The sequence below is a fragment of the Pelodiscus sinensis genome, chromosome 30 (genome assembly GCF_049634645.1).
Source record: "Pelodiscus sinensis isolate JC-2024 chromosome 30, ASM4963464v1, whole genome shotgun sequence".
Lineage (NCBI taxonomy): Eukaryota > Metazoa > Chordata > Testudines > Trionychidae > Pelodiscus > Pelodiscus sinensis.
Window position 1 is genome coordinate 8,834,628 of NC_134740.1, and position 67,289 is coordinate 8,901,916.

General features: G+C 48.7%; 6 protein-coding genes across 6 annotated transcripts; all 6 read left to right on the forward strand.

The window, feature by feature from the left end:
• The first annotated feature begins 8,011 nt into the window (after window positions 1-8,011).
• Window positions 8,012-8,974, forward strand: LOC142821272 (olfactory receptor 6N1-like). The gene has a single exon (XM_075912114.1). The coding sequence runs from the start codon at window positions 8,012-8,014 to the stop codon at window positions 8,972-8,974; it is 963 nt and encodes a 320-aa protein (XP_075768229.1).
• A 7,628-nt stretch (window positions 8,975-16,602) lies between these two features.
• LOC142821273 (olfactory receptor 11G2-like) lies at window positions 16,603-17,535 on the forward strand. Its single transcript, XM_075912116.1, has one exon. It carries the CDS (start codon window positions 16,603-16,605, stop codon window positions 17,533-17,535), a length of 933 nt encoding a protein of 310 aa, XP_075768231.1.
• Window positions 17,536-26,508: 8,973 nt separating this feature from the next.
• Window positions 26,509-27,441, forward strand: LOC142821274 (olfactory receptor 11G2-like). The gene has a single exon (XM_075912117.1). It carries the CDS (start codon window positions 26,509-26,511, stop codon window positions 27,439-27,441), a length of 933 nt encoding a protein of 310 aa, XP_075768232.1.
• Window positions 27,442-37,379: 9,938 nt separating this feature from the next.
• LOC102461825 (olfactory receptor 11G2-like) lies at window positions 37,380-38,312 on the forward strand. The gene has a single exon (XM_006110223.2). It carries the CDS (start codon window positions 37,380-37,382, stop codon window positions 38,310-38,312), a length of 933 nt encoding a protein of 310 aa, XP_006110285.2.
• A 9,390-nt stretch (window positions 38,313-47,702) lies between these two features.
• On the forward strand, window positions 47,703-48,635 carry LOC142821275 (olfactory receptor 11G2-like). The gene has a single exon (XM_075912118.1). It carries the CDS (start codon window positions 47,703-47,705, stop codon window positions 48,633-48,635), a length of 933 nt encoding a protein of 310 aa, XP_075768233.1.
• A 9,933-nt stretch (window positions 48,636-58,568) lies between these two features.
• LOC142821276 (olfactory receptor 11G2-like) lies at window positions 58,569-59,501 on the forward strand. The gene has a single exon (XM_075912119.1). It carries the CDS (start codon window positions 58,569-58,571, stop codon window positions 59,499-59,501), a length of 933 nt encoding a protein of 310 aa, XP_075768234.1.
• Window positions 59,502-67,289: the final 7,788 nt, after the last annotated feature.

The following is a 67,289-nucleotide window of genomic DNA, read 5'->3' on the forward strand; positions in this document are numbered from 1 at the left end:
CTGGGTTGTTCTTGTTTCCCTTTTTGTAGATGGGCCCTGGATTTGCCCTTTTCCAGTCTTCTGGAATCTCTCCTGACTTGCATGATTTTTCAAAGATGATAGCTAAAGTCTCAGATACCTCCCCTATCAGCTCTTTGAGTATTCTAGGATGCATTTCATCAGGCCCTGGTGACTTGCAGACATCTACATTTTCTAAATGATTTTTAACTTGTTCTTTTTTTATTTTGTCTTCTCAACCTACCCTCTTCCCACTACTATGCACTATGTTAGGAATTCTTCCAACAGACTTCTCAGTGAAGACCGAAACAAAGAAGTTACTAAGCATCTCTGCCATTTCCAAGTGTCCTGTTACTGTTTTTCCCTCCTCACTGAGCAGTGGGCCTACCCTGTCCTTGGTCTTCCTCTCGCTTCTAACATACTGTCTTGCTTCCCTTTTTTGGGTACGTCTAGACTACAAGTCTCTTTCAACAGAGGCTTTTTCGAAAGATACTTTCAAAAAAGCCTCTTTCTAAAGAGAGGATCTAGACTTCAGCGAGTAGTCTGAATGCTCTCTTTCGAAAAAGCACAGTTTGAATTACATACCACCTTTTTTTGAAAGGGCACTTTTGAAAAAAGGTATTATTCCTTGTAAAATGAGTTTTTCCACGGTCGAAAGAACTGTTGCGTTCTTTTGATTTACTTTCGCTAGAACGTGGCAGCAGTCTAGATGCAGAGGAGTTTTTTGGGAAAAAACCCTGTAGTCTAGACACAAAATGTCTTCAGCTAGTTTGAGCTCATGTTGTGCCTTTGCCTTTCTAATCATGCCTCTGCATACCTGGATTGTTTGCCTATATTCATCCTTTGTAATTTGACCTAGTTTCCACTTTTTATACGACTCCTTTTTATTTTTAGATTATACAGAATCTCCTGCTTAAGCCAAGGTGGTCTTTTGCCAGACTTTCTATCTTTCCTCTGTAGTGAAATAGTTTCCTTTTGGGCCCCTAATAATGCCTCTTTGGAAAACTGCCAACTCTCTTCAGTTGTTTTTCCCCTTAGTCTTGCTTCCCATGGGACCTTACCTACCAGCTTTCTGAGCTTATCGAAATCTGCCTTCCTGAAATCCATTGTCTCTGTTTTGCTATTCTCCCTTCTACCATTCCTTAGAAACATGAACTCTATTATTCCATGATCACTTTCACTCAAGCTGCCTTCCACTTCCAAATTCTCAACCAGCTCTTCCCTATTTGTTAAAATCTAATCTAGAACAGCTTCCCCCCAGTAGCTTTTTCAACCTTCTGAAATAAAGAATTATCTCCAATGCAGTCCAAGAACTTATTGGATGGTCTGTGCCCCACTGTGTTAGCTTCCCAACAATGTCTGGATAGTTGAAGTCCCCCCATCACCACCAAATTCTGCACTTTGGATGATTTTGTTAGTTGTTTAAAAAAAGCCTCATCCACCTAGTCACACTTAGGAGTGGCCTTTGCAGACAGTGGCTTGCCCCGAGGTGATGGGCTAGACTGGGGCTGCAGTTGGCCATGGCAACAGGTGAGGTGAAGGGCTGCTGACACCCTAGAAGGGGAGATGAGATCAGGGTAGTGGGCACTGCTGGGGGAAGTGTCCTGAAGAGGACGCCGTGGTCCTGGGAGCAATGCGGGTCCAGAGCTGGAATGTGGGGACAGAACAAAGCGATGATGGATTAGGCACTGGCCCTCAGAGGAGCCCTGTTGGAGACTGAGCTAATTCAGGGAAAAATTAACAGGCAATCACTTGAGTTCCACATACACTCTAATTTGGGAATTGAAGGGTTTAAGAGTTTTTAGGGTTGCAAAGTCCCTGTTCCAGGGGCAGCAGAGCATTTCTCTCTTGTCTCTTTAGATTGTTAATGTTACCTCAGTCTCCTTTGGGAATCCCAGTCACAGACGACTAAATCTTTGGTGCCTCGGGGCGTTTCTCACTATTTGCTCTTTTCTGAAACCTACCACTATAGACCCCTCTGTCATGATGATGAGGGTTAGCCAGCAGCCTGGGGATTAAGGGGTTAACTACACCTAGCCAGGTGGAGTGACCAGTAGGAATGTAGGTGGGACTTTCAAACTGGGACAAAGGAATTGGGTATGGGATCTGATGTCTGGCACCACTTAAAAGATGTTTTGGCTTTTCTTTGTAACTAAGTTCTAGGCCCATGGAGTTTCTCCATGAGTATATTTTGTTACCTTCCCATCTAGTCATTATACTTGCAACAGGAATATTGTTGTAATAATAAAGTTTTCTCTTTTCTTTTTATTAACCTGGCAGTGGTTACTTGTGTGTCCTGATTTTTATAATAGGGGTGAGATTTCCCAAATGATCTTTCCCCTGATTTCTTTATCAACATTTGGGTAGTGGCAGCGGAAGTTTTATTCCCAAGATCTAGGTTTTTAAGATTTTGGGGGAAGTTTTATACCAAAACCTGGTAGATAAGGCTTTGGGGTACACTTGCTGGCCCCTACTTCTGCATTTATCATGCCAGAGTGGGGAAGGAGCCATGACACCCTCATTCCAGCTGGACCTTCTAGGCATGAAAATAGTCACTAGACTGATGGAAACTCTGGAATCTGGGATACTGAAATGGAGGTGTGGTCCTTTGTTCATTTTTTTTAATTGTATCCTTTGGTATATATGGTTGTGACTACTTTCTTCCACTATTTGATCTGAGGAAGTGGGTCTGGCCCACGAAAGCTCATCATCTAATAAACCATCTTGTTAGTCTTTAAAGTGCTACATTGTCCTGCATTTTGGTCCTCAGTTAGTGTTGCTCTCCAGATTTCTTGTATAGCAAAAGTAAACGAAACCCAGCCCATTTTCTTTGCCTCTCCCTAACAGAAATGCTGATGAAGACTGTGTCTAAATCACATGAAGCTTAGGGAAGCTTTACCAATCCAAACCCTCACTGGTTATTTGTACTGTTTCTCAACTAGCAAATAGTGTGACAAGACACTTGGGAAAACCTCAAGAATATATTGCATGAATATTTTGTCCCTCGTTCTCAACCAAATTGGTGGGAATTGCATATACATTTCAGCTAGGAAGCTCTTTTATTCCTGATTGACATCAAGAAGGAGTGTATGAAGAGTTGAAGCAAGAGACCTTCTCATCTAACCCATCAGAAGAACAGGGACTTCCACTGAAATCGGCATTTCTTCCTGCATTCATTTCCTTTCAACGAGATATTTCCTTTCCTTTTTACTTTGCCAATTGGGTCAAAAGTTCTCCGGCCTGCATTATTTCCCTTTGGAATCCGTTATTTTCCCTGACTTCCCCTTTGGAATTGGTAACAAGTCAGTCCTCGTACCATTGTTTTTTGTTTATAAAAATAAGTATGAACTTTCCACCCAGCAACCGTTTCAAATTCCCACCAGAGGAAATGTGAAGGGTGATTACATCATCTCATATGAAGGAGGAATTACCAACCTGGGGAGAGACTGATTTCTGTAGAAGGGGTCAACAGCAACATTCACTGAGAAGAGCTGTGGAACCAAATCTCAGTTTCCAGAGATAATTGAAGTCTAGCAATAGCAGTAGGGACTGTCTTTGAACCACATTTTCTAGTCTTATCTCATAAAATCTGAAGGAAGGGATGGGGTCAGAGTGCAGTTGTTAAAATAGAATTTGCGACTTTAGAGAGGAAACATGCTGATGATGTTATAACATTGTGACATTATGATGTGCTGAATATGATTAGCCTATGTGTATTCATGCATTACTTTTGTATCTGAAATTATGCAAAGGGACTAAGTATCCTTATTTTCAGTATTCTTACACCTGGGTACCTCGCACTTGGGAAAGTTCTGGACAGTCCATTGGGAAGGGTCTTTTCAGGGTAATGAGCCATTAGCCAAAACAATAGACTTCAGGAGAAGCTTAACTCCCGCCTGGTGAGCCTTCCTCAGAATGCTCCAGAGAGTGGACTCTACAGGGGCCAGTCTGTGTTTTTCCAAAGCCTAGTCTAGGAAACAAATTTCAGACAAAGGATTCCCACCCTTCTCTACAGCTACATAAGGCAGAGGGTGAAACCAGCAGTTCTCCACTCGCCGCAAAAGCGGACTCCTGGAAAGATCTGAAGAGCAAGGACGGACCTTGGGAAAGTGCTGGACCCAGGCTAAAGGCATCTTACCCAGTGTACGCAAGTCTGAAAAACCCAAGTGACAAAGCAAAGGCAACTTGTGTCTTGAGAATCTGCCAGACGCTGGTATCATCAGGCAGGGTGAGAATCTGCTCTCTCCTACGGACTCAGAGCAGCCCGTTATGCTGAGTCTGTGAGGTTTTTTGTTTATTTTCTGGTAATCTGCTCAGATCCTTTGCTGTTAACAGACTTGTCTGTAGTTTTACCTAAACCAGTGTGTCTTTCAACAAAGTGTGTGGGAAAAAATCCAGCTTGGTTAGCAGTAGTGGGCATTGACAGAGAGGCAGATGGGATAACAATTTCCTACCGATTGGTGGTTTCATCTGAGTAGGGTGGTGCTGCTCTGGGGTCACAGGCTGATGGTTATAGCTTCCCTATAGTTGTTTCATCAGGTGGCTCTTCATAGAGACTGTGTATGACTATAGCTGGGTGTATCCAAACCCGTGTGGATGCTGGAGAAACTGTAGGCCCAGGAGTAAGCCTGCAGCTTGCCAGAGTGATCCCAGACTGGTGGGTGGGAGGGCTCAGTGAAACCCCAGCTCCAGGTAGCAATGCGGAGGAACCGATCACAAATGGTTTACAGGAAAACATGCCCAAGAAAGTGCAGTGAATGACTCTCAGTGTTAGAATACTCTGGGCCAGTCTGAAAGTTCATCTACCCCAATGTCCTGTCCTCCCACCGCAGCAAACGCCACTTCCCAGAGCCGTAGCATCATAGACGCTTAGGGATAGAAGAGATGGTAGAAGGTTCTAGTCCTACTCCCTGCTCAGTGCAGGACCTACTGCAGCAGCACTAAGTGCTTTAGAGGTTACGAGAGGAGCAGATAATTGTCAAGTGACCCTTCCCGTGTCGTCCGTCCCTTCATCCACGTACCATGTTATCCTGGTTTACAGCCACAAATGTGACTGAGGCTGGTTATTACAATTCTTGACTGTGTTTTACAATGAATGCAAGGGGGGGTGCGATTTGCTGTACAATTCACCATCCATGTAACCCTGCGAGGGGTCTGCTGGCAGCCCAATACACTGTTAGATTCTCACACACTGTGGGTATGTCTAGACTACAGGGTTTTGTCGACAGATGTTTTGTAGACAGATACTGTCGACAAAGCTTCTGTCGACAAAGAGCGTCTAGACTACATTCAGTTCTGTTGACGAAGCAAGCTGCTTTGTCGACAAAACCCTGTAGTCTAGACACAACCCTACATGCAATAACACCTTCTGTCAACAGAACTCTGTCGACAGAAGGCGTTATGCCTCGTAAAATGAGGTTTACCAGCGTCGACAAAACTGCTGAGTTCTGTCGACGTTATGTTGACAGAACTCAGTGGTAGTGTAGACGCAGGTATAGTTTTGTCAACAAAAGTCCACTTTTGTCGACAAAACTCTGTAGTCTAGACACACCCTGTGTCCCCACGTCCTTTTCTGCTGCTTGGCCAGTCGGTCCCCAGCCAGTAACAGCGCTTGGGATTGTTTCCTTCCTAGTGCAGGACTCTGCTCTTGTCCCTGGTGAACCTCTTCAGGTTTCTTTTAGCCCAATCCTCTCGTTTGCCTGGGATACTCTGAGCTCTGCCCCTCCCCTTATCTTAGCGTCATCTGCAAACTTGTTCAGCGTGGAAACCAGCCCCTCTTCCATGTCATTAAGGAAGAGACTGAACAAAACTAGCCCCAGGACAAACCCTTGGGATACTCCACTTCAAGGCACCTGCCAAGTGGAATCGACTCTCAATCTGGAAATTTGTCCGGTATAAAATTATTATGAGGAAGTCAGTGGATGTGACATGCTTTGACACTATAGGATTCTAGGCCTGGCAGAGACCTCAGGAGGAAATCGAGTCCATCCCCCTGCAAAAAGCAGGACCAATCCCAACTCAATCATCCCAGCCAGGGCTTTGTCAAGTTGATCTTAAAATATATGTTGTCAATTGAATATGTAATGAAAATGAAATTTAGACATTTATATACATATTATCTTAATGTTATAGCCAAGTCTAGAAAATATTGTATCAGTATAAAAGTCTCAGCAGGGTAGCTGTGATAGTTTATAACTTTAAATACCAAATTTACTCCTGTGGCACTTTAGAGACAAATATCGATCTGTAATATCATGGGATCTCATGGGCAAAAGCCACAGGACTAGTCATTGTTTTTAAAATATATCAATTTAAGTTAGAATATTAATCTAATACAGAAAATAGTGCAAAATGAATTTATGAATTACATATTTTAAATATGGAGAGAACTAATATTGAATTCCCAATTTACTGTGTTAAAGAAAAGAGGAATATATCATTAATTATTGTCAGCATACTAGGAATTCATAGGCTATGTCATTATAATTATAACACCATAATATGCCTCTTTGGTCTTTTTGTTCTTGTCCCATGAAGCATATCTGTGCTCAGCATCAAAAGTGTAATTCCCTGCTCCCCTAGAGCTACACACACAACCTTTGATTGAATTCTTCTGCTAACAGTAGCAGTGTACAGCACAAACTAGCTACCTCAACCATCCGAGATCCAAGGTACGTAAACAGTAAGGCTGTTAAATTATGTTTAATCAACTAGTCGATAGGCACTTCCACATTCTTCCTTTGAAATGTACAAGAGCCCCCACTGGAGCAGGAATTCTGGCTGACTCTGGGCTGCATGTGGGTGCCTGCTTTGAAATGTACAAGAGTCCCCAGCTTGTCCGAGGTTCTGCTGAAATGCCTGATTCTGGGGAAATGCCTCTCGGAACCAGAGGTTAGCTGAGGAGTCCCGGGCTCCGTAGCACTTTGACAATGTAAAGAGGCAGTGCCCCACAGCTGAGCCGCAGTGGCTGCCCCTTTGAAATGCTGCCTTGGAAGTATCCTTTCCCTCCCCCTTTGCTGCCACTATCTGACAGAGGCAGCAAGGGAGGGAAAATAGCCTAGTGGACTAGTCGACTGAATATCCGATAACCACTGCTTCTGCTGCCCTGTTCTCTTTGCTAATTTTATCTTGCTAGCTTGATCAAAGCTAAAGCATGTTACTCCAGCTGGGAATGACACCTCCCAGCTGCATGAGAGATGGACCCATGTTTGAACTTTAAAAATCCTTCCTTTCCAATCTATTGCCTTTTGTTATGTCCTCTAGATTGGCTGAAATGACACTAACAGGAAGATATTTCAAAATCCCAGGCTCAATGTATTTATTTAAAGATCAAGGGTATGTCTACACTACCCCGCTAGTTCGAACTAGCGGGGTAATGTATGCATACCGCACTTGCTAATGAAGCCCGGGATTTGAATTTCCCGGGCTTCATTAGCATAAGCGGGGAGCCGCCATTTTTAAATCCCCGCTGCTTCGAACCCCGTGCAGCGTGGCTACACGGGGCTCGAACTAGGTAGTTCGGACTAGGTGCCTATTCCGAACTACCGTTACTCCTCATGAAACAGAAAAGCACCCTAGTTCGAGCCCCGTGTAGCCGCGCTGCACGGGGTTCGAAGCAGCGGGGATTTAAAAATGGCGGCTCCCCGCTTATGCTAATGAAGCCCGGGAAATTCAAATCCCGGGCTTCATTAGCAAGTGCGGTATGCATACATTACCCTCCTAGTTCGAACTAGGAGGGTAGTGTAGACATACCCCAAGAGAGTTCAAGGCAGTCTGGGGGAACATTTCTGTAACTCATTAAGATCCATTGCTCTTGGTTCCCCTATATGGGAAGCTGGACATCTTAATGGAATGAGGGTTTTTTTTCTGCTTATCGACAACTTCATTTTTCAGGTGGTGAGATGCAGAGGTGTAAAACAACTGTCCTCTGGTTGTCAGGAATGCAGCCAAGAACACAACCTGCATGCACGTGCTCCATGAATGTCTGATGCTTTTCTGTTTCTAGATACGAATTATGGACAAAGCAGAAGGAAAAAATCAAACACCCATCATGGAACTGATGCTCTTAGGGTTTGGAAACGGCCCTGAACTGCAGCCCCTCCTCTTCCTACTGTTTCTAGTGATCTACCTTGCGGCTGTGACTGAGAACCTCCTCATCATTGTGCTGGTGATGGCTTATCAGCACCTTCACACCCCCATGTACTACTTTGTGGCCAACTTGTCCTCTGTGGAGCTCTGCTACGTCTCTACCACCCTGCCCAGGCTGATTGGCAGTCTTCTAACCGGGGACAGAACCATTTCGCTTCAGAACTGTATTGTGCAATTCGATTTCTATGGAATCCTCTCCACTATAGAATGTCTGCTGCTCACGGCCATGTGTTATGATCGGTACCTAGCGATCTGCCACCCCCTCCGTTACCCTGCTCTAATGAACGGCAGAGTGTGTGGCCACATGGTGGCAGGGTGCTGGATATTCACTATTTCCTACGCCATCATGGTACATATTTTCATTTTGCAATTAACTTACTGTGGCCCCAAAGAAATTGACCATTTCTTTTGTGATTTTGCACCAGTTAAAGATCCGTTCTGTGGCGAGACACAAACTCTGCAATGGCTGACATTTTTTTTTGCTGTAATATTCACTATTGGGATCTTTCTGTTTACCCTGGCAACCTACATTTGTATCGTCGCCAACATCCTGAGAATCCCTTCCAGCACAGGGAAGAAAAAGGCCTTTTCCACCTGCTCCTCCCACCTCATTGTGGTGATGGTTTACTATGTGAGCATAATGACAGTCTATGTGGTTCCACTGCTCAACCCTCCCGCAATCTTCCCGAAGATAATGTCTGTCTGGTTTGCAGTCCTGATCCCCTTGCTCAACCCTCTTATCTACTTCTTGAGAAACAAGGAGGTCCATCAGTCCCTGAGAAAAGCAATGTGGAAATTGGTGGCTTACAGATACAGGCATGGAGTGTGAAATGGAACAGTTTAGGATATAGTAAAATGCAGATGAACTGATGTATTTCCTTAAACATGGCCCATTTGACTCCTTGAGAATGAAGTTATCCTTTCTTTCTTTCTTTCTTTCTTTCTTTCTTTCTTTCTTTCTTTCTTTCTTTCTTTCTTTCTTTCTTTCTTTCTTTCTTTCTTTCTTTCTTTCTAATAAAATGTTGTGGAGGGTTCGTAGTCTAAATGTCCTTCCAAGTGAATTTTCTGACTCTGCATACCCTTTGGAGATGCAAGGCAATGCTGAAATATTAAATCATTATTGATTCTGAGATCAATATAGATATTGCCACCGTTTTTTACATGCAAAAAGAAGACATATGTCCCCATGCAGTTCCAGTGCTCAACCCTCCTGCAATCCTGCACAAAATAGTGTATGTATTGTACACGTTCCTGATGGCCTTGTTCACCCCTGCCCTATACTGCTGAGAAACAAGGAGGTCCATCAGTCCCTGAGAAAAGCTATTCTGAAATTGGTTGCTTTCAGACACAGGCATGGAGTGTGAAAGGTCACAGTTTAGCAGATAGTTAAATACAGGTGAACTGATATTTTTACACATGGCCCATTTGACTCATTGAATACACATGCCCTATTTGACCTTACTTCATCTTTCTTGAGTAGGCCCCCAGAGCAGGTCCCAGTCCCAGCTCCCCCCCACCACGTGGCCATCAGGCCCCCACCAACACAGAGCCACGGCAGTCCCCCACCCCCTGCCACATGGTAGGTCCTAGCCTCCCCACCACATGGTCATGGCAGGCCCTGGTCCCGGCTGCCAGAGCAGGCCTCGGCTGCCCCCCACCGGTGCTTTCCACGTGGCCCTGCCAGCCAGGCAGCATAGCGGCTGCTGGAGCTGAAACCAGGGCCACGGTGAGGTTGCCCCAGTGACCTCAGCCCCAGCCATAGCACACCCAACTGCCCACTGCCCCACTCGCCCTCCTACTGCATGGTGAAGTGGGTGGAAAGGAATTCCGATATGGGGAACGCCAGTGGGAAGGGCTAATCAAAAGCGGGTGGGTGGCCAGGCAGTGTGTCTCAGCCCAGCAGGCAGGGGTCTGTGGCCCACCACCTCTCCGTGGACCAGTGGTAGAAAACTGCTGCCCTAAATTTGGGCAGCCAAAATGATGAGGGGGCTGGAGCATATAACCTACAAGGAGAGGCTGAGGGATTCCGGCTTATTTAGTCTGGGTTTTGAGAGCAGCCTGCAACTCCCTGAAGGGAGGTTCCAAAGAGGCTGGAGAGAGGCTGTTCTCAGTGGTGGCGGGTGGCAGAACAAGGAGCAATGGGCTCAAGTTGCAGTGGGGAAGGTCTAGGTGGGATATTAGGAAAAACTATTTCACTAGGAGGGTGGGGAAGCCCTGGGATGGGTTCCCTAGGGAGGGGGTGGAATCTCCATCCCTAGAGGTATTTAGGTCCCTGCTTGACAAAGCCCTGGCTGGGATGATTGAGTTGGGGCTGGTCCTGCTTTGGGCAGGGGGCTGGACTCGATGACTCCTGAGGTCTCTGCCTGCCCTGGGGTTCTAGAATTCTATGATAAATAAATGACAAAGACTTTGGGTAAATTTCACCGGGACAGCTAGGAGTATTTCTATCCCAATGGTCAGCATGGTCAACCTGAATTACCTTGGATGTGAGTTATAAGCAGGCTGGGCACATGACCGCAGTGATGGGCAACCTCGGCTAGTGAGTGGGCCACCTTGGTGGACCTACGTCCTCTAGTGAGGCTGCAAGGTTGTCATGACCAAGATGGGCTATGGGGATAGGGTATTTTTCCAGTTGCTTGCGTACCTAGGGTCTGAGGCTGTGCTGATTGAACCGTAGCAGTGCTTGGATTGGATGCAGAGGGAGCTGAGGTTGTGGCCAATCGACACACGTCTCCCTTCACATGGCCTGGTTTTACATGTGTGTCACTTGAGCAATACAGACAGGAAAAACATGCACATGAAAACCAAGCTCATCAGGCAAACCTGTAGCTGGACAAAGGTAAAGAAAATGTCTCTCAGGCCATGCATAGGAGCCCAGTGGGCCACAGGGTGCCCCCAATGATTTGGAACAACTGCAGTTTAGAGCTCTGTGGGTCCCAGTTTCAGGCACCAGTGTATTGGCTAGGACGGGGGCCATTTCAAGTGCATCATTTGAGTCCCACGTAACTGGAAAGGTCAGGAGAAGAGAGAAGAGAAAGCTTAAATCGGGCAAGCGGACTAATGGAATTAGGTGTCCAAATCCCCTAAGCATCTTTCTGCATTGTAACCTGTAGTGGGGAAGCTGCCCCCTCTGGCCAGAAGGGTCAGTGCAGGCTGGAGGAAGCCTGCACAGAGCCCTGGTCTATCAAAGAGACACTTGTAACGAGCAAAGCAGCAAAGCAGAGGCAGTTGGGTCCTGCCCAGCGAGGGTGCAGAACTGGCTCCCAGCAGAGGAGAAGCACCTGGGCTGAGCAACACTGGGTGGGAGAGCTGAAGAGGGGGGCTCTGGGCTGGTACCTCTCAGGTAAATAAGGGCCTGGAAGGTGCAAGGGGCCACAGGGAAGGGGCCCATGGAAAAGAGGGGAGAGAAGGAGGCAGGACAAGGCTGCCACTCAAGGGTCCCTGGGTCCTGACATAGATCAGTGGGTGGCCTTGGGTCCCCCTTTCCCTAGCACTGAACCTAGCCCACTGAGGCGTGGCCTTTGCAGACTGTGGCTTCCCCTGAGGGGACGGCTCAACGGGGCTGCAGTTGGCCTTGGCGGCAGCTGAGGCGAAGGGCTGCTGACACCCCGAAGGGGAGACGAGATTGGAGCAGTGGGCGCTGCTGGGGGGGGGGGGGGGGAGTGTCCTGAAGAGGACGCCGTGATCCTGGGAGTGACACAGGTTCAAAGCGTGGGGAGAGAGCAGAGCGACAACGGCTGAGACACCGGCCACTAAGGGAGCCCACTGGGACTGAGCTAACAGAAAATCAGTTGAGTTCCACCTAAACTCTAATGTGAGAATTTAAGAGGGGGGTGGTTGGGGTTGGGTTTGGAAAGGCCTTGTGCTGCTCCAGGCCCACAGAGCCTCTCTCTTGTCTATTTAGTCTGCATTTTTAATGTTGCCTCCGTCTCCTTTGGGAATCCCAGCCATGGGCAGCAATGCCTGTGCAGTGGAGGGATGTTTCTCACTGTTTGCTCTTTTCCAAAACCCAGCACAACAGGCCCTTCATTCCAGCTGGACCTTCTAGACCCTAAAACTGTCATTGGCCTCTGTCCTAGGCCAGACTGCTGGGAACTCTGGAATCTGGGGCACTGAAACGGATGTATGGTCCTTAGTCAGTGTTGCTCTCCAGACTTTTTGCCTAACCACAGCAAGAGAAAACCATGTTCTTTGCTTCTCCCTAACGGAAATGGTGATGAAGGCTGAATCTACATTGGTGTTTCTTAAACTTTTTAAGACTGAGGATCACCAAACAATATTTTTTTTCAATGAGGAACATCAAGGATTTTTTTGTTGAGAAAAAAAAAAGGTCGGGGGGGGGGGAGGAGGAAAGGATTGGAGGGGGAAGTTATTGAGGTAAAATAGGGTCGGGGAAAGTTATTGAGGGGGAGGGGCAAAAAGGTTGCCTGCCTGTTTCAGAGCAGCCATTTTTAATTCTGTTTTTCTCCTCAACACACCTCTGACTGCCTCATGGCATACTGGTGTGCCGCGGAACACAGTTTAAGAAACATTGGTCCACGTCATGTGAGGTCAAGGGATGATTTACAGATCCAGACCCTCACTGGTTAATTCGTATGGTTTCTCAGCTAACAAATAGTGTGAAAATTCACCTTCAGACACTTGGGAGAACCTCTAGAATATATTGCATGAGCATTTTAACACCATTTTTTCAATGAAATTGGTGGGTATTGCATATTCATGTCAGTTAGGAAGCTCTTTTATGCCTGATTGACATCTATACGGAGTATATGGAGAATTGAAGCAAGAGACCTTCTCATCTAACCCATCAGAAGAATAGGGACTTCCACTGAAATCAGAAGTTCTCCCTGCACTAATTTCCTTTGAACGAGACATTCCCTTTCCTTTTTGTTTTATCTTTTGGGTCAACAGTTCTCTGGTCTCCATTATTTCCCTTTGGAATCTATTATTTTCCAGGACTTCCCATTTGGGATTGGTAACAATTCATTACCAATGATGGTTACAAGTGGTACCACTGTTTTTTGTTTCTATAAAAATAAATATTCACTTTCCTCTCTGCAATCATTTCAAATTCCCACCAGTAGAAATAAGAAGGGTGATTACATTATTTCATAGGAAGGAGGATTTACCAGCCAGGGAAGAGAGTGATATTTTTTGAAGGGATTAACAACAACATTTGCAAGTTCTGTGGCATCCGGACATGAACCGAATCTCAGTTTCCAGAGATAATTGAAGTCTGCCAATAGCAGTAGGGACTGTCTTTGAACTACATTTTCCAATCTTATCCATGAGATCTGAAGGAAGGGATGAGGTTAGAGTGCCACTGGTAATATAAAATACATGAATTTAGAAAGGAAACATGCCTATTCAGGCATCATGTCAGAAAGAATGGGATTCTTGATCGATCCAGAAGGAACATGGAAGAAAGTAGAATCTGTGACACTAAACCCCAATATTGAATATTTTACTGTGGTAGGACTAAAGCATGGATAATTTTGCAAGACAGGTCATTCAAGGTGTCACTGGAAAAGGTATGATGTGCTAAATATGATTAGCCTCTTTGTATTCGTGCATTATTTTTTATCTGAATTTATGCATATGGACTAAGTGTCTTTATTTCCAATGTCCTTACACCTGGGTACCTCCCACTTGGGAAGGTGCTAGACAGTCCATTGGGAAGGGTCTTTTAATGGTAATGAGTTGTTAGGCAAAAAGATGAACTCCCACTTAGTAAGCCTTCGTCAGAATGCTCCAAGGAGCCTGTAATTAACGGGTGGTTCTACAGGGGCCTGTTTGTGTTTTTCCAAAGCCTAGTCTTGGGAACAGACTTTGAAACAAAGGATTCCCACCCTTTTCTGAAGCTATAGAAGGCAGGAAGTGAAACCAGCAGTTCTTCACTCCCTGCACAAGAGGACTCCTGGAAAGATCTGAAGAGCAAGGACGGACCTGGGGAAAGTGCTGGCCCCAGGTGAAAGGTACCCAGGGTACGGAAGCCTGAAAAACCCAAGTGACAAAGCAAATGCAACTTGTGCCTTGAGAATCTGCCAGATGCCTCGTATCACTGGGCATGGTGAGAATCTGCTCATTTCTATGGACTCAGAGCAGCCCGTTATGCTGAGTTTGTGAGGATTTTTGTTTGCTTTCTGGTAATCTGCTCAGATTCTTTATCGTTAACAGACTTGTCTGTATCAGAGGGGTAGCCGTGTTAGTCTGAATCTGCAAGAGCGGCGAGGAGTCCTGTGGCACCTAATAGACTAACTGAAGTGTTGGAGCCTAATCTTTCGTGGGCAAAGACCCACTTCGTCAGATGCACATCAGACTTGTCTGTAGTTTTACCTAAACCAGTGTGGCTTTCTACAAAGTATGTGTTCCTCTACACATTGAGGGAGAGGTAAACGGGATAACAAATTCCTACTGATCGGTGGTTTGACCTCACTAGGGTTCTACAGCTCTGGTGTCATAGGCTGGTAGTTATCATTATAGTAGCTTCCCTATCGTTGTTTCATCCAGAGGCTCATCATAGAGCATGCTTGTAACAACTGCGTGTATCCAAACCTGTGTGGAAGCGTAGGAGCAGGAGTGAGCCTGCAGCTTGCCAGAGGTGCCTGATGTGCAAATGATCCCAGGCTGGTGGGTGGGAGGGCTCAGTGAAACCCCAGTTCCAGGTAGCAAAGAGGAGAAACCGATCAGAAATGGGTTACAGGAAAACATGCCCAAGAAAGTGCAACATATCGCTCTCAGTGTTAGAACTCACTGGGCCAGTCTGAAAGTCCATCTACCCCAATTTGTGGTGAAATAGTTTGCTTTTGGGCCCTTACTAATGCCTCATGAAAAACTGCCAACTCTCTTCAGTTGTTTTCCCCCTTAGTTCTGCTTTCCATGAGACCTTGCTAATCAGCTCTCTGAGTTTACGAAAATTGCCTCCTGAAATCCATTGTCTCTGTTTTTCTGTTCTCTCTTCTACCATTCCTTAGAGTCATGAACTCTATGAATTCATGACCACTTTCACCCAAGCTGCCTTCCACTTTCAAATTCTCAACCAGCTCCACCCCATTCGTTAAAATTAAATCTAGAACAGCTTCTCCCCCACTAGCTTTTTCAACCTTCTGAAATAAAGAATTGTCTCCAATACAGTCCAAGAACTTATTGGATGGTCTGTGCCCCACTGTGTTAGCTTCCCAACAATGTCTGGATAGTTGAAATCCCCCATCACCACCAAATCCTGCACTTTGGATGATTTTGTTAGTTGTTTAAAAATAGCCTCATGCGCCTCTTCTACCTGGGTAGGTGGCCTGTAATAGACCCCTAGCATGACATCACCCTTATTTTTACCTAACCCAGAGACTTTCAACACATCTGCTCCCCACATCCATCTCCACCTCAGTCCAAGTGTGTACATTTTGAATGTATAAGGCACCACCTCCTCGCTTTTGGCCCCACCTATCCTTCCTGAACAAGCTGCACCCTTCTATGCCAATATTCCAAATGCGTGTATTATCCCACCAAGCCTCTGTGATACCAACAATGTCGTCGTTGTGTTTATTTATTAGCATTTCTAGTTCTTGCTGCTTATTACATAGGCTTCTTGCATTTGTACATAGGCATCTAAGCTACGTCTTTGTCCTTGCTTCTGCCTTGTCCCTCCTTTTTCTCCACTCTTATAGCCCATGACCCCTCCCATTCCCAACTCATCTCCCAGGCCTCCGTGTTCTTCACTTACCTGTGAGCTTTGGTCACCTGCACCTTAGTAACTAAATATTTTCATTAGTGGTAGCAAAGAATAAAATATCTAAATCTTAACTTACTATTTTGTGTACAATTGGTAATAAATATAATGTATTTTTTGCATTATGTGTGTGTGTGAATTTAAGGGAGGAATAGATGCCATAGGAAATTAATTTATTTTTTTGTATTAAATCTTGATTGTCCTTCTGAGGGGACCTTAGGGATAATCACTATCTATCGAACTGTAGAATGTCTTCTTGAGCCCAGTAGAGCGATGGGGGGAAGGGTTAGGAGCCTAATCCCATTTGCAAAAGGGTAGTCAGTGGTTTGGGAGCCTAATCCCACTCGCAATACAAATTTAATATCAGACCGTCAAATGGATTTAGGTGCCTAAATGTGCTGCTCAACCTAGGCCATTTAATTTCAGCCTTGATGTCCAGGGAGGGACTGTGATGCAGTTTCTCTGAGAACCCCCCGTGATGCTGAGTGGCTCCGATGGGGTTTGGGATCCTGGCCGGGCCCAGAGAAGCTGACCCCACCATGGAAGGAGGAGTAAGTGAGCATTGCCCAGGAAGAGCAGCTGGTCGAATAGCCTAAACGTTTCCTAAAGGGAAAGAAACCCAGCGTGAGTGTGAGATGTGAGACGGGGCGGTGGGGGTGGGGGTCGGTCAGAGATTTTTTGACGTCCGATGTCTGTCTCTTTCTCATTTCTATCACCTCCAGGGTCCTTTGATGCATCCGGCCAACAGCACCGCCACAGTGACCCAGTTCCTGCTGCTGGGTTTCCCCTCCCTGGGCCGGCAGAGCCGGGAGCTCCTCTTTGCTCTGCTCTCCTTGGCGTACGCTGCCACAATGGTAGGGAACTTCTGCATCGTGTGGGCCGTGCTGCGGGACCCCCGCCTCCAGCGTCTGCCCATGTACATCCTGCTGGGGAACTTCTCCTGGCTGGAGATCTGCTACGTCACATCCACTGCACCACAAATGCTCTGCAACCTGCTGTCCCCTGGTCTCCCCATCTCCTTCCATGCCTGCTTCCTGCAGTTCTACTTCTTCTTCTCCCTGGGAGCCACCGAGTGTTTCTTACTCGCAGCCATGGCTCTGGACCGGTACCTGGCCATCTGCCAGCCTCTGCGCTACCCCGTCCTCATGTCCCCCCAGCTCTGCTGGACCTTGGTCGCCTCCTGCTGGTTCTTTGGCTTCATGTGGTTCATAGCGCCCATCAGCCTCATGTCCCGGCTCTCCTTCTGCAGCCCCTACACCCTGGACCATTTTGTCTGTGACCCGGCCCCATTGCTGGCTGCCTCCTGCTCCCCAGCTCACTGGGCTGGTCAGATCTGCTCCACTGCAAGCTCCCTTATGATCTTCAGCACTGTCTCTTTCATCCTGGCCTCCTACGGGCTCATCATCACAGCAGTACTAAGGCTGCCTGCAGGGGCTGGGCGGCACAAGGCCTTTTCCACCTGCACCTCCCACCTGGCCATCGTGAGCCTGTTCTTTGGCTCCGTCATGGTCAATTACTCCATCCCGACAGCCTCTGGGACCAGCGGGAAGGTGGTGACGCTGTTCTATGCAGTGGGGACCCCGCTGCTCAACCCGCTGATCTACAGCCTGAGGAACAAAGAGATGAAAGGGGCTCTGAGGAGGACCCTGCTGGGGGGGCCATAGTAGGCTCTGCAGGGACCCCCATAGGTTGGGACTGATGGGGAAGAAGGGGCCATGGGTTTGGGCCCTACTGCTCCAGGTGGTTCTGGCTGCAGGGGGAGCACACACGGCATTTTGCGTGATCTGTGATATGATTATTTACTGATGCTTCGGCCACGGTGGAGTTGAGGGGCCAAAGTTGCATGGGCTCATGAGCCCCTGCTGGAGGCCATGAGCACTGCTCCATGTCCGTGTTTGCAGAGGATAGGATAATAAAACCCAATGTGTGCACACAAAGGCTGAGTCCGATCTCCACCCGTATTGTGCAGCTGAGTTTCATTATTGTTCCCTAGAGATCTGATCCAGGGGGCAACTTCCCATTCTCCTTTTCTCTGTCGTCAATTAGGAGCAACCTAACGATGTCTTGGGAGTGAGAGCTGGGACCCAAATCGCGGCAATATCATGTTTGTATGGAATGGGCCACACTCTTCTCCTACAGCCTGAATAGAACCAATTGCCCTGCATCCAGCTCACAAGACCTTATCCCTCTTCCATAGCAATGCTAGAAATGAGAAGGTCTCTAACTCTCTGGAACCACCCCCCCAAATGCTGTTATTGGGGAAAACAATTAGGTTTAGGGGAGAAATATGATCTATTTTTGTTCTGTAGAAGAGGTTGCTTGGATTGTTGAGTTTTTCCTCTGCAAAATCAGAAGCGATCACTGCTGGAGATGGGACATGTGATGAGGTGGGCCAGGGCTCTGAGGTGACACCCCGCACTCTGGCTCAGATCTTTGGCTGGCTGGTTCCTACTTACACTCTCAAGTCACGTCTACATTACGCAGAATATCAACACCGCTGCGCTCCATCTTCGGGGATTCGGTTTAGCGGGTCTAGTGAAATCCTGCTCCTCAGGAGTAGTAAGGGAAGCCATCAACTTCTTGCTGTGTGGATGGCAATTTAAGATATGTCAACTCCAGCTATGTGATTGCGTATCTTAAGTCGACTTTCCGCTCTAGTGTAGACCAAGCCTCAGGCCCAGCTGGTCGCCATGCATGGGGTAAGGAACTAATTCCACCCACCATGCTGGTCTGATTGGCCATGACTTGGGAGAGGTTGCCACCCCACTCCCCGCATTATAAATATCTCACTTGTCAGGATTATCTGGATCAATTTCATATAATTATTTCCCTGCCCCTATGGGGGTCGTGGTCCCACTTTGGTCTTCTTTCAGTGAATGGGTCAGGTTGGTGGCCTGTGTCTTACAGGTCAGGCCAGATGATCTGACTTGGTCCCCTTTGGCCTTAAGCTTTGACCCAGGAGTCCAGACTCTCACACCGTGTGCTAACTCCCTGGATCCCACTTTCTTACTCCTTCCTAGGGCAATGGGCACCACCCAGAAATTCTGCCTTCTCATCCTCCCTGGCCCCTCCTTTGACCCACTAGACTTCACTTCCCTCCAAGAGCTAGAAGTAGATCCCAGTTGTGCTGGCAACTTATGTCTCCCTTCTCTAACCCACTGGGTCCGACCACCTCTCAAAAGCTGGAAGAAGAAAACTATCTAGCAGAGCACCGGGCAAGTGTTTCCCCTTTGGGGTCCTTGTCTAGGGCTTGTGAACTCTGTAGTAGATTGTATCCACAGAATCAGCCTTGTTCAGACTGTTGGGATGTGTCTAGACTACAGGGTTTTGTCGACAAAACTAGACTTGTGTCTACATTGCCGCCATGTTCTGTCGACATAACGTTGACAGAACTCAGCAGTTTTGTCAATGGCTGTAAACCTCATTCTACGAGGAATAACGCCTTTTGTCGACAGTTTTGTGGACAGAAGGTCTTATTGCATCTACACTGTCCTTTGTGTCTACGCTCTCATGTTGACAAAGTGGCTTGCTTTGTCGACAGAACTGGTTGTAGTCTAAACGCTCTTTGTCGACAGAAGCTTTGTCAACAGTATTTGTTGACAAAACTTCTGTTGACAAAAGCCTGTAGTCTAGATGTACCCTTGTTGACACTCTCAAAGAATTTGTATAGATTTCTGGGGCAAGGTTTCCCTTTACAAAAGCTGTGCCGACTTTTCCCCAATAAATCATGTATGCCCATGTCTGGTTATCCTCTTCTGTGCTATACTTCCACCCAGTCTGTCTGGCGCTGACATTAGAGCTACCAGTGTGACCACCCCAGTGGCCTTTGAAGAACACAGTCATCTGCTCGCAGCTCTGCTATTGTACATCAGAGCTCCTTCGGGACTCTCGGGTGATATTTCCAGTCCTGAGTGGGGAGTCTAGTGGGTTGAGAGTCAGGATTTCCAGGTACACGCTCTGGGTCTGCAAAGGGTGAAGGTTAGTTGATTAGTGGAGGAGGCAGGTGGCATCCAGGGTTTCTGGGTTCGAACTGGCTCTGGAAGGAGGGTTGCAGGGGAAGCTGGGAGCAGGACTCCTGAGTTCTAATTTCTGTTCTGGAGCCAAAGAAAACAGGCGCTGAGAACTCTGAAAAACAAGGAGGTCCATCAGTCCCTGAGAAAAGCTATTCTGAAATTGGTTGCTTTCAGACACAGGCATGGAGTGTGAAAGGTCACAGTTTAGCAGATAGTTAAATACAGGTGAACTGATATTTTTACACGTGGCCATTTTGACTCATTGAATACACATGCCCTATTTGACCTTACTTCATCTTTCTTGAGTAGGCCCCCAGAGCAGGTCCCAGTCCCAGCCCCCCACCACCACGTGGCCATCAGGCCCCCACCACCACAGAGCCACGGCAGTCCCCCGCCCCCTGCCACATGGTAGGTCCTAGCCTCCCCACCACATGGTCATGGCAAGCCCTGGTCCTGGCTGCCAGAGCAGGCCTTGGCTGCCCCCCACCAGTGCTTTCCACGTGGCCCTGCCAGCCAGGCAGCATAGCGGCTGCTGGAGCTGAAACCAGGGCCATGGTGAGGTTGCCCCAGTGACCTCAGCCCCAGCCACCGCACACCCAACTGCCCACTGCCCCACTCGCTCTCCTACTGCATGGTGAAGTGGGTGGAAAGGAATTCCGATATGGGGAACGCCAGTGGGAAGGGCTAATCAAAAGTGGGTGGGTGCCCAGGCAGTTTTCTCAGCCCGGCAGGCAGGGGTCTGTGGCCCACCACCTGTCCGTGGACCAGTGGTAGAAAACTGCTGCCCTAAATGTGGGCAGCCAAAATGATGAGGGGGCTGGAGCATATGACCTACAAGGAGAGGCTGAGGGATTCCGGCTTATTTAGTCTGGGTTTTGAGAGCAGCCTGCAACTCCCTGAAGAGGGTTCCAAAGAGGCTGGAGAGAGGCTGTTCTCAGTGGAGGCAGATGGCAGAACGAGAAGCAATGGGCTCAAGTTACAGTGGGGGAGGTCTAGGTGGGATATTAGGAAAAACTATTTCCCTAGAAGGGTGGGGAAGCACTGGAATGGGTTCCCTAGGGAGAGGGTGGAATCTCCATCCCTAGAGGTGTTTTAAGTCCCAGATTGACAAAGCCCTGGCTGGGATGATTGAGTTGGGGCTGGTCCTGCTTTGGGCAGGGGGCTGGACTCGATGACTCCTGAGGTCTCTGCCTGCCCTGGGGTTCTAGAATTCTATGATAAATAAATGACAAAGACTTTGGGTAAATTTCACCGGGACAGCTAGGAGTATTTCTATCCCAATGGTCAGCATGGTCAACCTGAATTACCTTGGATGTGAGTTATAAGCAGGCTGGGCACACGACCGCAGTGATGGGCAACCTCGGCTAGTGAGTGGGCCACCTTGGTGGACCTATGTCCTCTAGTGAGGCTGCAAGGTTGTCATGACCAAGATGGGCTATGGGGATAGGGTATTTTTCCAGTGTGCTTGCGTACCTAGGGTCTGAGGCTGTGCTGATTGAACGGTAGCAGTGCTTGGATTGGATGCAGAGGGAGCCGAGTTGTGGCCAATCGACACACGTCTCCCTTCACAGGCCCTGGCTTTACATGTGTGTCACTTGAGCAATGCAGACAGGAAAAACATGCACATGAAAACCAAGCTCATCAGGCAAACCTGTAGCTGGACAAAGGTAAAGAAAATGTCTCTCAGGCCATGCATAGGAGCCCAGTGGGCCACAGGGTGCCCCCAGTGATTTGGAACAACTGCAGTTTAGAGCTCTGTGGGTCCCAGTTTCAGGCACCAGTGTATTGGCTAGGACGGGGGCCATTTCAAGTGCATCATTTGAGTCCCACGTAACTGGAAAGGTCAGGAGAAGAGAGAAGAGAAAGCTTAAATCGGGCAAGCGGACTAATGGAATTAGGTGTCCAAATCCCCTAAGCATCTTTCTGCATTGCAACCTGTAGTGGGGAAGCTGCCCCCCTCTGGCCAGAAGGGTCAGTGCAGGCTGGAGGAAGCCTGCACAGAGCCCTGGTCTATCAAAGAGACACTTGTAACGAGCAAAGCAGCAAAGCAGAGGCAGTTGGGTCCTGCCCAGCGAGGGTGCAGAACTGGCTCCCAGCGGAGGAGAAGCACCTGGGCTGAGCAACACTGGGTGGGAGAGCTAAAGAGGGGGGCTCTGGGCTGGTACCTCCCAGGTAAATAAGGGCCTGGAAGGTGCAAGGGGCCACAGGGAAGGAGCCCATGGAAAGGAGGGGAGAGAAGGAGGCAGGACAAGGCTGCCACTCAAGGGTCCCTGGGTCCTGACATAGATCAGTGGGTGGCCTTGGGTCCCCCTTTCCCTAGCATTGCACCTAGCCCACTGAGGCGTGGCCTTTGCAGACTGTGGCTTCCCCTGAGGGGAGTGCTCAACGGGGCTGCAGTTGGCCTTGGCGGCAGCTGAGGCGAAGGGTTGCTGACACCCCGAAGAGGAGACGAGATTGGAGCAGTGGGCGCTGCTGGGGGGGGGGGAGTGTCCTGAAGAGGATGCCATGGTCCTGGGAGTGACACAGGTTCAAAGCGTGGGGAGAGAGCAGAGCGACAACAGCTGAGACACCGGCCACTAAGGGAGCCCACTGGGACTGAGCTAACAGAAAATCAGTTGAGTTCCACCTAAACTCTAATGTGAGAATTTAAGAGGGGGGTGGTTGGGGTTGGGTTTGGAAAGGCCTTGTGCTGCTCCAGGCCCACAGAGCCACAGAGGAAAGGATTGGAGGGGGAAGTTATTGAGGAAAAATAGGGTCGGGGAAAGTTATTGAGGGGGAGGGGCAAAAAGGTTGCCTGCCTGTTTCAGAGCAGCCATTTTTAATTCTGTTTTTCTCCGCGACACACCTCCGACTGCCTCATGGCATACCGGTGTGCCGCGGAACACAGTTTAAGAAACATTGGTCTACATCATGTGAGTGATGATTTACAGATCCAGACCTTCACTGGTTAATTCGTATGGTTTCTCAGCTAACAAATAGTGTGACAATTCACCTTCAGACACTTGGGAGAACCTCTAGAATATATTGCATGAGCATTTTAACACCATTTTTTCAATGAAATTGGTGGGTATTGCGTATTCATGTCTGTTAGGAAGGTCTTTTATGCCTGATTGACATCTATATGGAGTATATGGAGAATTGAAGCAAGAGACCTTCTCATCTAACCCATCAGAAGAATAGGGACTTCCACTGAAATCAGAAGTTCTCCCTGCACTAATTTCCTTTGAATGAGACATTCCCTTTCCTTTTTGTTTTATCTTTTGGGTCAACAGTTCTCTGGTCTCCATTATTTTCCTTTGGAATCTATTATTTTCCAGGACTTCCCATTTGGGATTGGTAACAATTCATTACCAATGATGGTTACAAGTGGTACCATTGTTTTTTGTTTCTATAAAAATAAATATTCACTTTCCTCTCTGCAACCGTTTCAAATTCCCACCAGTAGAAATAAGAAGGGTGATTACATTATTTCATAGGAAGGAGGATTTACCAGCCAGGGGAGAGAGTGATATTTTTTGAAGGGATTAACAACAACATTTGCAAGTTCTGTGGCATCCAGACATGAACCGAATCTCAGTTTCCAGAGATAATTGAAGTCTGTCAATATCAGTAGGGACTGTCTTTGAACTACATTTTCCAATCTTATCCATGAGATCTGAAGGAAGGGATGAGGTTAGAGTGCCACTGGTAATATAAAATACATGAATTTAGAAAGGAAACATGCCTATTCAGGCATCATGTCAGAAAGAATGGGATTCTTGATCGATCCAGAAGGAACATGGAAGAAAGTAGAATCTGTGACACTAAACCCCAATATTGAATATTTTACTGTGGTAGGACTAAAGCATGGATAATTTTGCAAGACAGGTCATTCAAGGTGTCACTGGAAAAGTTATGATGTGCTAAATATGATTAGCCTATTTGTATTCGTGCATTATTTTTTATCTGAATTTATGCATATGGACTAAGCGTCTTTATTTCCAATGTCCTTACACCTGGGTACCTCCCACTTGGGAAGGTGCTAGACAGTCCATTGGGAAGGGTCTTTTAATGGTAATGAGTTGTTAGGCAAAAAGATGAACTCCCACTTAGTAAGCCTTCGTCAGAATGCTCCAGGGAGCCTGTAATTAAGGGGTGGTTCTACAGGGGCCTCTTTGTGTTTTTCCAAAGCCTAGTCTTGGGAACAGACTTTGAAACAAAGGATTCCCACCCTTTTCTGAAGCTATAGAAGGCAGGAAGTGAAACCAGCAGTTCTTCACTCCCTGCACATGAGGACTCCTGGAAAGATCTGAAGAGCAAGGGCGGACCTGGGGAAAGTGCTGGCCCCAGGTGAAAGGTACCCAGGGTACGGAAGCCTGAAAAACCCAAGTGACAAAGCAAATGCAACTTGTGCCTTGAGAATCTGCCAGATGCCTCGTATCACTGGGCATGGTGAGAATCTGCTCATTTCTATGGACTCAGAGCAGCCCGTTATGCTGAGTTTGTGAGGATTTTTGTTTGCTTTCTGGTAATCTGCTCAGATTCTTTATCGTTAACAGACTTGTCTGTATCAGAGGGGTAGCCGTGTTAGGGGTAGCCTCACTAGGGTTCTACAGCTCTGGTGTCATAGGCTGATAGTTATCATTATAGTAGCTTCCCTATCATTTCATCCAGAGGCTCATCATAGAGTATGCATGTAACAACAACTGCGTGTATCCAAACCTGTGTGGATGCTTGAGAAAGCGTAGGAGCAGGAGTGAGCCTGCAGCTTGCCAGAGGTGCCTGATGTGCGAGTGATCCCAGGCTGGTGGGTGGGAGGGCTCAGTGAAACCCCAGTTCCAGGTAGCAAAGAGGAGAAACCGATCAGAAATGGGTTACAGGAAAACATGCCCAAGAAAGTGCAACATATCGCTCTCAGTGTTAGAACTCACTGGGCCAGTCTGAAAGTCCATCTACCCCAATTTGTGGTGAAATAGTTTGCTTTTGGGCCCTTAATAATGCCTCATGAAAAACTGCCAACTCTCTTCAGTTGTTTTCCCCCTTAGTTCTGCTTTCCATGAGACCTTGCTAATCAGCTCTCTGAGTTTACGAAAATTGCCTCCTGAAATCCATTGTCTCTGTTTTTCTGTTCTCTCTTCTACCATTCCTTAGAGTCATGAACTCTATGAATTCATGACCACTTTCACCCAAGCTGCCTTCCACTTTCAAATTCTCAACCAGCTCCACCCCATTCGTTAAAATCAAATCTAGAACAGCTTCTCCCCCAGTAGCTTTTTCAACCTTCTGAAATAAAGAATTGTCTCCAATACAGTCCAAGAACTTATTGGATGGTCTGTGCCCCACTGTGTTAGCTTCCCAACAATGTCTGGATAGTTGAAATCCCCCATCACCACCAAATCCTGCACTTTGGATGATTTTGTTAGTTGTTTAAAAAAAGCCTCATGCGCCTCTTCTACCTGGGTAGGTGGCCTGTAATAGACCCCTAGCATGACATCACCCTTATTTTTACCTAACCCAGAGACTTTCAACACATCTGCTCCCCACATCCATCTCCACCTCAGTCCAAGTGTGTACATTTTGAATGTATAAGGCACCACCTCCTCGCTTTTGGCCCCACCTATCCTTCCTGAACAAGCTGCTCCCTTCTATGCCAATATTCCAAATGCGTGTATTATCCCACCAAGCCTCTGTGATACCAACAATGTCGTCGTTGTGTTTATTTATTAGCATTTCTAGTTCTTGCTGCTTATTACATAGGCTTCTTGCATTTGTACATAGGCATCTAAGCTACGTCTTTGTCCTTGCCTCCCAGTTCTGCCTTGTCCCTCCTTTTTCTCCACTCTTATAGCCCATGATCCCTCCCATTCCCAACTCATCTCCCAGGCCTCCGTGTTCTTCACTTACCTGTGAGCTTTGGTCACCTGCACCTTAGTAACTAAATATTTTCATTAGTGGTAGCAAAGAATAAAATATCTAAATCTCAACTTACTATTTTGTGTACAATTGGTAATAAATATAATGTATTTTTTGCATTATGTGTGTGTGTGAATTTAAGGGAGGAATAGATGCCATAGGAAATTAATTTATTTTTTTGTATTAAATCTTGATTGTCCTTCTGAGGGGACCTTAGGGATAATCACTATCTATCGAACTGTAGAATGTCTTCTTGAGCCCAGTAGAGCGATGGGGGGAAGGGTTAGGAGCCTAATCCCATTTGCAAAAGGGTAGTCAGTGGTTTGGGAGCCTAATCCCACTCGCAATACAAATTTAATATCAGACCGTCAAATGGATTTAGGTGCCTAAATGTGCTGCTCAACCTAGGCCATTTAATTTCAGCCTTGATGTCCAGGGAGGGACTGTGATGCAGTTTCTCTGAGAACCCCCCGTGATGCTGAGTGGCTCCGATGGGGTTTGGGATCCTGGCCGGGCCCAGAGAAGCTGACCCCACCATGGAAGGAAGAGCAAGTGAGCATTGCCCAGGAAGAGCAGCTGGTCGAATAGCCTAAACGTTTCCTAAAGGGAAAGAAACCCAGCGTGAGTGTGAGATGTGATATAGGGCGGTGGGGGTGGGGGTGGGGGTGGGTCAGAGATTTTGACGTCCGGTGACTGTCTCTGTCTCATTTCTATCACCTCCAGGGTCCTTTGATGCATCCGGCCAACAGCACCGCCACAGTGACCCAGTTCCTGCTGCTGGGTTTCCCCTCCCTGGGCCGGCAGAGCCGGGAGCTCCTCTTTGCTCTGCTCTCCTTGGCGTATGCTGCCACAATGGTGGGGAACTTCTGCATCGTGTGGGCCGTGCTGCGGGACCCCCGCCTCCAGCGTCTGCCCATGTACATCCTGCTGGGGAATTTCTCCTGGCTGGAGATCTGCTACGTCACATCCACTGCACCACAAATGCTCTGCAACCTGCTGTCCCCTGGTCTCCCCATCTCCTTCCATGCCTGCTTCCTGCAGTTCTACTTCTTCTTCTCCCTGGGAGCCACCGAGTGTTTCTTCCTCGCAGCCATGGCTCTGGACCGGTACCTGGCCATCTGCCAGCCTCTGCGCTACCCCGTCCTCATGTCCCACCAGCTCTGCTGGACCTTGGTCGCCTCCTGCTGGTTCTTTGGCTTCCTGTGGTTCATAGCGCCTATCAGCCTCATGTCCCGGCTCTCCTTCTGCAGCCCCTACACCCTGGACCATTTTGTCTGTGACCCGGCCCCATTGCTGGCTGCCTCCTGCTCCCCAGCTCACTGGGCTGGTCAGATCTGCTCCACTGCAAGCTCCCTTATGATCTTCAGCACTGTCTCCTTCATCCTGGCCTCCTATGGGCTCATCATCACAGCAGTACTAAGGCTGCCTGCAGGGGCTGGGCGGCACAAGGCCTTTTCCACCTGCACCTCCCACCTGGCCATCGTGAGCCTGTTCTTTGGCTCCGTCATGGTCAATTACTCCATCCCGACAGCCTCTGGGACCAGCGGGAAGGTGGTGACGCTGTTCTATGCAGTTGGGACCCCGCTGCTCAACCCGCTGATCTACAGCCTGAGGAACAAAGAGATGAAAGGGGCTCTGAGGAGGACCCTGCTGGGGGGGCCATAGTAGGCTCTGAAGGGACCCCCATAGGTTGGGACTGATGGGGAAGAAGGGGCCATGGGTTTGGGCCCTACTGCTCCAGGTGGTTCTGGCTGCAGTGGGAGAACACACGGCATTTTGCGTGATCTGTGATATGATCATTTACTGATGCTTCGGCCACGGTGGAGTTGAGGGGCCAAAGTTGCATGGGCTCATGTGCCCCTGCTGGAGGCCATGAGCACTGCTCCATGTCCGTGTTTGCAGAGGATAGGATAATAAAACCCAATGTGTGCACACAAAGGCTGAGTCCTATCTCCACCCGTATTGTGCAGCTGAGTTTCATTATTGTTCCCTAGAGATCTGATCCAGGGGGCAACTTCCCATTCTCCTTTTCTCTGTCGTCAATTAGGAGCAACCTAACGATGTCTTGGGAGTGAGAGCTGGGACCCAAATCGCGGCAATATCATGTTTGTATGGAATGGGCCACACTCTCCTCCTACAGCCTGAGTAGAACCAATTGCCCTGCATCCAACTCACAAGACCTTATCCCTCTTCCATAGCAATGCTAGAAATGAGAAGGTCTCTAACTCTCTGGAACCACCCCCCAAAAGCTGTTATTGGGGAAAACAATTAGGTTTAGGGGAGAAATATGATCTATTTTTGTTCTGTAGAAGAGGTTGCTTGGATTGTTGAGTTTTTCCTCTGCAAAATCAGAAGCGATCAGTGCTGGAGATGGGACATGTGATGAGGTGGGCCAGGGCTCTGAGGTGACACCCCGCACTCTGGCTCAGATCTTTGGCTGGCTGGTTCCTACTTACACTCTCAAGTCACGTCTACATTACGCAGAATATCAATGCCGCTGCGCTCCATCTTCGGGGATTCGATTTAGCGGGTCTAGTGAAATCCTGCTCCTCAGGAGTAGTAAGGGAAGCCATCAACTTCTTGCTGTGTGGATGGCAATTTAAGATATGTCAACTCCAGCTATGTGATTGCGTATCTTAAGTCGACTTTCCGCTCTAGTGTAGACCAAGCCTCAGGCCCAGCTGGTCGCCATGCATGGGGTAAGGAACTAATTCCACCCACCATGCTGGTCTGATTGGCCATGACTTGGGAGAGGTTGCCACCCCACTCCCCACATTATAAATATCTCACTTGTCAGGATTATCTGGATCAATTTCATATAATTATTTCCCTGCCCCTATGGGGGTCGTGGTCCCACTTTGGTCTTCTTTCAGTGAATGGGTCAGGTTGGTGGCCTGTGTCTTACAGGTCAGGCCAGATGATCTGACTTGGTCCCCTTTGGCCTTAAGCTTTGACCCAGGAGTCCAGACTCCCACACCGTGTGCTAACTCCCTGGATCCCACTTTCTTACTCCTTCCTAGGGCAATGGGCACCACCCAGAAATTCTGCCTTCTCATCCACCCTGGCCCCTGCTTTGACCCACTAGACTTCTCTTCCCTCCAAGAGCTAGAAGTAGATCCCAGTTGTGCTGACAACTTATGTCTCCCTTCTCTAACCCACTGGGTCCGACCACCTCTCAAAAGCTGGAAGAAGAAAACTATCTAGCAGAGCACCGGGCAATTGTTTCCCCTTTGGGGTCCTTGTCTAGGGCTTGTGAACTCTGTAGTAGATTGTATCCACAGAATCAGCCTTGTTCAGACTGTTGGGATGTGTCTAGCCTACAGGGTTTTGTCGACAAAACTAGACTTGTGTCTACATTGCCGCCATGTTCTGTCGACATAACGTTGACAGAACTCAGCAGTTTTGTCAATGGCTGTAAACCTCATGCTACGAGGAATAACGCCTTTTGTCGACAGTTTTGTGGACAGAAGGTCTTATTGCATCTACACTGTCCTTTGTGTCTACACTCTCATGTTGACAAAGTGGCTTGCTTTGTCGACAGAACTGGTTGTCGTCTAAACGCTCTTTGTCGACAGAAGCTTTGTCAACAGTATTTGTTGACAAAACTTCTGTTGACAAAAGCCTGTAGTCTAGATGTACCCTTGTTGACACTCTCAAAGAATTTGTATAGATTTCTGGGGCAAGGTTTCCCTTTACAAAAGCTGTGCCGACTTTTCCCCAATAAATCATGTATGCCCATGTCTGGTTATCCTCTTCTGTGCTATACTTCCACCCAGTCTGTCTGGCGCTGACATTAGAGCTACCAGTGTGACCACCCCAGTGGCCTTTGAAGAACACAGTCATCTGCTCGCAGCTCTGCTATTGTACATCAGAGCTCCTTCGGGACTCTCGGGTGATATTTCCAGTCCTGAGTGAGGTGTCTAGTGGGTTGAGAGTCAGGATTTCCAGGTACACGCTCTGGGTCTGCAAAGGGTGAAGGTTAGTTGATTAGTGGAGGAGGCAGGTGGCATCCAGGGTTTCTGGGTTCGAACTGGCTCTGGAAGGAGGGTTGCAGGGGAAGCTGGGAGCAGGACTCCTGAGTTCTAATTTCTGTTCTGGAGCCAAAGAAAACAGGCGCTGAGAACTCTGAAAAACAAGGAGGTCCATCAGTCCCTGAGAAAAGCTATTCTGAAATTGGTTGCTTTCAGACACAGGCATGGAGTGTGAAAGGTCACAGTTTAGCAGATAGTTAAATACAGGTGAACTGATATTTTTACACGTGGCCATTTTGACTCATTGAATACACATGCCCTATTTGACCTTACTTCATCTTTCTTGAGTAGGCCCCCAGAGCAGGTCCCAGTCCCAGCCCCCCACCACCACGTGGCCATCAGGCCCCCACCACCACAGAGCCACGGCAGTCCCCCGCCCCCTGCCACATGGTAGGTCCTAGCCTCCCCACCACATGGTCATGGCAAGCCCTGGTCCTGGCTGCCAGAGCAGGCCTTGGCTGCCCCCCACCAGTGCTTTCCACGTGGCCCTGCCAGCCAGGCAGCATAGCGGCTGCTGGAGCTGAAACCAGGGCCATGGTGAGGTTGCCCCAGTGACCTCAGCCCCAGCCACCGCACACCCAACTGCCCACTGCCCCACTCGCCCTCCTACTGCATGGTGAAGTGGGTGGAAAGGAATTCCGATATGGGGAACGCCAGTGGGAAGGGCTAATCAAAAGTGGGTGGGTGCCCAGGCAGTGTGTCTCAGCCCGGCAGGCAGAGGTCTGTGGCCCACCACCTGTCCGTGGACCAGTGGTAGAAAACTGCTGCCCTAAATGTGGGCAGCCAAAATGATGAGGGGGCTGGAGCATATGACCTATGAGGAGGGGCTGAGGGATTCCGGCTTATTTAGTCTGGGTTTTGAGAGCAGCCTGCAACTCCCTGAAGAGGGTTCCGAAGAGGCTGGAGAGAGGCTGTTCTCAGTGGAGGCAGATGGCAGAACGAGAAGCAATGGGCTCAAGTTACAGTGGGGGAGGTCTAGGTGGGATATTAGGAAAAACTATTTCCCTAGAAGGGTGGGGAAGCACTGGAATGGGTTCCCTAGGGAGAGGGTGGAATCTCCATCCCTAGAGGTGTTTTAAGTCCCAGATTGACAAAGCCCTGGCTGGGATGATTGAGTTGGGGCTGGTCCTGCTTTGGGCAGGGGGCTGGACTCGATGACTCCTGAGGTCTCTGCCTGCCCTGGGGTTCTAGAATTCTATGATAAATAAATGACAAAGACTTTGGGTAAATTTCACCGGGACAGCTAGGAGTATTTCTATCCCAATGGTCAGCATGGTCAACCTGAATTACCTTGGATGTGAGTTATAAGCAGGCTGGGCACACGACCGCAGTGATGGGCAACCTCGGCTAGTGAGTGGGCCACCTTGGTGGACCTATGTCCTCTAGTGAGGCTGCAAGGTTGTCATGACCAAGATGGGCTATGGGGATAGGGTATTTTTCCAGTGTGCTTGCGTACCTAGGGTCTGAGGCTGTGCTGATTGAACCGTAGCAGTGCTTGGATTGGATGCAGAGGGAGCTGAGGTTGTGGCCAATCGACACACGTCTCCCTTCACAGGCCCTGGTTTTACATGTGTGTCACTTGAGCAATGCAGACAGGAAAAACATGCACATGAAAACCAAGCTCATCAGGCAAACCTGTAGCTGGACAAAGGTAAAGAAAATGTCTCTCAGGCCATGCATAGGAGCCCAGTGGGCCACAGGGTGCCCCCAGTGATTTGGAACAACTGCAGTTTAGAGCTCTGTGGGTCCCAGTTTCAGGCACCAGTGTATTGGCTAGGACGGGGGCCATTTCAAGTGCATCATTTGAGTCCCACGAAACTGGAAAGGTCAGGAGAAGAGAGAAGAGAAAGCTTAAATCGGGCAAGCGGACTAATGGAATTAGGTGTCCAAATCCCCTAAGCATCTTTCTGCATTGCAACCTGTAGTGGGGAAGCTGCCCCCCTCTGGCCAGAAGGGTCAGTGCAGGCTGGAGGAAGCCTGCACAGAGCCCTGGTCTATCAAAGAGACATTTGTAACGAGCAAAGCAGCAAAGCAGAGGCAGTTGGGTCCTGCCCAGCGAGGGTGCAAAACTGGCTCCCAGCGGAGGAGAAGCACCTGGGCTGAGCAACACTGGGTGGGAGAGCTAAAGAGGGGGGCTCTGGGCTGGTACCTCCCAGGTAAATAAGGGCCTGGAAGGTGCAAGGGGCCACAGGGAAGGAGCCCATGGAAAGGAGGGGAGAGAAGGAGGCAGGACAAGGCTGCCACTCAAGGGTCCCTGGGTCCTGACATAGATCAGTGGGTGGCCTTGGGTCCCCCTTTCCCTAGCATTGCACCTAGCCCACTGAGGCGTGGCCTTTGCAGACTGTGGCTTCCCCTGAGGGGAGGGCTCAACGGGGCTGCAGTTGGCCTTGGCGGCAGCTGAGGCGATAGGGCTGCTGACACCCCGAAGGGGAGACGAGATTGGAGCAGTGGGCGCTGCTGGGAGTGTCCTGAAGAGGATGCCGTGGTCCTGGGAGTGACAAAGGTTCAAAGCGTGGGGAGAGAGCAGAGCGACAACGGCTGAGACACCGGCCACTAAGGGAGCCCACTGGGACTGAGCTAACAGAAAATCAGTTGAGTTCCACCTAAACTCTAATGTGAGAATTTAAGAGGGGGGTGGTTGGGGTTGGGTTTGGAAAGGCCTTGTGCTGCTCCAGGCCCACAGAGCATTTCTCTCTTGTCTATTTAGTCTGCATTTATAATGTTGCCTCCGTCGCCTTTGGGAATCCCAGCCATGGGCAGCAATGCCTGTGCAGTGGAGGGATGTTTCTCACTGTTTGCTCTTTTCCAAAACCCAGCACAACAGGCCCTTCATTCCAGCTGGACCTTCTAGACCCTAAAACTGTCATTGGCCTCTGTCCTAGGCCGACTGCTGGGAACTCTGGAATCTGGGGCACTGAAACGGATGTATGGTCCTTAGTCAGTGTTGCTCTCCAGACTTTTTGCCTAACCACAGCAAGAGAAAACCACGTTTTTTGCTTCTCCCTAACGGAAATGGTGATGAAGGCTGCGTCTACATCGGTGTTTCTTAAACTTTTTAAGACTGAGGATCACCAAACAATATTTTTTTTTTCAATGGGGAACATCAAGGATTTTTTTGTTGAGAAAAAAAAAAGGTCGGGGGTGGAGGAAAGGATTGGAGGGGGAAGTTATTGAGGAAAAATAGGGTCGGGGGAAGTTATTGAGGCAGGACAAGGCTGCCTCTCAAGGGCATAGATCAGTGGGTGGCCTTGGGTCCCCCTTTCCCCTAGCATTGCACCTAGCCCACTGAGGCGTGGCCTTTGCAGACTGTGGCTTCCCCTGAGGGGAGTGCTCAACGGGGCTGCAGTTGGCCTTGGCGGCAGCTGAGGCGAAGGGTTGCTGACACCCCGAAGGGGAGACGAGATTGGAGCAGTGGGCGCTGCTGGGGGGGGGGGAGTGTCCTGAAGAGGATGCCGTGGTCCTGGGAGTGACACAGGTTCAAAGCGTGGGGAGAGAGCAGAGCGACAACAGCTGAGACACCGGCCACTAAGGGAGCCCACTGGGACTGAGCTAACAGAAAATCAGTTGAGTTCCACCTAAACTCTAATGTGAGAATTTAAGAGGGGGGTGGTTGGGGTTGGGTTTGGAAAGGCCTTGTGCTGCTCCAGGCCCACAGAGCCACAGAGGAAAGGATTGGAGGGGGAAGTTATTGAGGAAAAATAGGGTCGGGGAAAGTTATTGAGGGGGAGGGGCAAAAAGGTTGCCTGCCTGTTTCAGAGCAGCCATTTTTAATTCTGTTTTTCTCCGCGACACACCTCCGACTGCCTCATGGCATACCGGTGTGCCGCGGAACACAGTTTAAGAAACATTGGTCTACATCATGTGAGTGATGATTTACAGATCCAGACCTTCACTGGTTAATTCGTATGGTTTCTCAGCTAACAAATAGTGTGACAATTCACCTTCAGACACTTGGGAGAACCTCTAGAATATATTGCATGAGCATTTTAACACCATTTTTTCAATGAAATTGGTGGGTATTGCATATTCATGTCTGTTAGGAAGGTCTTTTATGCCTGATTGACATCTATACGGAGTATATGGAGAATTGAAGCAAGAGACCTTCTCATCTAACCCGTCAGAAGAATAGGGACTTCCACTGAAATCAGAAGTTCTCCCTGCACTAATTTCCTTTGAATGAGACATTCCCTTTCCTTTTTGTTTTATCTTTTGGGTCAACAGTTCTCTGGTCTCCATTATTTTCCTTTGGAATCTATTATTTTCCAGGACTTCCCATTTGGGATTGGTAACAATTCATTACCAATGATGGTTACAAGTGGTACCATTGTTTTTTGTTTCTATAAAAATAAATATTCACTTTCCTCTCTGCAACCGTTTCAAATTCCCACCAGTAGAAATAAGAAGGGTGATTACATTATTTCATAGGAAGGAGGATTTACCAGCCAGGGGAGAGAGTGATATTTTTTGAAGGGATTAACAACAACATTTGCAAGTTCTGTGGCATCCAGACATGAACCGAATCTCAGTTTCCAGAGATAATTGAAGTCTGTCAATATCAGTAGGGACTGTCTTTGAACTACATTTTCCAATCTTATCCATGAGATCTGAAGGAAGGGATGAGGTTAGAGTGCCACTGGTAATATAAAATACATGAATTTAGAAAGGAAACATGCCTATTCAGGCATCATGTCAGAAAGAATGGGATTCTTGATCGATCCAGAAGGAACATGGAAGAAAGTAGAATCTGTGACACTAAACCCCAATATTGAATATTTTACTGTGGTAGGACTAAAGCATGGATAATTTTGCAAGACAGGTCATTCAAGGTGTCACTGGAAAAGTTATGATGTGCTAAATATGATTAGCCTATTTGTATTCGTGCATTATTTTTTATCTGAATTTATGCATATGGACTAAGCGTCTTTATTTCCAATGTCCTTACACCTGGGTACCTCCCACTTGGGAAGGTGCTAGACAGTCCATTGGGAAGGGTCTTTTAATGGTAATGAGTTGTTAGGCAAAAAGATGAACTCCCACTTAGCAAGCCTTCGTCAGAATGCTCCAGGGAGTCTGTAATTAACGGGTGGTTCTACAGGGGCCTGTTTGTGTTTTTCCAAAGCCTAGTCTTGGGAACAGACTTTGAAACAAAGGATTCCCACCCTTTTCTGAAGCTATTGAAGGCAGGAAGTGAAACCAGCAGTTCTTCACTCCCTGCACAAGAGGACTCCTGGAAAGATCTGAAGAGCAAGGACGGACCTGGGGAAAGTGCTGGCCCCAGGTGAAAGGTACCCAGGGTACGGAAGCCTGAAAAACCCAAGTGACAAAGCAAATGCAACTTGTGCCTTGAGAATCTGCCAGATGCCTCGTATCACTGGGCATGGTGAGAATCTGCTCATTTCTATGGACTCAGAGCAGCCTGTTATGCTGAGTTTGTGAGGATTTTTGTTTGCTTTCTGGTAATCTGCTCAGATTCTTTATCGTTAACAGACTTGTCTGTATCAGAGGGGTAGCCATGTTAGGGGTAGCCTCACTAGGGTTCTACAGCTCTGGTGTCATAGGCTGATAGTTATCATTATAGTAGTTTCCCTATCATTTCATCCAGAGGCTCATCATAGAGTATGCGTGTAACAACAACTGCGTGTATCCAAAGCTGTGTGGATGCTTGAGAAAGCGTAGGAGCAGGAGTGAGCCTGCAGCTTGCCAGAGGTGCCTGATGTGCGAGTGATCCCAGACTGATGGGTGGGAGGGCTCAGTGAAACCCCAGTTCCAGGAGCAAAGAGGAGAAACCGATCAGAAATGGGTTACAGGAAAACATGCCCAAGAAAGTGCAACATATTGCTCTCAGTGTTAGAACTCACTGGGCCAGTCTGAAAGTCCATCTACCCCAATTTGTGGTGAAATAGTTTGCTTTTGGGCCCTTAATAATGCCTCATGAAAAACTGCCAACTCTCTTCAGTTGTTTTCCCCCTTAGTTCTGCTTTCCATGAGACCTTGCTAATCAGCTCTCTGAGTTTACGAAAATTGCCTCCTGAAATCCATTGTCTCTGTTTTTCTGTTCTCTCTTCTACCATTCCTTAGAGTCATGAACTCTATGAATTCATGACCACTTTCACCCAAGCTGCCTTCCACTTTCAAATTCTCAACCAGCTCCACCCCATTCGTTAAAATCAAATCTAGAACAGCTTCTCCCCCACTAGCTTTTTCAACCTTCTGAAATAAAGAATTGTCTCCAATACAGTCCAAGAACTTATTGGATGGTCTGTGCCCCACTGTGTTAGCTTCCCAACAATGTCTGGATAGTTGAAATCCCCCATCACCACCAAATCCTGCACTTTGGATTATTTTGTTAGTTGTTTAAAAAAAGCCTCATGCGCCTCTTCTACCTGGGTAGGTGGCCTGTAATAGACCCCTAGCATGACATCACCCTTATTTTTACCTAACCCAGAGACTTTCAACACATCTGCTCCCCACATCCATCTCCACCTCAGTCCAAGTGTGTCTATTTTGAATGTATAAGGCACCACCTCCTCGCTTTTGGCCCCACCTATCCTTCCTGAACAAGCTGCTCCCTTCTATGCCAATATTCCAAATGCGTGTATTATCCCACCAAGCCTCTGTGATACCAACAATGTCGTCGTTGTGTTTATTTATTAGCATTTCTAGTTCTTGCTGCTTATTACATAGGCTTCTTGCATTTGTACATAGGCATCTAAGCTACGTCTTTGTCCTTGCCTCCCAGTTCTGCCTTGTCCCTCCTTTTTCTCCACTCTTATAGCCCATGTTCCCTCCCATTCCCAACTCATCTCCCAGGCCTCCGTGTTCTTCACTTACCTGTGAGCTTTGGTCACCTGCACCTTAGTAACTAAATATTTTCATTAGTGGTAGCAAAGAATAAAATATCTAAATCTTAACTTACTATTTTGTGTACAATTGGTAATAAATATAATGTATTTTTTGCATTATGTGTGTGTGTGAATTTAAGGGAGGAATAGATGCCATAGGAAATTAATTTATTTTTTTGTATTAAATCTTGATTGTCCTTCTGAGGGGACCTTAGGGATAATCACTATCTATCGAACTGTAGAATGTCTTCTTGAGCCCAGTAGAGCGATGGGGGGAAGGGTTAGGAGCCTAATCCCATTTGCAAAAGGGTAGTCAGTGGTTTGGGAGCCTAATCCCACTCGCAATACAAATTTAATATCAGACCGTCAAATGGATTTAGGTGCCTAAATGTGCTGCTCAACCTAGGCCATTTAATTTCAGCCTTGATGTCCAGGGAGGGACTGTGATGCAGTTTCTCTGAGAACCCCCCGTGATGCTGAGTGGCTCCGATGGGGTTTGGGATCCTGGCCGGGCCCAGAGAAGCTGACCCCACCATGGAAGGAAGAGCAAGTGAGCATTGCCCAGGAAGAGCAGCTGGTCGAATAGCCTAAACGTTTCCTAAAGGGAAAGAAACCCAGCGTGAGTGTGAGATGTGATACAGGGCGGTGGGGGTGGGGGTGGGGGTGGGTCAGAGATTTTGACGTCCGGTGACTGTCTCTGTCTCATTTCTATCACCTCCAGGGTCCTTTGATGCATCCGGCCAACAGCACCGCCACAGTGACCCAGTTCCTGCTGCTGGGTTTCCCCTCCCTGGGCCGGCAGAGCCGGGAGCTCCTCTTTGCTCTGCTCTCCTTGGCGTATGCTGCCACAGTGGTGGGGAACTTCTGCATCGTGTGGGCCGTGCTGCGGGACCCCCGCCTCCAGCGTCTGCCCATGTACATCCTGCTGGGGAACTTCTCCTGGCTGGAGATCTGCTACGTCACATCCACTGCACCACAAATGCTCTGCAACCTGCTGTCCCCTGGTCTCCCCATCTCCTTCCATGCCTGCTTCCTGCAGTTCTACTTCTTCTTCTCCCTGGGAGCCACCGAGTGTTTCTTCCTCGCAGCCATGGCTCTGGACCGGTACCTGGCCATCTGCCAGCCTCTGCGCTACCCCGTCCTCATGTCCCACCAGCTCTGCTGGACCTTGGTCGCCTCCTGCTGGCTCTTTGGCTTCCTGTGGTTCATAGCGCCTATCAGCCTCATGTCCCGGCTCTCCTTCTGCAGCCCCTACACCCTGGACCATTTTGTCTGTGACCCAGCCCCGTTGCTGGCTGCCTCCTGCTCCCCAGCTCACTGGGCTGGTCAGATCTGCTCCACTGCAAGCTCCCTTAAGATCTTGAGCACTGTCTCCTTCATCCTGGCCTCCTACGGGCTCATCATCACAGCAGTACTAAGGCTGCCTGCAGGGGCTGGGCGGCACAAGGCCTTTTCCACCTGCACCTCCCACCTGGCCATCGTGAGCCTGTTCTTTGGCTCCGTCATGGTCAATTACTCCATCCCGACAACCTCTGGGACCATCGGGAAGGTTGTGACGCTGTTCTATGCAGTGGGGACCCCGCTGCTCAACCCGCTGATCTACAGCCTGAGGAACAAAGAGATGAAAGGGGCTCTGAGGAGGACCCTGCTGGGGGGGCCATAGTAGGCTCTGCAGGGACCCCCATAGGTTGGGACTGATGGGGAAGAAGGGGCCATGGGTTTGGGCCCTACTGCTCCAGGTGGTTCTGGCTGCAGGGGGAGCACACACGGCATTTTGCGTGATCTGTGATATGATCATTTACTGATGCTTCGGCCACGGTGGAGTTGAGGGGCCAAAGTTGCATGGGCTCATGAGCCCCTGCTGGAGGCCATGAGCACTGCTCCATGTCCGTGTTTGCAGAGGATAGGATAATAAAACCCAATGTGTGCACACAAAGGCTGAGTCCGATCTCCACCCGTATTGTGCAGCTGAGTTTCATTATTGTTCCCTAGAGATCTGATCCAGGGGGCAACTTCCCATTCTCCTTTTCTCTGTCGTCAATTAGGAGCAACCTAACGATGTCTTGGGAGTGAGAGCTGGGACCCAAATCGCGGCAATATCATGTTTGTATGGAATGGGCCACACTCTTCTCCTACAGCCTGAATAGAACCAATTGCCCTGCATCCAGCTCACAAGACCTTATCCCTCTTCCGTAGCAATGCTAGAAATGAGAAGGTCTCTAACTCTCTGGAACCACCCCCCCAAATGCTGTTATTGGGGAAAACAATTAGGTTTAGGGGAGAAATATGATCTATTTTTGTTCTGTAGAAGAGGTTGCTTGGATTGTTGAGTTTTTCCTCTGCAAAATCAGAAGCGATCACTGCTGGAGATGGGACATGTGATGAGGTGGGCCAGGGCTCTGAGGTGACACCCCGCACTCTGGCTCAGATCTTTGGCTGGCTGGTTCCTACTTACACTCTCAAGTCACGTCTACATTACGCAGAATATCAACACCGCTGCGCTCCATCTTCGGGGATTCGGTTTAGCGGGTCTAGTGAAATCCTGCTCCTCAGGAGTAGTAAGGGAAGCCATCAACTTCTTGCTGTGTGGATGGCAATTTAAGATATGTCAACTCCAGCTATGTGATTGCGTATCTTAAGTCGACTTTCCGCTCTAGTGTAGACCAAGCCTCAGGCCCAGCTGGTCGCCATGCATGGGGTAAGGAACTAATTCCACCCACCATACTGGTCTGATTGGCCATGACTTGGGAGAGGTTGCCACCCCACTCCCCGCATTATAAATATCTCACTTGTCAGGATTATCTGGATCAATTTCATATAATTATTTCCCTGCCCCTATGGGGGTCGTGGTCCCACTTTGGTCTTCTTTCAGTGAATGGGTCAGGTTGGTGGCCTGTGTCTTACAGGTCAGGCCAGATGATCTGACTTGGTCCCCTTTGGCCTTAAGCTTTGACCCAGGAGTCCAGACTCTCACACCGTGTGCTAACTCCCTGGATCCCACTTTCTTACTCCTTCCTAGGGCAATGGGCACCACCCAGAAATTCTGCCTTCTCATCCTCCCTGGCCCCTGCTTTGACCCACTAGACTTCACTTCCCTCCAAGAGCTAGAAGTAGATCCCAGTTGTGCTGGCAACTTATGTCTCCCTTCTCTAACCCACTGGGTCCGACCACCTCTCAAAAGCTGGAAGAAGAAAACTATCTAGCAGAGCACCGGGCAAGTGTTTCCCCTTTGGGGTCCTTGTCTAGGGCTTGTGAACTCTGTAGTAGATTGTATCCACAGAATCAGCCTTGTTCAGACTGTTGGGATGTGTCTAGACTACAGGGTTTTGTCGACAAAACTAGTCTTGTGTCTACATTGCCGCCATGTTCTGTCGACATAACGTTGACAGAACTCAGCAGTTTTGTCAATGGCTGTAAACCTCATTCTACGAGGAATAACGCCTTTTGTCGACAGTTTTGTGGACAGAAGGTCTTATTGCATCTACACTGTCCTTTGTGTCTACGCTCTCATGTTGACAAAGTGGCTTGCTTTGTCGACAGAACTGGTTGTAGTCTAAACGCTCTTTGTCGACAGAAGCTTTGTCAACAGTATTTGTTGACAAAACTTCTGTTGACAAAAGCCTGTAGTCTAGATGTACCCTTGTTGACACTCTCAAAGAATTTGTATAGATTTCTGGGGCAAGGTTTCCCTTTACAAAAGCTTTGCCGACTTTTCCCCAATAAATCATGTATGCCCATGTCTGGTTATCCTCTTCTGTGCTATACTTCCACCCAGTCTGTCTGGCGCTGACATTAGAGCTACCAGTGTGACCACCCCAGTGGCCTTTGAAGAACACAGTCATCTGCTCGCAGCTCTGCTATTGTACATCAGAGCTCCTTCGGGACTCTCGGGTGATATTTCCAGTCCTGAGTGGGGAGTCTAGTGGGTTGAGAGTCAGGATTTCCAGGTACACGCTCTGGGTCTGCAAAGGGTGAAGGTTAGTTGATTAGTGGAGGAGGCAGGTGGCATCCAGGGTTTCTGGGTTCGAACTGGCTCTGGAAGGAGGGTTGCAGGGGAAGCTGGGAGCAGGACTCCTGAGTTCTAATTTCTGTTCTGGAGCCAAAGAAAACAGGCGCTGAGAACTCTGAAAAACAAGGAGGTCCATCAGTCCCTGAGAAAAGCTATTCTGAAATTGCATGCTTTCAGACACAGGCATGGAGTGTGAAAGGTCACAGTTTAGCAGATAGTTAAATACAGGTGAACTGATATTTTTACACGTGGCCATTTTGACTCATTGAATACACATGCCCTATTTGACCTTACTTCATCTTTCTTGAGTAGGCCCCCAGAGCAGGTCCCAGTCCCAGCCCCCCCACCACCACAGAGCCATGGCAGTCCCCCACCCTCTGCCACATGGTAGGTCCTAGCCTCCCCACCACATGGTCATGGCAGGCCCTGGTCCCGGCTGCCAGAGCAGGCCTCGGCTGCCCCCCACCGGTGCTTTCCACGTGGCCCTGCCAGCCAGGCAGCATAGCGGCTGCTGGAGCTGAAACCAGGGCCATGGTGAGGTTGCCCCAGTGACCTCAGCCCCAGCCATAGCACACCCAACTGCCCACTGCCCCACTCGCCCTCCTACTGCATGGTGAAGTGGGTGGAAAGGAATTCCGATATGGGGAACGCCAGTGGGAAGGGCTAATCAAAAGCAGGTGGGTGGCCAGGCAGTGTGTCTCAGCCCGGCAAGCAGGAGTCTGTGGCCCACCACCTGTCCGTGGACCAGTGGTAGAAAACTGCTGCCCTAAATTTGGGCAGCCAAAATGATGAGGGGGCTGGAGCATATGACCTATGAGGAGGGGCTGAGGGATTCCGGCTTATTTAGTCTGGGTTTTGAGAGCAGCCTGCAACTCCCTGAAGGGGGTTCCAAAGAGGCTGGAGAGAGGCTGTTCTCAGTGGGGGCAGACGGCAGAACAAGGAGCAATGGGCTTCAGTTGCAGTGGGGGAGGTCTAGGTTGGATATTAGGAAAAACTATTTCCCTAGAAGGGTGGGGAAGTGCTGGGATGGGTTCCCTAGGGAGGGGGTGGAATCTCCATCCCTAGAGGTGTTTTAAGTCCCAGATTGACAAAGCCCTGGCTGGGATGATTGAGTTGGGGCTGGTCCTGCTTTGGGCAGGGGGCTGGACTCGATGACTCCCGAGGTCTCTGCCTGCCCTGGGGTTCTAGAATTCTATGATAAATAAATGACAAAGACTTTGGGTAAATTTCACCGGGACAGCTAGGAGTATTTCTATCCCAATGGTCAGCATGGTCAACCTGAATTACCTTGGATGTGAGTTATAAGCAGGCTGGGCACATGACCGCAGTGATGGGCAACCTCGGCTAGTGAGTGGGCCACCTTGGTGGACCTATGTCCTCTAGTGAGGCTGCAAGGTTGTCATGACCAAGATGGGCTATGGGGATAGGGTATTTTTCCAGTGTGCTTGCGTACCTAGGGTCTGAGGCTGTGCTGATTGAACCGTAGCAGTGCTTGGATTGGATGCAGAGGGAGCCGAGGTTGTGGCCAATCGACACACGTCTCCCTTCACAGGCCCTGGCTTTACATGTGTGTCACTTGAGCAATGCAGACAGGAAAAACATGCACATGAAAACCAAGCTCATCAGGCAAACCTGTAGCTGGACAAAGGTAAAGAAAATGTCTCTCAGGCCATGCATAGGAGCCCAGTGGGCCACAGGGTGCCCCCAGTGATTTGGAACAACTGCAGTTTAAAGCTCTGTGGGTCCCAGTTTCAGGCACCAGTGTATTGGCTAGGACGGGGGCCATTTCAAGTGCATCATTTGAGTCCCACGTAACTGGAAAGGTCAGGAGAAGAGAGAAGAGAAAGCTTAAATCGGGCAAGTGGACTAATGGAATTAGGTGTCCAAATCCCCTAAGCATCTTTCTGCATTGCAACCTGTAGTGGGGAAGCTGCCCCCTCTGGCCAGAAGGGTCAGTGCAGGCTGGAGGAAGCCTGCACAGAGCCCTGGTCTATCAAAGAGACACTTGTAACGAGCAAAGCAGCAAAGCAGAGGCAGTTGGGTCCTGCCCAGCGAGGGTGCAGAACTGGCTCCCAGCGGAGGAGAAGCACCTGGGCTGAGCAACACTGGGTGGGAGAGCTAAAGAGGGGGGCTCTGGGCTGGTACCTCCCAGGTAAATAAGGGCCTGGAAGGTGCAAGGGGCCACAGGGAAGGGGCCCATGGAAAAGAGGGGAGAGAAGGAGGCAGGACAAGGCTGCCACTCAAGGGCATAGATCAGTGGGTGGCCTTGGGTCCCCCTTTCCCTAGCACTGCACCTAGCCCACTGAGGCGTGGCCTTTGCAGACTGTGGCTTCCCCTGAGGGGAGGGCTCAACGGGGCTGCAGTTGGCCTTGGCGGCAGCTGAGGCAAAGGGTTGCTGACACCCCGAAGGGGAGACGAGATTGGAGCAGTGGGTGCTGCTGGGGGGGGGGGGGGGAGTGTCCTGAAGAGGATGCCGTGGTCCTGGGAGTGACACAGTTTCAAAGCGTGGGGAGAGAGCAGAGGACAACGGCTGAGACACCGGCCACTAAGGGAGCCCACTGGGACTGAGCTAATAGAAAATCAGTTGAGTTCCACCTAAACTCTAATGTGAGAATTTAAGAGGGGGGTGGTTGGGGTTGGGTTTGGAAAGGCCTTGTGCTGCTCCAGGCCCACAGAGCCTCTCTCTTGTCTATTTAGTCTGCATTTTTAATGTTGCCTCCGTCTCCTTTGGGAATCCCAGCCATGGGAAGCAATGCCTGTGCTGTGGAGGGATGTTTCTCACTGTTTGCTCTTTTCCAAAACCCAGCACAACAGGCCCTTCATTCCAGCTGGACCTTCTAGACCCTAAAACTGTCATTGGCCTCTGTCCTAGGCCAGACTGCTGGGAACTCTGGAATCTGGGGCACTGAAACGGATGTATGGTCCTTAGTCAGTATTGCTCTCCAGACTTTTTGCCTAACCACAGCAAGAGAAAACCACGTTTTTTGCTTCTCCCTAATGGAAATGGTGATGAAGGCTGCATCTACATTGGTGTTTCTTAAACTTTTTAAGACTGAGGATCACCAAACAATATTTTTTTTCAATGGGGAACATCAAGGATTTTTTTGTTGAGAAAAAAAAAAGGTCGGGGGGTGGAGGAAAGGATTGGAGGGGGAAGTTATTGAGGTAAAATAGGGTCGGGGAAAGTTATTGAGGGGGAGGGGCAAAAAGGTTGCCTGCCTGTTTCAGAGCAGCCATTTTTAATTCTGTTTTTCTCCTCAACACACCTCCAACTGCCTCATGGCATACTGGTGTGCCGCGGAACACAGTTTAAGAAACATTGGTCTACATCATGTGAGTGATGATTTACAGATCCAGACCCGCACTGGTTAATTTGTATGGTTTCTCAGCTAACAAATAGTGTGACAATTCACCTTCAGACACTTGGGAGAACCTCTAGAATATATTGCATGAGCATTTTAACACCATTTTTTCAATGAAATTGGTGGGTATTGCATATTCATGTCAGTTAGGAAGCTCTTTTATGCCTGATTGACATCTATACGGAGTATATGGAGAATTGAAGCAAGAGACCTTCTCATCTAACCCATCAGAAGAATAGGGACTTCCACTGAAATCAGAAGTTCTCCCTGCACTAATTTCCTTTGAACGAGACATTCCCTTTCCTTTTTGTTTTATCTTTTGGGTCAACAGTTCTCTGGTCTCCATTATTTCCCTTTGGAATCTATTATTTTCCAGGACTTCCCATTTGGGATTGGTAACAATTCATTACCAATGATGGTTACAAGTGGTACCATTGTTTTTTGTTTCTATAAAAATAAATATTCACTTTCCTCTCTGCAATCATTTCAAATTCCCACCAGTAGAAATAAGAAGGGTGATTACATTATTTCATAGGAAGGAGGATTTACCAGCCAGGGGAGAGAGTGATATTTTTTGAAGGGATTAACAACAACATTTGCAAGTTCTGTGGCATCCAGACATGAACCGAATCTCAGTTTCCAGAGATAATTGAAGTCTGCCAATAGCAGTAGGGACTGTCTTTGAACTACATTTTCCAATCTTATCCATGAGATCTGAAGGAAGGGATGAGGTTAGAGTGCCACTGGTAATATAAAATACATGAATTTAGAAAGGAAACATGCCTATTCAGGCATCATGTCAGAAAGAATGGGATTCTTGATCGATCCAGAAGGAACATGGAAGAAAGTAGAATCTGTGACACTAAACCCCAATATTGAATATTTTACTGTGGTAGGACTAAAGCATGGATAATTTTGCAAGACAGGTCATTCAAGGTGTCACTGGAAAAGTTATGATGTGCTAAATATGATTAGCCTATTTGTATTCGTGCATTATTTTTTATCTGAATTTATGCATATGGACTAAGCGTCTTTATTTCCAATGTCCTTACACCTGGGTACCTCCCACTTGGGAAGGTGCTAGACAGTCCATTGGGAAGGGTCTTTTAATGGTAATGAGTTGTTAGGCAAAAAGATGAACTCCCACTTAGCAAGCCTTCGTCAGAATGCTCCAGGGAGCCTGTAATTAATGGGTGGTTCTACAGGGGCCTGTTTGTGTTTTTCCAAAGCCTAGTCTTGGGAACAGACTTTGAAACAAAGGATTCCCACCCTTTTCTGAAGCTATAGAAGGCAGGAAGTGAAACCAGCAGTTCTTTACTCCCTGCACAAGAGGACTCCTGGAAAGATCTGAAGAGCAAGGACGGACCTGGGGAAAGTGCTGGCCCCAGGTGAAAGGTACCCAGGGTACAGAAGCCTGAAAAACCCAAGTGACAAAGCAAATGCAACTTGTGCCTTGAGAATCTGCCAGATGCCTCGTATCACTGGGCATGGTGAGAATCTGCTCATTTCTATGGACTCAGAGCAGCCCGTTATGCTGAGTTTGTGAGGATTTTTGTTTGCTTTCTGGTAATCTGCTCAGATTCTTTATCGTTAACAGACTTGTCTGTATCAGAGGGGTAGCCGTGTTAGGGGTAGCCTCACTAGGGTTCTACAGCTCTGGTGTCATAGGCTGATAGTTATCATTATAGTAGCTTCCCTATCATTTCATCCAGAGGCTCATCATAGAGTATGCGTGTAACAACAACTGCGTGTATCCAAAGCTGTGTGGATGCTTGAGAAAGCGTAGGAGCAGGAGTGAGCCTGCAGCTTGCCAGAGGTGCCTGATGTGCGAGTGATCCCAGACTGGTGGGTGGGAGGGCTCAGTGAAACCCCAGTTCCAGGTAGCAAAGAGGAGAAACCGATCAGAAATGGGTTACAGGAAAATATGCCCAAGAAAGTGCAACATATTGCTCTCAGTGTTAGAACTCACTGGGCCAGTCTGAAAGTCCATCTACCCCAATTTGTGGTGAAATAGTTTGCTTTTGGGCCCTTACTAATACCTCATGAAAAACTGCCAACTCTCTTCATTTGTTTCCCCCCTTAGTTCTGCTTTCCATGAGACCTTGCTAATCAGCTCTCTGAGTTTACGAAAATTGCCTCCTGAAATCCATTGTCTCTGTTTTTCTGTTCTCTCTTCTACCATTCCTTAGAGTCATGAACTCTATGAATTCATGACCATTTTCACCCAAGCTGCCTTCCACTTTCAAATTTTCAACCAGCTCCACCCCATTCGTTAAAATCAAATCTAGAACAGCTTCTCCCCCAGTAGCTTTTTCAACCTTCTGAAATAAAGAATTGTCTCCAATACAGTCCAAGAACTTATTGGATGGTCTGTGCCCCACTGTGTTAGCTTCCCAACAATGTCTGGATAGTTGAAATCCCCCATCACCACCAAATCCTGCACTTTGGATGATTTTGTTAGTTGTTTAAAAAAAGCCTCATGCGCCTCTTCTACCTGGGTAGGTGGCCTGTAATAGACCCCTAGCATGACATCACCCTTATTTTTACCTAACCCAGAGACTTTCAACACATCTGCTCCCCACATCCATCTCCACCTCAGTCCAAGTGTGTACATTTTGAATGTATAAGGCACCACCTCCTCGCTTTTGGCCCCACCTATCCTTCCTGAACAAGCTGCACCCTTCTATGCCAATATTCCAAATGCGTGTATTATCCCACCAAGCCTCTGTGATACCAACAATGTCGTCGTTGTGTTTATTTATTAGCATTTCTAGTTCTTGCTGCTTATTACATAGGCTTCTTGCATTTGTACATAGGCATCTAAGCTACGTCTTTGTCCTTGCCTCCCAGTTCTGCCTTGTCCCTCCTTTTTCTCCACTCTTATAGCCCATGATCCCTCCCATTCCCAACTCATCTCCCAGGCCTCCGTGTTCTTCACTTACCTGTGAGCTTTGGTCACCTGCACCTTAGTAACTAAATATTTTCATTAGTGGTAGCAAAGAATAAAATATCTAAATCTCAACTTACTATTTTGTGTACAATTGGTAATAAATATAATTTATTTTTTGCATTATGTGTGTGTGTGAATTTAAGGGAGGAATAGATGCCATAGGAAATTAATTTTTTTTTTGTATTAAATCTTGATTGTCCTTCTGAGGGGACCTTAGGGATAATCACTATCTATCGAACTGTAGAATGTCTTCTTGAGCCCAGTAGAGCGATGGGGGGAAGGGTTAGGAGCCTAATCCCATTTGCAAAAGGGTAGTCAGTGGTTTGGGAGCCTAATCCCACTCGCAATACAAATTTAATATCAGACCGTCAAATGGATTTAGGTGCCTAAATGTGCTGCTCAACCTAGGCCATTTAATTTCAGCCTTGATGTCCAGGGAGGGACTGTGATGCAGTTTCTCTGAGAACCCCCCGTGATGCTGAGTGGCTCCGATGGGGTTTGGGATCCTGGCCGGGCCCAGAGAAGCTGACCCCACCATGGAAGGAAGAGCAAGTGAGCATTGCCCAGGAAGAGCAGCTGGTCGAATAGCCTAAACGTTTCCTAAAGGGAAAGAAACCCAGCGTGAGTGTGAGATGTGATACAGGGCGGTGGGGGTGGGGGTGGGGGTGGGTCAGAGATTTTGACGTCCGGTGACTGTCTCTGTCTCATTTCTATCACCTCCAGGGTCCTTTGATGCATCCGGCCAACAGCACCGCCACAGTGACCCAGTTCCTGCTGCTGGGTTTCCCCTCCCTGGGCCGGCAGAGCCGGGAGCTCCTCTTTGCTCTGCTCTCCTTGGCGTATGCTGCCACAGTGGTGGGGAACTTCTGCATCGTGTGGGCCGTGCTGCGGGACCCCCGCCTCCAGCGTCTGCCCATGTACATCCTGCTGGGGAACTTCTCCTGGCTGGAGATCTGCTACGTCACATCCACTGCACCACAAATGCTCTGCGACCTGCTGTCCCCTGGTCTCCCCATCTCCTTCCACGCCTGCTTCCTGCAGTTCTACTTCTTCTTCTCCCTGGGAACCACCGAGTGTTTCTTACTCGCAGCCATGGCTCTGGACCGGTACCTGGCCATCTGCCAGCCTCTGCGCTACCCCGTCCTCATGTCCCCCCAGCTCTGCTGGACCTTGGTCGCCTCCTGCTGGTTCTTTGGCTTCCTGTGGTTCATAGCGCCCATTGTCCTCATCTCCCGGCTCTCCTTCTGCAGCCCCTACACCCTGGACCATTTTGTCTGTGACCCGGCCCCATTGCTGGCTGCCTCCTGCTCCCCAGCTCACTGGGCTGGTCAGATCTGCTCCACTGCAAGCTCCCTTATGATCTTCAGCACTGTCTCCTTCATCCTGGCCTCCTACGGGCTCATCATCACAGCAGTACTAAGGCTGCCTGCAGGGGCTGGGCGGCACAAGGCCTTTTCCACCTGCACCTCCCACCTGGCCATCGTGAGCCTGTTCTTTGGCTCCGTCATGGTCAATTACTCCATCCCGACAGCCTCTGGGACCAGCGGGAAGGTGGTGACGCTGTTCTATGCAGTTGGGACCCCGCTGCTCAACCCGCTGATCTACAGCCTGAGGAACAAAGAGATGAAAGGGGCTCTGAGGAGGACCCTGCTGGGGGGGCCATAGTAGGCTCTGAAGGGACCCCCATAGGTTGGGACTGATGGGGAAGAAGGGGCCATGGGTTTGGGCCCTACTGCTCCAGGTGGTTCTGGCTGCAGGGGGAGCACACACGGCATTTTGCGTGATCTGTGATATGATCATTTACTGATGCTTCGGCCACGGTGGAGTTGAGGGGCCAAAGTTGCATGGGCTCATGAGCCCCTGCTGGAGGCCATGAGCACTGCTCCATGTCCGTGTTTGCAGAGGATAGGATAATAAAACCCAATGTGTGCACACAAAGGCTGAGTCCGATCTCCACCCGTATTGTGCAGCTGAGTTTCATTATTGTTCCCTAGAGATCTGATCCAGGGGACAACTTCCCATTCTCCTTTTCTCTGTCGTCAATTAGGAGCAACCTAACGATGTCTTGGGAGTGAGAGCTGGGACCCAAATCGCGGCAATATCATGTTTGTATGGAATGAGCCACACTCTTCTCCTACAGCCTGAATAGAACCAATTGCCCTGCATCCAGCTCACAAGACCTTATCCCTCTTCCGTAGCAATGCTAGAAATGAGAAGGTCTCTAACTCTCTGGAACCACCCCCCCAAATGCTGTTATTGGGGAAAACAATTAGGTTTAGGGGAGAAATATGATCTATTTTTGTTCTGTAGAAGAGGTTGCTTGGATTGTTGAGTTTTTCCTCTGCAAAATCAGAAGCGATCACTGCTGGAGATGGGACATGTGATGAGGTGGGCCAGGGCTCTGAGGTGACACCCCGCACTCTGGCTCAGATCTTTGGCTGGCTGGTTCCTACTTACACTCTCAAGTCACGTCTACATTACGCAGAATATCAACACCGCTGCGCTCCATCTTCGGGGATTCGGTTTAGCGGGTCTAGTGAAATCCTGCTCCTCAGGAGTAGTAAGGGAAGCCATCAACTTCTTGCTGTGTGGATGGCAATTTAAGATATGTCAACTCCAGCTATGTGATTGCGTATCTTAAGTCGACTTTCCGCTCTAGTGTAGACCAAGCCTCAGGCCCAGCTGGTCGCCATGCATGGGGTAAGGAACTAATTCCACCCACCATGCTGGTCTGATTGGCCATGACTTGGGAGAAGTTGCCACCCCACTCCCCGCATTATAAATATCTCACTTGTCAGGATTATCTGGATCAATTTCATATAATTATTTCCCTGCCCCTATGGGGGTCGTGGTCCCACTTTGGTCTTCTTTCAGTGAATGGGTCAGGTTGGTGGCCTGTGTCTTACAGGTCAGGCCAGATGATCTGACTTGGTCCCCTTTGGCCTTAAGCTTTGACTCAGGAGTCCAGACTCTCACACCGTGTGCTAACTCCCTGGATCCCACTTTCTTACTCCTTCCTAGGGCAATGGGCACCACCCAGAAATTCTGCCTTCTCATCCTCCCTGGCCCCTGCTTTGACCCACTAGACTTCACTTCCCTCCAAGAGCTAGAAGTAGATCCCAGTTGTGCTGGCAACTTATGTCTCCCTTCTCTAACCCACTGGGTCCGACCACCTCTCAAAAGCTGGAAGAAGAAAACTATCTAGCAGAGCACCGGGCAAGTGTTTCCCCTTTGGGGTCCTTGTCTAGGGCTTGTGAACTCTGTAGTAGATTGTATCCACAGAATCAGCCTTGTTCAGACTGTTGGGATGTGTCTAGACTACAGGGTTTTGTCGACAAAACTAGACTTGTGTCTACATTGCCGCCATGTTCTGTCGACATAACGTTGACAGAACTCAGCAGTTTTGTCAATGGCTGTAAACCTCATTCTACGAGGAATAACGCCTTTTGTCGACAGTTTTGTGGACAGAAGGTCTTATTGCATCTACACTGTCCTTTGTGTCTACGCTCTCATGTTGACAAAGTGGCTTGCTTTGTCGACAGAACTGGTTGTAGTCTAAACGCTCTTTGTCGACAGAAGCTTTGTCAACAGTATTTGTTGACAAAACTTCTGTTGACAAAAGCCTGTAGTCTAGATGTACCCTTGTTGACACTCTCAAAGAATTTGTATAGATTTCTGGGGCAAGGTTTCCCTTTACAAAAGCTGTGCCGACTTTTCCCCAATAAATCATGTATGCCCATGTCTGGTTATCCTCTTCTGTGCTATACTTCCACCCAGTCTGTCTGGCGCTGACATTAGAGCTACCAGTGTGACCACCCCTGTGGCCTTTGAAGAACACAGTCATCTGCTCGCAGCTCTGCTATTGTACATCAGAGCTCCTTCGGGACTCTCGGGTGATATTTCCAGTCCTGAGTGGGGAGTCTAGTGGGTTGAGAGTCAGGATTTCCAGGTACACGCTCTGGGTCTGCAAAGGGTGAAGGTTAGTTGATTAGTGGAGGAGGCAGGTGGCATCCAGGGTTTCTGGGTTCGAACTGGCTCTGGAAGGAGGGTTGCAGGGGAAGCTGGGAGCAGGACTCCTGAGTTCTAATTTCTGTTCTGGAGCCAAAGAAAACAGGCGCTGAGAACTCTGAAAAACAAGGAGGTCCATCAGTCCCTGAGAAAAGCTATTCTGAAATTGGTTGCTTTCAGACACAGGCATGGAGTGTGAAAGGTCACAGTTTAGCAGATAAATACAGGTGAACTGATATTTTTACACGTGGCCATTTTGACTCATTGAATACACATGCCCTATTTGACCTTACTTCATCTTTCTTGAGTTGGCCCCCAGAGCAGGTCCCAGTCCCAGCCCCCCACCACCACGTGGCCATCAGGCCCCCACCACCACAGAGCCACGGCAGTCCCCCGCCCCCTGCCACATGGTAGGTCCTAGCCTCCCCACCACATGGTCATGGCAAGCCCTGGTCCTGGCTGCCAGAGCAGGCCTTGGCTGCCCCCCACCAGTGCTTTCCACGTGGCCCTGCCAGCCAGGCAGCATAGCGGCTGCTGGAGCTGAAACCAGGGCCATGGTGAGGTTGCCCCAGTGACCTCAGCCCCAGCCACCGCACACCCAACTGCCCACTGCCCCACTCGCCCTCCTACTGCATGGTGAAGTGGGTGGAAAGGAATTCCGATATGGGGAACGCCAGTGGGAAGGGCTAATCAAAAGTGGGTGGGTGCCCAGGCAGTTTTCTCAGCCCGGCAGGCAGGGGTCTGTGGCCCACCACCTGTCCGTGGACCAGTGGTAGAAAACTGCTGCCCTAAATGTGGGCAGCCAAAATGATGAGGGGGCTGGAGCATATGACCTATGAGGAGGGGCTGAGGGATTCCGGCTTATTTAGTCTGGGTTTTGAGAGCAGCCTGCAACTCCCTGAAGAGGGTTCCGAAGAGGCTGGAGAGAGGCTGTTCTCAGTGGAGGCAGATGGCAGAACGAGAAGCAATGGGCTCAAGTTACAGTGGGGGAGGTCTAGGTGGGATATTAGGAAAAACTATTTCCCTAGAAGGGTGGGGAAGCACTGGAATGGGTTCCCTAGGGAGAGGGTGGAATCTCCATCCCTAGAGGTGTTTTAAGTCCCAGATTGACAAAGCCCTGGCTGGGATGATTGAGTTGGGGCTGGTCCTGCTTTGGGCAGGGGGCTGGACTCGATGACTCCTGAGGTCTCTGCCTGCCCTGGGGTTCTAGAATTCTATGATAAATAAATGACAAAGACTTTGGGTAAATTTCACCGGGACAGCTAGGAGTATTTCTATCCCAATGGTCAGCATGGTCAACCTGAATTACCTTGGATGTGAGTTATAAGCAGGCTGGGCACACGACCGCAGTGATGGGCAACCTCGGCTAGTGAGTGGGCCACCTTGGTGGACCTATGTCCTCTAGTGAGGCTGCAAGGTTGTCATGACCAAGATGGGCTATGGGGATAGGGTATTTTTCCAGTGTGCTTGCGTACCTAGGGTCTGAGGCTGTGCTGATTGAACCGTAGCAGTGCTTGGATTGGATGCAGAGGGAGCTGAGGTTGTGGCCAATCGACACACGTCTCCCTTCACAGGCCCTGGTTTTACATGTGTGTCACTTGAGCAATGCAGACAGGAAAAACATGCACATGAAAACCAAGCTCATCAGGCAAACCTGTAGCTGGACAAAGGTAAAGAAAATGTCTCTCAGGCCATGCATAGGAGCCCAGTGGGCCACAGGGTGCCCCCAGTGATTTGGAACAACTGCAGTTTAGAGCTCTGTGGGTCCCAGTTTCAGGCACCAGTGTATTGGCTAGGACGGGGGCCATTTCAAGTGCATCATTTGAGTCCCACGAAACTGGAAAGGTCAGGAGAAGAGAGAAGAGAAAGCTTAAATCGGGCAAGCGGACTAATGGAATTAGGTGTCCAAATCCCCTAAGCATCTTTCTGCATTGCAACCTGTAGTGGGGAAGCTGCCCCCCTCTGGCCAGAAGGGTCAGTGCAGGCTGGAGGAAGCCTGCACAGAGCCCTGGTCTATCAAAGAGACATTTGTAACGAGCAAAGCAGCAAAGCAGAGGCAGTTGGGTCCTGCCCAGCGAGGGTGCAAAACTGGCTCCCAGCGGAGGAGAAGCACCTGGGCTGAGCAACACTGGGTGGGAGAGCTAAAGAGGGGGGCTCTGGGCTGGTACCTCCCAGGTAAATAAGGGCCTGGAAGGTGCAAGGGGCCACAGGGAAGGAGCCCATGGAAAGGAGGGGAGAGAAGGAGGCAGGACAAGGCTGCCACTCAAGGGTCCCTGGGTCCTGACATAGATCAGTGGGTGGCCTTGGGTCCCCCTTTCCCTAGCATTGCACCTAGCCCACTGAGGCGTGGCCTTTGCAGACTGTGGCTTCCCCTGAGGGGAGGGCTCAACGGGGCTGCAGTTGGCCTTGGCGGCAGCTGAGGCGATAGGGCTGCTGACACCCCGAAGGGGAGACGAGATTGGAGCAGTGGGCGCTGCTGGGAGTGTCCTGAAGAGGATGCCGTGGTCCTGGGAGTGACAAAGGTTCAAAGCGTGGGGAGAGAGCAGAGCGACAACGGCTGAGACACCGGCCACTAAGGGAGCCCACTGGGACTGAGCTAACAGAAAATCAGTTGAGTTCCACCTAAACTCTAATGTGAGAATTTAAGAGGGGGGTGGTTGGGGTTGGGTTTGGAAAGGCCTTGTGCTGCTCCAGGCCCACAGAGCATTTCTCTCTTGTCTATTTAGTCTGCATTTATAATGTTGCCTCCGTCACCTTTGGGAATCCCAGCCATGGGCAGCAATGCCTGTGCAGTGGAGGGATGTTTCTCACTGTTTGCTCTTTTCCAAAACCCAGCACAACAGGCCCTTCATTCCAGCTGGACCTTCTAGACCCTAAAACTGTCATTGGCCTCTGTCCTAGGCCGACTGCTGGGAACTCTGGAATCTGGGGCACTGAAACGGATGTATGGTCCTTAGTCAGTGTTGCTCTCCAGACTTTTTGCCTAACCACAGCAAGAGAAAACCACGTTTTTTGCTTCTCCCTAACGGAAATGGTGATGAAGGCTGCGTCTACATCGGTGTTTCTTAAACTTTTTAAGACTGAGGATCACCAAACAATATTTTTTTTTTCAATGGGGAACATCAAGGATTTTTTTGTTGAGAAAAAAAAAAGGTCGGGGGTGGAGGAAAGGATTGGAGGGGGAAGTTATTGAGGAAAAATAGGGTCGGGGGAAGTTATTGAGGCAGGACAAGGCTGCCTCTCAAGGGCATAGATCAGTGGGTGGCCTTGGGTCCCCCTTTCCCCTAGCATTGCACCTAGCCCACTGAGGCGTGGCCTTTGCAGACTGTGGCTTCCCCTGAGGGGAGTGCTCAACGGGGCTGCAGTTGGCCTTGGCGGCAGCTGAGGCAAAGGGTTGCTGACACCCCGAAGGGGAGACGAGATTGGAGCAGTGGGCGCTGCTGGGGGGGGGGAGTGTCCTGAAGAGGATGCCGTGGTCCTGGGAGTGACACAGGTTCAAAGCGTGGGGAGAGAGCAGAGCGACAACAGCTGAGACACCGGCCACTAAGGGAGCCCACTGGGACTGAGCTAACAGAAAATCAGTTGAGTTCCACCTAAACTCTAATGTGAGAATTTAAGAGGGGGGTGGTTGGGGTTGGGTTTGGAAAGGCCTTGTGCTGCTCCAGGCCCACAGAGCCACAGAGGAAAGGATTGGAGGGGGAAGTTATTGAGGAAAAATAGGGTCGGGGAAAGTTATTGAGGGGGAGGGGCAAAAAGGTTGCCTGCCTGTTTCAGAGCAGCCATTTTTAATTCTGTTTTTCTCCGCGACACACCTCCGACTGCCTCATGGCATACCGGTGTGCCGCGGAACACAGTTTAAGAAACATTGGTCTACATCATGTGAGTGATGATTTACAGATCCAGACCTTCACTGGTTAATTCGTATGGTTTCTCAGCTAACAAATAGTGTGACAATTCACCTTCAGACACTTGGGAGAACCTCTAGAATATATTGCATGAGCATTTTAACACCATTTTTTCAATGAAATTGGTGGGTATTGCATATTCATGTCTGTTAGGAAGGTCTTTTATGCCTGATTGACATCTATACGGAGTATATGGAGAATTGAAGCAAGAGACCTTCTCATCTAACCCGTCAGAAGAATAGGGACTTCCACTGAAATCAGAAGTTCTCCCTGCACTAATTTCCTTTGAATGAGACATTCCCTTTCCTTTTTGTTTTATCTTTTGGGTCAACAGTTCTCTGGTCTCCATTATTTTCCTTTGGAATCTATTATTTTCCAGGACTTCCCATTTGGGATTGGTAACAATTCATTACCAATGATGGTTACAAGTGGTACCATTGTTTTTTGTTTCTATAAAAATAAATATTCACTTTCCTCTCTGCAACCGTTTCAAATTCCCACCAGTAGAAATAAGAAGGGTGATTACATTATTTCATAGGAAGGAGGATTTACCAGCCAGGGGAGAGAGTGATATTTTTTGAAGGGATTAACAACAACATTTGCAAGTTCTGTGGCATCCAGACATGAACCGAATCTCAGTTTCCAGAGATAATTGAAGTCTGTCAATATCAGTAGGGACTGTCTTTGAACTACATTTTCCAATCTTATCCATGAGATCTGAAGGAAGGGATGAGGTTAGAGTGCCACTGGTAATATAAAATACATGAATTTAGAAAGGAAACATGCCTATTCAGGCATCATGTCAGAAAGAATGGGATTCTTGATCGATCCAGAAGGAACATGGAAGAAAGTAGAATCTGTGACACTAAACCCCAATATTGAATATTTTACTGTGGTAGGACTAAAGCATGGATAATTTTGCAAGACAGGTCATTCAAGGTGTCACTGGAAAAGTTATGATGTGCTAAATATGATTAGCCTATTTGTATTCGTGCATTATTTTTTATCTGAATTTATGCATATGGACTAAGCGTCTTTATTTCCAATGTCCTTACACCTGGGTACCTCCCACTTGGGAAGGTGCTAGACAGTCCATTGGGAAGGGTCTTTTAATGGTAATGAGTTGTTAGGCAAAAAGATGAACTCCCACTTAGCAAGCCTTCGTCAGAATGCTCCAGGGAGTCTGTAATTAACGGGTGGTTCTACAGGGGCCTGTTTGTGTTTTTCCAAAGCCTAGTCTTGGGAACAGACTTTGAAACAAAGGATTCCCACCCTTTTCTGAAGCTATTGAAGGCAGGAAGTGAAACCAGCAGTTCTTCACTCCCTGCACAAGAGGACTCCTGGAAAGATCTGAAGAGCAAGGACGGACCTGGGGAAAGTGCTGGCCCCAGGTGAAAGGTACCCAGGGTACGGAAGCCTGAAAAACCCAAGTGACAAAGCAAATGCAACTTGTGCCTTGAGAATCTGCCAGATGCCTCGTATCACTGGGCATGGTGAGAATCTGCTCATTTCTATGGACTCAGAGCAGCCTGTTATGCTGAGTTTGTGAGGATTTTTGTTTGCTTTCTGGTAATCTGCTCAGATTCTTTATCGTTAACAGACTTGTCTGTATCAGAGGGGTAGCCATGTTAGGGGTAGCCTCACTAGGGTTCTACAGCTCTGGTGTCATAGGCTGATAGTTATCATTATAGTAGTTTCCCTATCATTTCATCCAGAGGCTCATCATAGAGTATGCGTGTAACAACAACTGCGTGTATCCAAAGCTGTGTGGATGCTTGAGAAAGCGTAGGAGCAGGAGTGAGCCTGCAGCTTGCCAGAGGTGCCTGATGTGCGAGTGATCCCAGACTGATGGGTGGGAGGGCTCAGTGAAACCCCAGTTCCAGGAGCAAAGAGGAGAAACCGATCAGAAATGGGTTACAGGAAAACATGCCCAAGAAAGTGCAACATATTGCTCTCAGTGTTAGAACTCACTGGGCCAGTCTGAAAGTCCATCTACCCCAATTTGTGGTGAAATAGTTTGCTTTTGGGCCCTTAATAATGCCTCATGAAAAACTGCCAACTCTCTTCAGTTGTTTTCCCCCTTAGTTCTGCTTTCCATGAGACCTTGCTAATCAGCTCTCTGAGTTTACGAAAATTGCCTCCTGAAATCCATTGTCTCTGTTTTTCTGTTCTCTCTTCTACCATTCCTTAGAGTCATGAACTCTATGAATTCATGACCACTTTCACCCAAGCTGCCTTCCACTTTCAAATTCTCAACCAGCTCCACCCCATTCGTTAAAATCAAATCTAGAACAGCTTCTCCCCCACTAGCTTTTTCAACCTTCTGAAATAAAGAATTGTCTCCAATACAGTCCAAGAACTTATTGGATGGTCTGTGCCCCACTGTGTTAGCTTCCCAACAATGTCTGGATAGTTGAAATCCCCCATCACCACCAAATCCTGCACTTTGGATTATTTTGTTAGTTGTTTAAAAAAAGCCTCATGCGCCTCTTCTACCTGGGTAGGTGGCCTGTAATAGACCCCTAGCATGACATCACCCTTATTTTTACCTAACCCAGAGACTTTCAACACATCTGCTCCCCACATCCATCTCCACCTCAGTCCAAGTGTGTCTATTTTGAATGTATAAGGCACCACCTCCTCGCTTTTGGCCCCACCTATCCTTCCTGAACAAGCTGCTCCCTTCTATGCCAATATTCCAAATGCGTGTATTATCCCACCAAGCCTCTGTGATACCAACAATGTCGTCGTTGTGTTTATTTATTAGCATTTCTAGTTCTTGCTGCTTATTACATAGGCTTCTTGCATTTGTACATAGGCATCTAAGCTACGTCTTTGTCCTTGCCTCCCAGTTCTGCCTTGTCCCTCCTTTTTCTCCACTCTTATAGCCCATGTTCCCTCCCATTCCCAACTCATCTCCCAGGCCTCCGTGTTCTTCACTTACCTGTGAGCTTTGGTCACCTGCACCTTAGTAACTAAATATTTTCATTAGTGGTAGCAAAGAATAAAATATCTAAATCTTAACTTACTATTTTGTGTACAATTGGTAATAAATATAATGTATTTTTTGCATTATGTGTGTGTGTGAATTTAAGGGAGGAATAGATGCCATAGGAAATTAATTTATTTTTTTGTATTAAATCTTGATTGTCCTTCTGAGGGGACCTTAGGGATAATCACTATCTATCGAACTGTAGAATGTCTTCTTGAGCCCAGTAGAGCGATGGGGGGAAGGGTTAGGAGCCTAATCCCATTTGCAAAAGGGTAGTCAGTGGTTTGGGAGCCTAATCCCACTCGCAATACAAATTTAATATCAGACCGTCAAATGGATTTAGGTGCCTAAATGTGCTGCTCAACCTAGGCCATTTAATTTCAGCCTTGATGTCCAGGGAGGGACTGTGATGCAGTTTCTCTGAGAACCCCCCGTGATGCTGAGTGGCTCCGATGGGGTTTGGGATCCTGGCCGGGCCCAGAGAAGCTGACCCCACCATGGAAGGAAGAGCAAGTGAGCATTGCCCAGGAAGAGCAGCTGGTCGAATAGCCTAAACGTTTCCTAAAGGGAAAGAAACCCAGCGTGAGTGTGAGATGTGATACAGGGCGGTGGGGGTGGGGGTGGGGGTGGGTCAGAGATTTTGACGTCCGGTGACTGTCTCTGTCTCATTTCTATCACCTCCAGGGTCCTTTGATGCATCCGGCCAACAGCACCGCCACAGTGACCCAGTTCCTGCTGCTGGGTTTCCCCTCCCTGGGCCGGCAGAGCCGGGAGCTCCTCTTTGCTCTGCTCTCCTTGGCGTATGCTGCCACAGTGGTGGGGAACTTCTGCATCGTGTGGGCCGTGCTGCGGGACCCCCGCCTCCAGCGTCTGCCCATGTACATCCTGCTGGGGAACTTCTCCTGGCTGGAGATCTGCTACGTCACATCCACTGCACCACAAATGCTCTGCAACCTGCTGTCCCCTGGTCTCCCCATCTCCTTCCATGCCTGCTTCCTGCAGTTCTACTTCTTCTTCTCCCTGGGAGCCACCGAGTGTTTCTTCCTCGCAGCCATGGCTCTGGACCGGTACCTGGCCATCTGCCAGCCTCTGCGCTACCCCGTCCTCATGTCCCACCAGCTCTGCTGGACCTTGGTCGCCTCCTGCTGGCTCTTTGGCTTCCTGTGGTTCATAGCGCCTATCAGCCTCATGTCCCGGCTCTCCTTCTGCAGCCCCTACACCCTGGACCATTTTGTCTGTGACCCAGCCCCGTTGCTGGCTGCCTCCTGCTCCCCAGCTCACTGGGCTGGTCAGATCTGCTCCACTGCAAGCTCCCTTAAGATCTTGAGCACTGTCTCCTTCATCCTGGCCTCCTACGGGCTCATCATCACAGCAGTACTAAGGCTGCCTGCAGGGGCTGGGCGGCACAAGGCCTTTTCCACCTGCACCTCCCACCTGGCCATCGTGAGCCTGTTCTTTGGCTCCGTCATGGTCAATTACTCCATCCCGACAACCTCTGGGACCATCGGGAAGGTTGTGACGCTGTTCTATGCAGTGGGGACCCCGCTGCTCAACCCGCTGATCTACAGCCTGAGGAACAAAGAGATGAAAGGGGCTCTGAGGAGGACCCTGCTGGGGGGGCCATAGTAGGCTCTGCAGGGACCCCCATAGGTTGGGACTGATGGGGAAGAAGGGGCCATGGGTTTGGGCCCTACTGCTCCAGGTGGTTCTGGCTGCAGGGGGAGCACACACGGCATTTTGCGTGATCTGTGATATGATCATTTACTGATGCTTCGGCCACGGTGGAGTTGAGGGGCCAAAGTTGCATGGGCTCATGAGCCCCTGCTGGAGGCCATGAGCACTGCTCCATGTCCGTGTTTGCAGAGGATAGGATAATAAAACCCAATGTGTGCACACAAAGGCTGAGTCCGATCTCCACCCGTATTGTGCAGCTGAGTTTCATTATTGTTCCCTAGAGATCTGATCCAGGGGGCAACTTCCCATTCTCCTTTTCTCTGTCGTCAATTAGGAGCAACCTAACGATGTCTTGGGAGTGAGAGCTGGGACCCAAATCGCGGCAATATCATGTTTGTATGGAATGGGCCACACTCTTCTCCTACAGCCTGAATAGAACCAATTGCCCTGCATCCAACTCACAAGACCTTATCCCTCTTCCATAGCAATGCTAGAAATGAGAAGGACTCTAACTCTCTGGAACCACCCCCCAAATGCTGTTATTGCAGAAAACAATTAGGTTTAGGGGAGAAATATGATCTATTTTTGTTCTGTAGAAGAGGTTGCTTGGATTGTTGAGTTTTTCCTCTGCAAAATCAGAAGCGATCAGTGCTGGAGATGGGACATGTGATGAGGTGGGCCAGGGCTCTGAGGTGACACCCCGCACTCTGGCTCAGATCTTTGGCTGGCTGGTTCCTACTTACACTCTCAAGTCACGTCTACATTACGCAGAATATCAATGCCGCTGCGCTCCATCTTCGGGGATTCGATTTAGCGGGTCTAGTGAAATCCTGCTCCTCAGGAGTAGTAAGGGAAGCCATCAACTTCTTGCTGTGTGGATGGCAATTTAAGATATGTCAACTCCAGCTATGTGATTGCGTATCTTAAGTCGACTTTCCGCTCTAGTGTAGACCAAGCCTCAGGCCCAGCTGGTCGCCATGCATGGGGTAAGGAACTAATTCCACCCACCATGCTGGTCTGATTGGCCATGACTTGGGAGAGGTTGCCACCCCACTCCCTGCATTATAAATATCTCACTTGTCAGGATTATCTGGATCAATTTCATATAATTATTTCCCTGCCCCTATGGGGGTCGTGGTCCCACTTTGGTCTTCTTTCAGTGAATGGGTCAGGTTCGTGGCCTGTGTCTTACAGGTCAGGCCAGATGATCTGACTTGGTCCCCTTTGGCCTTAAGCTTTGACCCAGGAGTCCAGACTCCCACACCGTGTGCTAACTCCCTGGATCCCACTTTCTTACTCCTTCCTAGGGCAATGGGCACCACCCAGAAATTCTGCCTTCTCATCCTCCCTGGCCCCTGCTTTGACCCACTAGACTTCACTTCCCTCCAAGAGCTAGAAGTAGATCCCAGTTGTGCTGACAACTTATGTCTCCCTTCTCTAACCCACTGGGTCCGACCACCTCTCAAAAGCTGGAAGAAGAAAACTATCTAGCAGAGCACCGGGCAAGTGTTTCCCCTTTGGGGTCCTTGTCTAGGGCTTGTGAACTCTGTAGTAGATTGTATCCACAGAATCAGCCTTGTTCAGACTGTTGGGATGTGTCTAGACTACAGGGTTTTGTCGACAAAACTAGACTTGTGTCTACATTGCCGCCATGTTCTGTCGACATAACGTTGACAGAACTCAGCAGTTTTGTCAATGGCTGTAAACCATTTAATTCTACGAGGAATAACGCCTTTTGTCGACAGTTCTGTGGACAGAAGGTCTTATTGCATCTACACTGTCCTTTGTGTCTACACTCTCATGTTGACAAAGTGGCTTGCTTTGTCGACAGAACTGGTTGTAGTCTAAACGCTCTTTGTTGACAGAAGCTTTGTCAACAGTATTTGTTGACAAAACTTCTGTTGACAAAAGCCTGTAGTCTAGATGTACCCTTGTTGACACTCTCAGGGTATGTCTACACTACCCCGCTAGTTCGAACTAGCGGGGTAATGTATGCATACCGCACTTGCTAATGAAGCCCGGGATTTGAATTTCCCGGGCTTCATTAGCATAAGCGGGGAGCCGCCATTTTTAAATCCCCGCTGCTTCGAACCCCGTGTAGCGCGGCTACACGGGGCTCGAACTAGGTAGTTCGGACTAGGGTCCTATTCCGAACTACCGTTACTCCTCGTGAAACGAGGAGTACCGGTAGTTCGGAATAGGCACCCTAGTCTGAACTACCTAGTTCGAGCCCCGTGTAGCCGCGCTACACGGGGTTCGAAGCAGCGGGGATTTAAAAATGGCGGCTCCCCGCTTATGCTAATGAAGCCCGGGAAATTCAAATCCCGGGCTTCATTAGCAAGTGCGGTATGCGTACATTACCCTCCTAGTTCGAACTAGGAGGGTAGTGTAGACATACCCTCAAAGAATTTGTATAGATTTCTGGGGCAAGATTTCCCTTTACAAAAGCTGTGCCGACTTTTCCCCAATAAATCATGTATGCCCATGTCTGGTTATCCTCTTCTGTGCTATACTTCCACCCAGTCTGTCTGGCGCTGACATTAGAGCTACCAGTGTGTCCACCCCTGTGGCTTTTGAAGAACACAGTCATCTGCTCGCAGCTCTGCTATTGTACATCAGAGCTCCTTCGGGACTCTCGGGTGATATTTCCAGTCCTGAGTGGGGAGTCTAGTGGGTTGAGAGTCAGGATTTCCAGGTACACGCTCTGGGTCTGCAAAGGGTGAAGGTTAGTTGACTAGTGGAGGAGGCAGGTGGCATCCAGGGTTTCTGGGTTCGAACTGGCTCTGGAAGGAGGGTTGCAGGGGAAGCTGGGAGCAGGACTCCTGAGTTCTAATTTCTGTTCTGGAGCCAAAGAAAACAGGCGCTGAGAACTCCCCAGTTTTATCTCCCACTCTAAAGAGCTGGGGGGTGTAGGGGTTCTGACTTTGGGATGGCAGTGCATTGGGAAACATCCCCTCCTCCTCCCCCGTTTACCCCTCCCAGTATGCACATATCCCTCTCCAAAGCCAATGCCCTTCCAACAGCCCCCAGATACCACTCCCAGTGCACACTGACCCCCCCACCCCACCCCCAAACACCTCTCCAGCATCTCCAGGTATCCCACCCGGCACAGACATCCCATCCCCCACTCCAAGGACCCCTTCTAGCATTGTCTATATAAACCCACTCCATCACCTCCCAAATCCCCCTCCCCCACTCTTGCAACCCTCAGATACACCTCACAGTACACACACCCCTCCCCATCCCCAAGTAGTCCCTCCAGCCCCAATACACACACTCACATCTCCTCGCTCCCCTAAATACCAGGATACTGCTCCGAGTACACACCCCTCCCTGACTCTAAAATATCCCCTCCATCCTCCCCAGATACATTTAATAGAAAACACCCCCTCTGCACATCCCCAAATATCCCCTCTACAATCCTCCAAAAATCCCTCCCAGTATACACACATCTCTCACCACACTCACAAATACCTGCTCTAGTACCTGCCAGAGTCCCTCTCCAAGTGCATATGCAGAGACTGTGTCTGAGAAGAGGCTGAGAGATCTTCCCCTAGAGCCAGGACCCAGCTGTGGGGACATTCGGGGGGCAGTTCCAACCTTGGAAGACTGTGCAGCTGGTTGCCTTGGCTGGACTGATACCCAGAACCTGCCCAGTGCTGTGTCAGTCCCCCCCTTAGATCTTGAATCCAGTGTCTGGAACACTGCAATCCAGAGGGGTGCACAGGCCAGGGTGGGGGACAGGGTGGCCAGGTGAATACCATGAGAATCTATAGTAATAGAGATGTAGCCATGTTAGTCTGGTCTTGCTGAAACAAAAGGCAGGACTATGCAGCACTTTAAAGACTAACAAGATGGTTTATTAGGTGATGAGCTTTCGTGGGCTAGACCACTTCCTCAGATCAAATAGTGGAAGAAAATTGGCACAACCATATATACCAAAGGGATACAATCAAAAAAGTGAATACATATAAAATAGACAAATCAGATTTTAGAACAGAGGGGGGATGAGTAGGGGAGGTTAGTGCCTATGAGATAATATTAGATATAGCTTCCCCAATTATCACCTCTAATACCATTATCTTATAGACACTAACCTCACCTCCCTCATCTGTTCTAAAGTGCTGCATAGTCATGAGAATCTATGGCAGAGTTCAAAAGCCATTGGCTGTCACCTGCATTTGTTATTGGCTGTTATTTTATTTTTATTTGTTATTGATTTTATTTAATTTCCCACTCTGCTTTTAAATGAGTAGTGACAATTAATCACAATCTGTTACTGTTTCCTTCAGTTGTTGAGTGAAGATGGGTTCACCCAACATCAGTGCATATGTTATTGGTCCCTGGCATTTCTGAGTGCGACCCATGCCATGGGTCATTATTAGAATGGGTTATTCCTTGAGGGGCCCCACATTCCAGAGTGGGTACAGGGGCCACCACGTGGAGCTACCATCATTTTTACATTGTATGAGGAGTAAAGGGGCAGCAGACGGATGAGTAGAGGATTCCCAGCTAATCAAAGTCACCACTGGGATTCTCGGGATTTTATTTCTGGGCAACATCACACAGTGTGTGTGGCCTGCTCCTGAGTAGCACAGGGAGGAAAGGGGGTTAATGGTGGCTTAGGACCCCTTTGGGGTGCAACTAAGATACCATTGAGTCAGCGTATCTGCCAGCCTGGGCCTCCTTTACCTGGCCTTGCTTGGCCAAGCTCCCAAGCTCCCAGGCAGGGTCACACCCAGCGGTAGAAGGCTACAGACACTCAGATCTGTTCTGGTTAGGCTCGGGTCAAGGAACCCCAGCTGCCCACATCCCTTGGAGTATGACAAACAGTATGTGAAATTTGCCTCCTCCCTCAATGTGGAGGAAGGTTGGCACAACGTCCTCCTCCCCCAGTTAGAAATTATATAAACCGGGTTATAGTATAAACCAGAAACAAGTTATTAAATACCAAAAAGAGCGAAGCAGGCAACTAAGAAAAAATACACAGACATTGGTAACAAATAATAGTTTCTCCCTCTAGCTATTGTTTCAGATAGAGTCCTTCAGAATCCAGAGGTGTCTTTCTAGCCTGGGTCCAGCAGTTCTCCCTCCTCTGCTCTGAGTCCTTTTGTTTCCCCTTTGGGTGGGGAACCGGAGGAGACACAAACTGAAGGCCTTGAGTGATTGTTTCCTTCCTCTGCCTTTGATAGGATGTCCATCAGGCAGGAACCCTTTGTTTGATTCCCACCCGCCAGGAGAAGTCCATCAGTCCAAGATGAGGGCCAGAAGCAAAATGCAGGACAATGTAGCACTTTAAAGACTAACAAGATGGTTTATTAGATGATGAGCTTTCGTGGGCCAGACCCACTTCCTCAGATCAAAGATGAGGGCCAGTTTGAGAGGACCAGATCACCTGACTGCTGCATCACAGTGTAACTCCGACAGGCGGAACTGAACAGGGAACTCTGGAGCTTAGTGCATGAGCCGTTACAGCTTGAGCTAAAATCCTGCTGGCTCTCAGCTAAGGCTGTAGAACAGACTCATTATTATCCTCTCTATAAGTTGTCTTGCTGCCGCTAGAGAGTACCACACACCCAGCAGGTTTTTGGGTTACACCCGCATTCAGGAGTCATTAGTAAAATGGGGGGTTCATAGGAAGGCCCAGTCTTTTCACAGTCCATTGTTCTCACTGATGGTCCATCAGCCCTCTCTGGCTTTTCCATTGTTGTACCTGAAGTGTTAACAGTGGGTGTCACCCAAAGTAACTTTGTTGGAGTACAGATACTTGGTTGGAGTACAGATACTCTGAGCAGATCTATATTTACTGGACTCTCGATGCTCCAGAGTTCAATCTTCTGGCATTTGATTTAGTGGGTCTAGTGGATACCCGCTAAATCAAATGCTGAGGGCAGCCCCTGTCGGCATCTGGTGCTCCTCCTTTTGCGAGGAAGAAGGGAAGCCAAAAGGAGTGTTTGCTCCCATCATCCTCCTGCTGTGAGGACTCCACCAAGGGTTGGCTAAAGTAAGCCAACTTCAGCTACACATTTTGTGTAGCTAGAGTTGCATACCTTCCTGGTCTAGTGTAGACCGGACCTCTGTGCCTTAGTTCCCTGCCCATACGATAACTGCATTTCCCAAGCCTACAGGTGAGGTGAGCACATAGATAGGTTATAGATTATGAGGTCATGTCCCCACTAGGAAACTATTTTGAAATAACTAAAATCAATGTAACAACTCCAGAGATAGCCTGTCCCCACTACGGGGGAGCCTCCAAATTAGTCTGAGGCAGCCTCCATTAATGGGGATACGCTACCTCAAATTAGAGCCAGAAGAAGTACTGGGGAGTAATTACTTTGAATTACTCTTGTTATTTCAAAATAGCAGCACCGGAGTGTCCAAACATCTTGAAATAACTATTTTGAAATCACCATTATTCTGCGAGGAAAGCAGGAGGACAGATTTCAAAATAACCATCCCGTTATACGAAATAATGGGCTTGGTTGTGTGGACTCTCCCCATATAAATTCGACCTAAGGAGGATTATTTCAAAATAACTCCTTACTATAGACCAGGGCTGAGAGACAGAGACAGCAGTACTTAGGATTGTATATGTACGATGGAGAGAGAGATGGACATGTGACCCATGGCGTTGTGCTGAACCCCGTCCTGTTGTAAGCAAAGACACACCCAACCCGTGCGCTCCATTGTTATATCATGTAATGAACCGTAGATCACTATAGCAACAACAAAGACCAGGTTCAGTTGCAATCCTCTATGTCCTCATAATCCCTCCCAACATTGGGACCTCCAGCCTTCATTTCTCCTCTGCATTTGTGTGATGAGAGACCAAAACCTGGATCGAAAACCTTTCCCCCCCCTTGGCTGAGTTGCAGGATGGGTCACAGGCACTGAGCAGTAGACTTGTAAATTTCATTCAGCCACTAGAGGGGATAAAGAGCATTATCATATTGGAATGTTCACAATGTTCCTCTCTAACCATTGTTGTGTGCGTGGAGCGAGCTGGCTGGGGAATCAGAAGAATACGCATTCGTTGAGCTGGTGATCATGAACCGTGTTTGTGTCAGTCACTGCACAGCCTGCCACCAGCCTTCACCCCCCTACATCATACGTTTGATGCTCAAACAAACATCTGCTTAAACCATCCAATCACAACATCCCTGTATGGCCTAGTTGCAAACCGAAAATGTCCTGCAGGATGGAAATGTGCCTTTTTTCTGGAGCCCAGCTTCATGCAGTGGAATCACCATTGGAGACAGTCCTCAGATGGAGAAATGAAATGATAATGCTTCCGAGATGTAGACAGGTGTTCTTTCCCCTATTTCACAGCTGGGAAAATTTAGAAATGAAGAATGAAAACTATAATGCTATGAAACAATAGGTTATATTTCAAAGCTTGTATATCACAAGTCTGGTAACTTTGGCTATGTCTAGACTACACCTCTCTGTCAACAGAGAGATGAAGATTAGGCATGTTGAAATTGCTAATGAAGCAGGGATTTTAATATCCTGCGCTTCATTAGCATAAACATGGCCACCGCTTTTTTTTCCACGTGGAGTTTTGTTGACACAAAACGGCAGTCTAGAAGTGGATCTGTTGACCATAAACCCTTTATTGACAGATGCTGTATACCTCAAAAAATGTCAAAAAAAGCGGCGGACATGTTTATGCTAATGAAGCACGGGATATTTAAATCCCCTATTGATTAGCAATTTTGACGTGCCTAATCTTCATCTCTC

Bases quoted from the DNA above. Each gene is read 5' to 3' on its own strand.
- LOC142821275 (XM_075912118.1), top strand. From the start codon at position 47,703: ATGCATCCGGCCAACAGCACCGCCACAGTGACCCAGTTCCTGCTGCTG.
- LOC102461825 (XM_006110223.2), top strand. From the start codon at position 37,380: ATGCATCCGGCCAACAGCACCGCCACAGTGACCCAGTTCCTGCTGCTG.
- LOC142821274 (XM_075912117.1), top strand. From the start codon at position 26,509: ATGCATCCGGCCAACAGCACCGCCACAGTGACCCAGTTCCTGCTGCTG.
- LOC142821272 (XM_075912114.1), top strand. From the start codon at position 8,012: ATGGACAAAGCAGAAGGAAAAAATCAAACACCCATCATGGAACTGATG.
- LOC142821273 (XM_075912116.1), top strand. From the start codon at position 16,603: ATGCATCCGGCCAACAGCACCGCCACAGTGACCCAGTTCCTGCTGCTG.
- LOC142821276 (XM_075912119.1), top strand. From the start codon at position 58,569: ATGCATCCGGCCAACAGCACCGCCACAGTGACCCAGTTCCTGCTGCTG.